Here is a 72089-nt window from a genome sequence, read left to right on the forward strand (position 1 = left end):
TTTAATTTTCTTTCAAATTTCAGTTTGAAACTGTCAATAATAAGATATAGAAAAGAATATATACAATAAGCGGAAATCAACATCCTATGGTCCCTATCGCTACCAACTCAAATAATAAAGCTAACTATGCGATAAACCTCCACTCTGGTATTCACTTTATTCATTACTTTATACATATATTATAAATAAAAGTGCACTCTCCTGTAGGTTAACACGGTAATAAAATAATGCTTGGTCTTACAGTCTTACTAAACATTTCATCGATGGAGGTGTCAATTCATATTATGTAATAAAATTAAAATAGAGCATATATATCCTCATTGTAATAAACTATATCGCATGCTGACATGGAACCTAGTTATTATTATTTTTATTTTTACAGTATTTTTTAGTTTAATAAATTAAAAACTAATTTATTATAAATTTAAATTCATTCAAAAATTTATAACTAATCAACAAATTACTATATGCAAAAAATATTTATTCAGGATAGTCTCAAAACGATAGAGGCTCAATCGCGGCGGCTCGTACGTCCACCTCGGACATGTTGGGTCCCACATAAATGCACTTGTATAAATTCAAGTACCAGGTTTCTCACTTCACCATCACACACAAACACACACACTCTCTATCCAAACACAAATGTTCACATAATGGGAATTGGGGCAACCTTGGACGGAGAATTCCACCTGCTTCTGGTCGCTGGCCGGAGCTCCGATAAAGTTGACGAATTCGGTGACAAGCATGTGACTTTTGCCGACCCGGTTTTCGGGTTTTGGGAGGATGTTCAGGTTCCAATAGAAAATTCAGATCAGTTTAATAACTTTCTAGAAGATTACGATGATGAAGAAGAGGAGGAAAAAGAGGGATGCGAGAATTTTTGTTCTGTAGAAATGAATAAGGCTTATTGGGAGGAACAAGACAAGCTTCTTCAGGTAAACAATCAATATAGAAAATAAACTTTTTTTTTTATTATTTCAACAGAGATTTGTTTATTATGTGATATAATTAATTAAGTTAGAAGAATACTAGAAAATCACGAGAATTTATTCATTTTGACCATTAATTAATCATCAATATTTAAAAATATGAAATAAAATATGTTGTTAAATTACTGAACTAAAGAAATTAAATTTAAAAAATTGAGTTGGACCGAAAATAATAAATTTTAATGCGTCTAACATTTCTCATTAGGTTATTTTAATTAAAATTTTGATATTAATGGATCACCGAAAATTTAATATATTTCTACAAACAGGCAACTATACGTAGGACAAGCTCAATTGAGACAAGAGTAAGACAAGCTACGAAGGAGGCTCTAAGAGAGTTAAATGTGTCGGATATACAGTGCCGTTGCCGGCGGCTAGCTGAACCGGTGAAGAGCTGCCGGAATTGCTTGCGGAGAGAAATATGCAACCGCCTGGTGAACCTTGGCTACAATTGTGCCATTTGCAAATCCAAATGGACTAGTTCATCAGAAATCCCATCAGGTATATAATACATATCCATGAACATATAAGCTTTTGTATTTATAGTGTTTAAAAATTTTATTAATTAATTAGCCTTTTAAACATTACAGATTAATCATATTTGTTTTTCTATTACTCTATTAACAATTTTGTCAATAATTATGATAATCTAGAATGTCAATTAAGATCATGTATTTTTTTGGTGACTAATTAAAATCATGTATGGTATTTAATAACTTTATTTGGACATAACAAATATAATTTAGGGACTAAATTAATAGATTTTTTTAAGAAAATCACTTAGATAAAAATGTCAAAAACATTTTTTTTAAAGATATTTTTTAAAAATTAAAATTTAACACATATAATCAACTAAATTGTATTATTTTTATTAAAATTAGACCGAACAAATCAGTTTAACAAAAAAATTAATAAATTAAGTTTTGAATTAGTATAAATTAATATTTTTTTATAAAAAATTACTACAATATTTCTATTATAAAACACAACTAAAATATCTCTATTATATATATATATATTAATTTAAAAAATTTTAAATTCTAATCCTAAAACGATAGAAAAGAAAAAGGTTAGAATTTAGGATTCTGAAAGTTAATATATATAATAAGAATATTTTAGTCATCTTATATAATATGGGTATTGTAGTTATTTTTTATAAAAAATAATATTAATTTAGATAGATTCAAAATTTAATTCACTATTTTTTTGTCAAATTAATTTGTCTGATCTAATTTTGACAAAAATAACATAATTTAAATAATTATATGTGTTAAATTTTAATTATTAAAAAATATCTTTAAAAAAGACATTTTCTGCACTTTTATGAGAGTATCCTTTTTTAAACATATGTGTTGAGCGTCTAGTTAAACATATCAAGTATATATTATGTATGTTATTAGTTAATGTTTTAACTCATTAATTGTTAACAAAACTTATTAATGGAGTAATAGAAGGACAATAGTAATTAATTTATTTATAATTTCTGAAAGATTAATTTAATTGATAAATTTTTTCATAAACAAATTTAAAGAACGATTATTTTTTAGAGACTAATTAACTGACACTTATAGCCGATAATAACTTCATTAAGTCTTAGCAAAATAAAGTTAAAAATTTCAAGTAATTGCTTTGTTATTTTATTTTTTTTTCATAATATTTTAGGTGAGCATACTTATCTAGAAGTAACGGATATATCAAATCCTAAAGGAGCAGAAATAAAAGTGGTAATTGAATTGAATTTTCGAGTGGAATTTGAAATGGCAAGAGCTAATGAAGAATACAACAGATTAATTAGCCGATTACCAGAAGTATTCATCGGAAAATCTGAGAGACTAGGGGTGTTAATTAAGATTATGTGCTCTGCTGCTAAGAAATGCATGAAGGAGAAGAAAATGCATCTAGGGCCTTGGAGGAAACACAAGTACATGCAAGCTAAGTGGCTTGGCAATAAGAGCAACAATATTATTAATAGTTCCATAACACCAACACTACGGCATCAAAAACCTAAGGCTTCAATGCTTACCTTTGATTTATTAGAAAATATTCCTAGCATGCACTATGCTGCTGTTGAGGTAGTTGTGTGAGGAGAAAACTATATATATATATATATATATATATATATATAGCCATGCTTCTTTAGTTAATTTTTCAAATCATCATAGTGTACTTCGTTGGTTATGTGACTTATGTCAGATTTTGCTGTGGTAGTTAATTAGTAATAAGCTAAAGTGGTGTATTATTAGTTTTTGATGATCCTAATTTTGCAATTGAATCTGAGGATTAAGATATATATATATAAGATAAGGAGATCATCAATAAGTCCAACTCATATATACTTGATGATGAAGTTCTACAAATTTCTAAAGGAAAAAGTACCATTTGTACCCATAAATTTTGCGAACGTTGACAAAAGTACCCATTAAACAAGAAAACTAAAGTTGTACCTATGAAAGATGGGTTCCGTGTGACAATAGTACCCAAATCGTGATTTTTCGTTGACTTTTTAATAAAATTCCCACTTCTATCTTCTTTCCCAAATTTCAAATTTCACAACCCTCATCATTCGTCTTCCTCCTCTGCTACTGCCAACCACCAGGCATGATCTCTTTGGTGCTTGGGAACATCAGCAGCAAGAAGCTGTTGTTGGATAGAGGTGAGTTGTTGCTGCCTCTCGCGGCGCTTGGAAGCGGGAACCCAAGTGCTCTTCACATGGGTTTGGCAATCGAAGCCACAGCTCTTGCAGCATGTCCTGCACCGCATGTGAGGGTAATCCTTCTTCGCCTGGTTCCCACAGTCCTATCAGCTAATCCCACCTGCTCCACTTGCTTCTCCGCTCCCCACGGCTGACGCCGTCACCAGGAAGGCCGATCTCGAGGGTGACTGATCGTTGGACACGGTGGTTGGACCCACTCCTAGAGCAGCCGCGAAGCTGTAAAGATCTTGGTGGAAGAGAGGCCTTGCTTGAGGTATGAGGTCGTGTTCCGGTTGGTGATGATGATGATGATGGTTCCACAGCTCCAAGCCACTTCGGTACGAGGAAACGTCTTCATTCTTGTACCAGTAAAAGGTGTCGGAGGGAGGAAACGTCTTCATGTCTGGTGGCTGGCAGCAGTAGAGGAGGAAGACGAAGGATGAGGGTTGTGAAATTTGGAATTTGGGGAAGAAGATAGAAGGGGTAATTTAGAAATTTTATTAAAAAGTCAACAAAAAATCACGGTTTGGGTACTATTGTCACATGGAACCCATCTTTCATGGGTACAACGTTAATTTTCTTGTTTGATGGGTACTTTTGTTAGCGTTCGCAAAATTCATGGTTACAAATGGTAGTTTTTCCAATTTCTAAATTCTTAATCATAATTATTATACTCCATTCTTCTTAAAATATGTTTTTTTTTTTTTACATTTTTTTATGGTTTAAATACATTAATTTTTTAATTAAAATAATTAAAAAAATGCTTAGGTTATTTCGCATTAGCATAACTCTCTCAAAAATTAAACTATATATTCTTAACATGGTGAAAGAAGTAACTCATTAGCATAACTCAAATGTTTTTTTTTTCAGTATACTAGAGAAATAATAGTCTAGAATTACTTATCTAATTTAACATTTGAAATTTTATGCATGTAATCTTTATAATTATAGATTTATTACATATAAAATTATTTAATTATTTTAGCAACAATTAAAAATACAAAATAAAAAAATTAATATAAAATAAAATAACTTTTGACTACTTTAGATTAAATTTCTATTATCTCCCAAATATTTTTTTAGTGTTTTCGAATACTTTCTATTTGCTCGCTCAATTGCTAGTGATAAGAGTCCTACACACTCGTGTTGTTCTATAGTTTTCAATTAAATGGTTGAATTTGTTTTTAAAAGATTATTCATTTTTAAATTTGTCTTCGAATTTTTTTGAATTAAATTTGTTTTTTAAATATTTTAAGTTAGTTAAATTAGTTATTCCATTATTTTTATTGCTAACGGTATCAATATTTATTAATATGACACATTAAATGACACCAAACTAATCATAATACACACCCAGTCATCCTAATTAGCGACTAACATGCATGATAAGTTTATGTAATTAAATAAAATTAATCCCAATTTGAGAGGGCTTTAGATTGAGGGAGACTTTGAGGCATTGAAACCCTTCCATTTGATATTGATTTAATCTAATTTCATAAACTTATCATATTAGTACGTAGATATAGCATGTTAATTAATATACCATATCAACAGATATTGATGCCATGAGCATGAGCAATGAAAGTGACGAAAGAATTAATATGATCAACTTAAAATTTTTGAAGGACGAATTTAATTATAAAAATTATTCAAGAACCAATTTAGAGAACAAATAAATTTTTGGGGATGAATTTGATCATTTACTCTATACGTCTATAATTTTTTTAATTATTTTAGATATTAAATTAAATTATCAACTATATATTGATATTAAACTGCTATGCACTATTTTCCATTTCTCACTACAACATTTTCAAATTGAGGCAACATTTAAAAAGTGTTGCCTAAAGGCCGACAAAAAGTTGCTTTTGATCAATGGCAACACTTTTGGACCTAAGGCAACGTTTTTTGTCGGCGTTGCATATGCAGCCGTTGCCTTAGATCAAGGCAACACTTTTTTGTTTCAAAAGCAACGCTTTTGAGAGCAACACTTGGTAAGTGTTGCTTTTGGTTGAAAAACAACAACACTTCAAAGGTGTGTTTGAGACAACACTTTTGCAGTGTTGTCTCTTCTCTCATATTTTGGTCACTACTAAAAAGTGTTGCCTATTTGCAATAAAATGTAACTCTTTTATGTGTTGCTTATAAGTTGAAATTTGCAATCCTTTGAAGTGTTGTCTATTTTCAATAAAATGCAACTCTTTTATGTGTTGCTTATAAGTTAGAATTTGCAATCCTTTGAAGTGTTGCCTATTAGTTTTGAATATGCAACCCTTTAAAATATTGCCTTTTCTTTTGGATATGCAACCTATACAAGTGTTGTCTAATATTCAAAATATGCAACTAATAAAAGGGTTGCCTTTTTGATAAAAATAAAAATTATTTTTGTAATAAAAATATAAAAAATAAAATTTACAATAAAATTTTTTGTTCATACATGTGTAATTATTTTAATTAATAAATAAATTTGTACACAATAAAAAATAATTATAAAAGAGACAAAATAACTAAAAATAAAATTCTAATTAAAATAGATATTAAAAAGTTCAATTAGTATTTCTAATACATGTTCATCAATAATTCTCAACAAAATAATAAAATTCTTGTCTAACAATAATTGTCATAACAAAATAGTAATTAATATTTATCAAAATAATGTCAATCTATTTGCATATTTTATATCTATGCTTGACTTTGTTGGAACAATCTGATAGTGTGTGGTATGCTGAACTCAAAATCCTCTTGCCTCCACTGAGTCCAATAACTGCTGCATTTAAATGAATTGGGGTTTAGTTAAAGTTGCATTTAAAAAAAATTGAAACATAAAAGGTGCAATAATGGAAAATGATGCATGGTATGTATTTGATGAAGTACCTGAGTAAACTGAGAAAGAGAAATGCAATGAAAAGATAAAAATGACTGAAACATAAACTTGAAGGGGGAAAATGAAAAGATAAAGAAATGAAACAACTTCCTTGATAATTTCTGTCATTCCTGCGAATGAAACAACAGTTACTAGAGTCTGTTGCAGTGACAACATGCATCACTCTCCAACATAGCCACATTATTTCAGCAATGAGGAAAAAATTTTCTTCCTCACAATAGCACAACGCTACAAAAATAAGTAATTAAAAAGGAAAAAGAAAAAAAGATGATTGATTAAAAATAGCAAGAGTGTATTGCAGAAGCCACCATGAAGTAAGATGGCAGAAGACAGAGAAAGCAAAGGCCAAAAATGTTGATAGTCCATTCTCAATAAATGATAAATCACAAAAATTACTGCAAATTTTTTTGTTATACCTGGTCATCACTTTGGATCACGAGTTGATGAGGAAGGACGATCGTTGCCATTCGAACATTGCTTACTATTTATATCATGTGTTGATTCCTTGGCTCGTAATAAAGATAGTGCTTCATCAATATTTGTGCCAAGAGAACTCTATTGCAAGAGAAGCTTCACAAGATCCTCCAAACTTTGGACTCTATCTTTTGTCTCATGAAGTTCAGTTTTCATTGAACTTATAGTCTCTGCATGTTGTTGCTTAATTTTAGCAATCTCCCGTTCTTTTTGCAGAGATGTTTTTGTGATTGTCCTCCCATAACATCGAACTCTTCCTGGTTGTTCTTTGCCAAATACTGCAGTAAATGCTTTCTCGGAAGTGTCTCCAGCTTCTTGGTGGCTCTTAAGTTTATCCTATTAAAAAAAACATAACAATTTTAGCTTGTTCCACTCACTGATTCTCATGCTTCTTTCCAAAACAGCCTAAAAGTAAAGGTGTTATGTCATGGCTATTTCCTCGGTTCAAGAAGAAGCATAGCAAGAATGTGATTATGAGTTCCCCAAACAGAACTGAATCTGAGAAAGTTTCTCAAGTTCTTAAGGACATGTGAATAGTTTCAATTGAGACATTCAAGAGGGAGTTAATGGAAGCAAATAAGAGTAGGGATGCAGCATTAATGAAAGTTTCTGAGATGAGAACTTCATTGGAGAACTTTTAATACTTTTAATAATGATATAATGAACATATTAAAAGTTAAAACTTAGATTTTATGTCCTTTTCACAAAAATTGTATTCACTTAATAATATGTATTTTAGAAACACACATTTTATTCAAGTTGATGGCTGAGAGCTCTGTTTACCAGTCATGTCCATATCAGCTACCCATTAAATATAAATAGATGACAGAAATTAAAGGATGATTTGATTAATTTCAAACCTAAAAAAGCAAGCTGTCTTAAATTAATGCCTACACATTTGTATCTTTGACTTCTCGCCTGCTATATCTAAATAAATTAAAGCATAAGCAATTCACATGTATATTTTAATTATGGACCCCACAAAACATGATCATGTATGTTTTAAATCTACTTAATTAGTTATTTATAAATTATATTAGCTTTCAAGAAGAATCCTCCTCCAGGGAAAATTGACTTTGAAGGCTCTAAAATCAAGATATATACATATTACATACTATAACAATACTTTTTAAGTTTTATACAGGACAATCTGACTTAAAATAATACTGTAAATTAAGGCAATTTTGTTTTAGATCAATTTGTAAATTAAGGCAGTTCTACTTCAACTTATTATGACTTACAATAACAGCTTGTGTTCCTGAATCAAGCTCTTTTCCTTTTCGTCCAGTTCGAGTTGCAACAAACACATCAACCTGTGATGGGTCTTCTTTGTTCTCATTCATTTCACGCTACAAGTAAGGAAAAAGAGTATTAAAAATGGCCAAAAATAATATTTATCTAGTTTTAAGATGGTCATTATACAACAAGAAAAAACTTATAAAAAATCAAAATTATTACCATTTCATTACGCACTCTTGCAAAACTTATAGGTCCCATTCGATGTTGATGTTGTTGCTTTTTACGATTTTCAGAATTTAAACGAGATAGAGCCTATACCCAAAAAAATTAAAGGGAGTTATATGTAATAAACCAAAAGCATAAAAAAAGACAAAGAAACAGAATTATTTATTCTACAACTCACCTTAACAGAAGGAATACTCCAATATGCAATTAACTTTTGAAATTGAACTTCTGGAATATCTAAAGGGCGATTTTTCAGCATATCTTCAATGTTGTTATATCTCTCAAAATGCTTTCCCTTGATTCTTGTTTTGTAACCTTTCCAAGCTTCTCGAACACCAGTCATCACCCACCCTTTCCCCTCTTTTGGAAGAATGAACTTTGACTACGAAAAAGTACAAAACAAAAATTGTAAATGACAATTCAAGAACACTAAAAACAAAGACAAAACTGCAGTGTAAAACAGCAGCTATATATTTTCACAAAACTACAGCTAAGTCATACAAAATTGAAAATTTTCAGATCATAAAAAATAGATGAGAAATAAAACAATCAGTATTTTATTACATAAAAAAGTGCAAAAGAATAACATAAACATATAAAAGCAAATAAGTATAAGATAGACTTACGAGGTCATGCCGCAATAATTTGCACTTAGTGTTCAGCTGCGTATACTCAAGTATGAGTGAAGGAATCAATCTGATTAAGAAAGAGAGACCAGAGGAGATGAGAAAGAGTATGAGTAAAAATGAATTGTGACTTGCATAGAATCAATCTGATTCTGCACTTAGTGCAGCTTTTATATACACAAGAGAGTGCAGGTTTTATATAAACAAAAGCACTATTAATATTAGCAGTTAATCATAAAGAAAAAGAACAGGATACTGCGTTTATATATGACATAACCATGCATCTTTTAATTTCCAGCTAATATATATATTATGCCAAATTTTAGCAATCTAAACAATCAGTTTTCATACTTTAGACACATCCTAAATTTAAGTTCCATTCTTGCTTTTAACAGGGGTTATTTTTAGATTTTGTAAATATATTATGTAGTAGTTTTAGATTTTGTAATAAATTAAATTTCTAATTAAAAGAGAGGGGGTACTCAAATCTATAATCAAACTTTACAAGTTATTATAATCAAATATGATTCATGTTTATAACAAATTTCATAAATAATATAACCAAAGTGCAAAAAATTGAAGTATCTGCATAGAATGTTTTATTTTCCTTAACGCTAACTACAAATTATAATCAGTCTCATATAGTTATTGATTAACACATTCATTTACTCAAAAACACACATGAAAACAGTAAAATACTATATCGATTATCATTTTCAGTAATAACCAATTCACCTTTTTGTCTTTTTCACACAAGTCAACAAAGCAAAGCCTTATGCTGATAGACACAAGCAGCTTCTACTCACTTTCCTGTTTTCACACACACACACTTTTTAGTGTTTGTTAATAATCTTGTATTAACAGAACACTGCTTGAATTGAAACAGCATTGCATCAATCCTATATTTAAATTTGTCGGAAAGATAACTTTGAAAGCTAATAATATTTTCACTTCTTCTTTTCCAATTTTATTCAGTTTTTAAAGAAGATGAAGTATACAAATATGAGTTTGGCCAAGAACTGAAGTGATCTCATTTTTCTGGGTCTGGAAACTTGAAATATCAGTGCTTAAAAGCTGTGGAAGCCTTAGCAATGCACAAATTTAGTCCAAGTCAATCTGCATCTGGTGTTATATAAATTTGAGTTTGATGTAACCATTTATGAAATGATTTAGATTTATAAAATATTAAACTGTTTGTATGTTAATATTCTAAAAAAAGATATGGAACTAAAAAACCTTTTTATCTTCTTTTTTTTATTGTGTTCCTTATGACAGATTTTATTTTCTAGAAGCAAAGGAGACTATTAGAATTTAGACGCATTGTCATTAGTGGTAGCTAGGAACTAGGATCTAACATTTGTTACATAATCAATTTACACTATCAAAAAATAACAAAATCCTAACTCAAAATAAGCTAACTAAGATCAACTCTGGCTAATAGCTAAGCATTTTACATTTTCTAGCAATACAAGTAAAATCACCAGTTAAAAGCTAAAGGACTCAAAGTGCAGATTTTCAGCGAAATTAAATGAGCAAACAGCCGCTACCTCCTGCCTCATTTCCTTGGGTCCAGAAACAAGAACTCCCACAATAATAAAAAACCAAAATAAAATGGTACTGCACAAAGCTATGTATGTAAAAACAAGTTTAAGTTCAACCAGAAGATTTAAAATACACATGCAACCATTAAACGCACACAGTGACAGTAGAGTTGCTTCAACACTAATGCACACATACAACAACAAATTTCATATAACCAAAAATTAGGATTCAAAACACAAAAATAGAAAAGAAAAACAGAGATAAAATCATGAGTACCTGTAAAACAATGATCAGCGGTGATGAACCCTAGCAGAAGAACGCTGGCAAATTGGAAGAGATCATAGATGAACGGCAAGCAAAACCTAAAGACTTTATAGATCTGGTTACAAAATACACAAATATACACAAATATGAACGGCAAGCTCGAAACAGCAACATTATTACCAAAAACCCTATAATAGCAACATCAACATTATTAAAATTAGGATTCAAAATGAAAAAGAAAAAGGAATATGCAGAATCATAGGTACCCGGTGATGAACAAGCGAGCAGAAATGATGGAAGCTCGAACTGCTAGCAGAGACAATCGAAGATCAAACGCGAACAAATTGGATTGAATCTCGATTGCGAGCAGAGAAGATTGAATCTCAAACTACAAGCAGAGAGAATCAAAGCTCAAACGCGTGTCAAGACCTCCATTGCCATCCTCGAAGAGAAGAAGACGAAGAAGAAGATGATTTAGTAGCACGTCAATGTCTGAAGAAGATGAAGATGAGGATGAATTAGCAAAGAAGGGCACACGTCAATGTCTCCTCTATTGCCATTCGAAGAGAGGAAGATGAAGATGATTTTGTGCTTGTTAGGGTTGGGGTTTTGTCTCAGTCTTTCTTTCAGTAAAAGGAGAAGAAGATGATGAATTGAAGGCCCGTGGAGCAAAAGGGGTTTTGTTTTTCTTCTTTTTAGTTAAAGTGAAAAAAATATTTTGTTAAAATATCTGGAGAGAAGCTTATAATTTTAAAAAAAATATTAATTTATTTTAGACAACATTTATAAGTTGATGTTTATTAAAAATTTTAAAACAACTTTTATAAAATGTAATATATGAATATAATAAATGTTGTCTATTTAATTTATTAAAGCAACATTTTTGTTATGTTTTTTAATTAACTAAAAAATAACATTTATAACATGTTGATTTAAAAGAGTTGCAATAATCTTATTTTTTTGCGACAAATATTAAGAGTTGCTTTTTATTATTTTAGACAACATTTTTTAAGTATTGTTTCGAATATATGTTGCCATAGATCAAAATTGTTGTAGTGTCTTCTTTCCAACCTCGTTACTAACCAAAAATCAAACTTAACAAATTCTTTTAAAAAGGTTGAGTTTGGAAAACTAAATCTTAATCAAAATGATGAACAAATATTATTAGACTATTGTTTATGTGATTTGTTTTATTAAGTGTGCAAAAAAATAACTTGATCAAAGCTAATAACCAAAGAAGCATAAAATTTAGCCCAAAACTGATCCGTCCCACATAGGCACACAATATAACCTAAACATTGAACATCCATAAACAAAAGTCTCAAACACATTTTTCACCAAAAATTAAAATTAAAGGAAATAAAGAAATGAGCCTAAATCCCTCCCAAATTCATTCGGTGATCTCAAATCAAATCCATACAAGTCACTGAGTTACCAATAAGGTAAACAAAATATTTAATTCATTTGAATTCTTTTTCAATTTCACCAAACACACACTCTCTTCTCTCTCTTCCTTTTCTACCTTTTCACATTAAAACTTAGAAACAAAAAAGAAGAAAATAGAAAGAATTAAAGTTAGGTTTTAGTGAAGAACAAAAAGTGTATTATCAAGTTCAAACAAGTTTTAAAGCTACATCAAAAGGGAGGATTGCATTCAGTTAGAGCATTTCAAAAGTTATTTTTTTTTCGTTCGTGCTACATCAAGGGACAGTGAAAAAGTTTGCTGAGCCTCAAGTACAAATCAAGCAACCGCAAAAAGAGTAAAGTCAAACATGTTCAAAAATTCATCAACGACCACAAATTAAACTTGGAGTCAAAGAAAAGATTCATAGTCAAAATCAAAGGAACTTAAAGAAAAAGGATGAAAGAGAATGTAAGTTTCATGTCAAAAATTTGACCTTCTCTCTCTGTTCTGATGACGTCGCTGCAAAGTCTGATACTGGAGAAGAAGATAGCAAAGAGGTTGAAATTGCTTCAACTTTGGAAGATTCACTCTTCTATAATAAAGGTGAACGGCAAAGGGTTGAAGGTAAGAGAGAAAAACAGAACACTAAGTTCGGTTCTCATAGCTACCTGAGTTGTTCTAAGTTCTTCTCCTTTATGGTTTTCTTGTTGTATTTCTTTTTCTCAGTTTAGTCTGTCTAAGTCTCATTGAAAAAAGGCAAACATGGTGAGGTTTGTAAGAAAAACCCCAAAAAGGCAGTAAGTTAAACTTAGAGAAAAAGCCATATAATTATCTCAAAAAAATTTTATATGTATTTCTATTTTGTATCATGATCTTGAGAGAATTTCCTTACAAGTTAGGTTAGTACTTGACTGTTGAAATGTAGGTTGAATTCTAGTCAAATTCAAATTGGATTAGAATCTGGATTTGTATCAGATAGGATTGGTAGATCCTAAAAAGAATTGGTGAATGTAATCCATTGAACGATAGTGAAATTCTGTCACAGTTGTGATAGAAACTGGATGTAAACTACATTGCACTAAGTAGCTGAATCAAGATACATCTGTGTGCAATTCTCTATTCTCTACTCTATTTATGTTTTTATAACTTAATTACTTAAGAGACAAAAAGAAAAGTGTCTCTTAATTAGATAGGAGATAAAACAAAAATATTCTCTCAAGTTCTCTTGGTAAAGTTAAGTTAAAAAGTCACTAAAAAAGAAAGTTAAGATTCAATCCTCCTCTCCTAGTCATTAATAATTATCAAAATATTATTAAATAAAATAAAATAAACTAAAAAGCGCGGTCGTTTCTAGAGCTAGTATTTTATAAACAAAATAATAAAATATTTATAATTATATTTTATTTATAAATCTTGATATTAAGAAATAAATTAAAATAAGTCGACAAACAAATTACAAAAATATACACGTGAATCATATATAACAGAGGAATGATAGTATTTCTTTTATCGGCATGAGGCATATTTGTAGCCACAGTCGCATTTTACAACTAATTCATATCAAGTTCAAACTAATCCTACATTTTTAATTAATGAAAAATTATACGGTTTTAGGGTGTTTTAGTTGTGGAAATGCTAGAGATTTTTTTTTTATTTTTTATTTACTCTGGGTTGGTTTAGTTAAGGAAGGCTATTGCTTTTGGGTCAATAAATTTTCTAAAGCAGAAGGCTTGTTTTCTAAAAAAAGATTTGTACCACTTACTACCCTTTTTGCTCCCTCTATTTGGGATATGACTTGGGCAGTTGGGCCTTTTGCCATTCATTATGGATGGAAAGAGCTTACAAGATTGAAGTCCAACCAAAAATACAAACAAGACAAAAATAAAAGCGACAAAGTGAGGTCAAATATTACGCCCTGAAATAAAAAATAAAAAAAATGAGGTCAAATACAATATAAAAAAAATAAAAAATTAATTTTTAATTAGTCTATGAATTAATTTTAGATTTTAAATTAATAATTTAAAATTTAAAATTTATGATTTAATAAGATCTAAAATTTAAGATAAATAAAATAATTAAAATATTACTGTTATTAAATTCGGTAAAGTTCGATCGATGCTAATTTGCTATGTTGTTATGGTTATGGACCATTTATGCAAACCGGTCAAATCTGGTTTGTTGGTCAAACTAAAGAAAAACCGCTCTGAACTAGACCGATGGGTTTTAAGTTCTAAGTTTAGCAAATGGGGATTCGAAGGCAAAGAATTTTTTCCGTGGAGATAGGATGGGGATTAAAATTTTTCATTCTCTCCTATTATTCCACTTAGCGCCGTTTTGAAGCCTCAACTCTTTAGAAAAGTTCAAAATTCCCAATCTCTCATAGTTGTGTCCACGCATAGCAGCATACCCTCTTGCCAGTCGCTACCGGCCACTCTTCCTGCTCAGTGTTTATCCCCTTATGGACTATGATTTGTTATGTTGTATTTGTGGACTTATAATCTTAGATAAGATATGTTTGTAATAATATTTTGTAGTTTGTTTTTTTTTTTAATTTTTCACTATAATTTTCATATAAATGTTCAACATATGGAGATGGGAAATGAGTCCTACGAAGAACATGGAAAACACAAGAAATGGAGATGGGAACGATTATCCTCCTATGGCGAGGATCAGGACGGGATGGGGATCAATTCTGGAGGCGGGGACGGGAGCAAGGAGGCATCCCTCGCCCTCGCCCTCGCCCTCGCTCTACCCCGTTGACATCCCTATATAGACAATTAGGCATCGAAGTTACCACATGTTTTTTTTTTTGTTAAATGTATTGTTTTTTCATAAATATATTATATACATGTATATTTTATATATTAAATTAAAAATTTAATTTTGATATAATTTTATACGTACATTTAATTACGTAACTTTAAATCAATAAAAATAATTATCTTTTACATTGATTGTATGAATAATCATCTAAAAAATAGATATAATTATACGACGGTATAAAATATTTTACACTATCAGTGTATTAAAATTTAACTCTTAAATTAATTAATTTTTATTTAACTATTTTGATTAGTAATCTTCTAATGTATAGCACCACATTATCTAAAATCCTCTGTGGTGTCTAGCCAATCGCAGCTATTCAAAAAATAAATAAGAAACTCTAAATAGTGGAATGACCGTAAAATTCTCGTATAGAAGACTAAATGTGTTATACTTTGTAATTTATGTTATATAATAATATATGTTTAATTTTAAGACATTAATATTGTAAAATATTGTATACATTTATTTAATATAAGTTTTTTTAAATAATTAATTAAACAGCTAATATAAAAAATAATTATATTTACTAACTTAATTATTACATAATTAAATATATATAAAATTAATTTACACTAATTATGAATCAAAATTAAATTATAAAAATATAATATTACAAATCTCGCACCTTTTTAAAATAAAATCTATAAAAAAATTTATGAGTGTAATTATGTGAAGCATTTCTAATCTCTCAAACTAGTTTTTGGAGGTGAGTTACAATAAAGACATTATTATTATTATTATTATTATTATTATTATTATTATTATTATTATTGATAATTTGATCGGTTCATTGTTTATAGAAAAGAAAATTTCTATTATCTTAAAGATTTAATTATTTTATTAATTTTTATAGTTTTATTAAATTTATGAGTGTAATTATGTGAAGCATTTCTAATCTCTCAAACTAATTTTTGGAGGTGAGTTACAATAAAGACATTATTATTATTATTATTATTATTATTATTATTATTATTATTATTATTATTATTATTATGGATAACTTGATCGGTTCATTGTTTATAGAAAAGAAAATTTTTATTATCTTATAGTTTTAATTATTTTCTGTTGAGTGAGTTCCAGAGAGAAGGCATGAATGGAGATGAGAAGTTGAAGACTCAGAAAGAAAGAGAGAGGAGGAGCGAAGAATTGAGAGAAAGAGAGAGAGAATGGAAAGAGGGTTCTTGAATGTGAAATTGGGGAAAATTAATAAGCAGAAAAAAAAGGAACCACTGCAGTTAGTTACATTGTGTGAATATATATACATGTCCAGCCAATTAACAATTCCCTCAACTAACTTAATCAACTTGTCAAAAATGTCTAAGAGCTAACTAACTAATTACTTTAGTTACCAACTAATGCATGTACATACTAACCAATTAAATCATTAAGTTTCTAACTAATCTTGAATGTATGCTGAATGAGTGAATCAAGTCACACCCCCTCCCCGCAAGCTAGGGGTGTGAAGATCGAGCAATTCTAGCTTGGACAGATTTGCAGAGAAGGGCCCTGGCGCTAATGGTTTGGTCAGAAAATCAGCTAGCTGGTCGGAGGATGACACTGGCAGTAAATGGATCAACCCAGCTTTAAGTTTTTCGCGAGTGATATGACAGTCGGCTTCAATGTGCTTAGTGCGTTCATGGAAGATCGGATTTGCAGCGATGTGGATGGCAGATTGGTTATCACAGAAGACAGTAATAGGTGATGCCAGAGGCATGCCAAGATCCTGGAAGATGAAGGAGAGCCACTGTGCTTCACAAGTGGCATTGGCCAAAGCGCGATATTCGGCTTCAGAAGACGAACGAGAGACAATGGTTTGTTTCTTGCTTTTCCAACTAATGAGAGCATTACCCAGGTAGAAGCAGTATCCTGTAACAGAGCGTCGAGTGTCGATGCAAGCTGCCCAGTCGGAGTCGGAAAATCCAGAAACCTTAAAATCTGAGTCACAAGAAAAAAAGAGACCAAGGGTGGGACAGCCTTTGAGATATCTCAAGACCCTAAAGGCTGCTTCGAGATGAGCTGTTGTGGGACAATCAACAAACTGACTCAGACGGCCCATGACATAAGAAATATCAGGGCGGGTGTTAGCTAAATACATCCAACGACCAATCAATTGTCGGTAATTGGCAAAATCAGAAAGAAGAGTCCCACTCTCAGAGGATAATTTGGTGGAATAGTCCATGGGAGTGCTTGCTGGTTTGCAGTCTAAATAACCAAAGTCTTCAAGGATGTCTAAAGCATATTTGTGCTGGCAGAGATGAATACCTGACTTCGAGCTAGCGATTTCCATACCCAAAAAATATTTCAAGTCACCAATGTCTTTGATCTTGAATTTATCATGAAGAATACCCTTGATGCGGCCAATTTTCGAGATGTCATCACCAGTGAGAACCAGATCATCAACATAAACCAAAATGACTGTGATGCCAGAGGTAGAAATGCGAGTAAAAAGTGAATGATCTGAGGTGGACTGCTTATAACCTGAATCGATGAGCGTGGTAGTGAGCTTCAAGTTCCATTGGCGACTTTCTTGACGTAATCCATAGAGGGATTTTTGCAATCGACAAACCATCCCTGGTTGATCTTGTAGGCCCGGAGGAAGCTTCATGTAAACTTTTTCATTCAAGTCACCATGCAAAAAGGCTGTGTTGACATCAAGTTGCTTGAGATGCCAATGTCTGGCTGCTGCAACAGCAAGGACAAGCCTGAGAGTGGTCATGCGAACTACCGGACTGAAGGTGTCAATGAAGTCAACCCATTCAATTTGGGTGAACCGCTTTGCGACCAACCTGGCCTTTCTTCTTTCTATGGTCTCATCAGCATGAAACTTAGTTCGAAAGACCCATTTACAACCGATGGCTCTCTTGCCGACTGGAAGTTTGCTAATTCTCCAAGTATTGTTTAACTTCAAAACCTCCAACTCACTTTGAATTGCCTCGCTCCAGCAAGAATGGGCAGCAGCCTCCTCATAAGTGCGAGGATCGGGATTGGAAGAAGTGGCCAAACAAAAGGATTTGTAATTGTAATCGAGCTTATTATATGATAAGTAGTTAGAAATTGGATACTTTGAGTAGAGGGAGGAACTAAACCTGTTCCGGCTAACATACAATGATAGTCCTTGAGGTATGATGGGGGTTTCCTAACTCTAAAGGGCCTGCTAGATGTAGATGCAAGAATGGAAATAGATGCAGAATTATCTAAATGAATGCGAGAATCAATGACATGTTGTGTGAGTTGAGATGTGCTTGAGGAATTCTCAACCGAAGGAGATGCAGATGAATGATTAATGGGATGCTGAGCTGCCATGATGGGAGCATTAGAACACATATCAATGGAATGCCTAGGATGAATGGAAGTAAAAGTAGTGTAATCGAAAGGATTTGCGTCAGCAAAAGATAGATGATCATGATTTATGGCGTGAGTGGCAGCAGACGACTCAGCGGGAATGTGAAAATCAGGAGAGGTGGCATGTACAAGATAAGGAAAGTGATTTTCATAGAAAATTACATTCCGAGAAATGAATGTATCTCTTGTGTGAATGTCGAATAGAAGGTAACCCTTGGTGCCATCTTTGAATCCCAGAAAAACACATTTTCTAGATCGGGAATCTAGTTTGGTTCTGCCCTGTGTGAGGGTGCTAGCAAAGGCTAAGCAGCTAAATGTTTTCAGATTAGTGAGATAAGGTAAGCGTTGAAAAACGATTTGAAAGGGGCTACAATTGTTCAACAAACTACTTGAAACCCGATTGATTAGGTGGACAACATGAGCTATGGCGAATTGCCAAAAAAAATTTGGTAGTTTTGAATGAAACAGTAAAGCTCTAGCTACACCCAGAATGTGTTGATGCTTGCGCTCAACAATTCCATTCTATTGTGGGGTTTCGACACAAGTAATTTGGTGAATAATTCCGCTCTTGGCAAAGTATTCCCTGAGCAAAAATTCAGGTCCATTATCAGTTTGGATGCACTTGATTTGTGCATTGAACTGAACTTTGGCAAATTGCACAAAATTTTGTAAAATGGTTGATGCTTCAGATTTCAATTTCATAAAATAAGTCCAGGTGTATCGACTTTTGTCATCAGCAACAGTTAAGAAGTATTTGTGACCTGAACTTGAAGGGACTGAGAGCGGTCCCCAAATGTCCATGTGTATAAGATCAAAACAATTTTCTGATTCACTGAAGCTATGTGAAAATGGCAATTTCTTTTGTTTCGCCATATGGCATGCATCACAGGGACTAATAGAGTTTGAATTATTTTTGCAACAAATGTATGAAAAATCTTTCTGCATCATTACAATTTTATTCAAAGGTAAATGACCTAATCTAAGGTGCCACAGTTGCTCATCAGCAATGGGCGATGCATTTGAATGCTTATTATGAGCTAATGTATTCAAGGTATGTGATGGTAATGCTGTAGAATCTAAATTGCTAGAATGCCTTACAGGACTGCTCATTGTATATAATCCATCTGCACATTTAGCTACACCAATCGTCCTCAATGTAGCTCGATCCTGGATTTCATAGTATTCATCATCAATAAGCAATTTGCATTTTGAAAATTTGGTTAGTTTTGGCACCAAAATCAATTTGAAATCAAATGTTGAAATGAAGAGCACATTAGTTAAAATCAGATTGTTAGAGAACATGACGGAGCCAACAATGCTACTTGTTGTTGAGCTGCCATCAGGTAATTTAACAATCAATGGTTTTACTTTCTGATAGGTAAAAAAATCAGTCAGATCGAAAGAGACATGATCTGTAGCTCCAGTGTCAATGACCCAAATAGGAGATTTTGGTCTAACTAGTGATAAAATTATTGCATTAAATTGTAATACATGGATTTTACCTTGACCTGAAACAAGTTCGGATGGGTTCTGATCCTGCTGTGCATTGTGAGAATTCTGATGAGCTCCTTGTCCTTTGAGAAGTGTCATCAAAACTTGTCTTTGACTTGTAGTTAATTCAACACTTGTGGTTTCACTCTCTTCCAATTGACTAACAGAGTGGTTGCTGCCACTGATTTCACCACTTTTCTCTTCAGCAGCTGTGAAATTTATGTTTGTTTGTTGCTTCTGTTTTAGGTGCGGAGGCAGGCCATGTTTCTTGTAGCAGGTATCCATAATGTGCCCCATTCTGCCACAATAAGTACACTGCATTTTGGATCCTCTGCCTCTACCTCTAGTATTTGCTCTTCCACCTCGATTTTCTTCTCTTCCTCTACCTCTTCTAGCACCATCCACATAGTTGATTTGTGCATTCTGAAGCAGAGTTTTGTAATCACTAGGATCCACAATCCCGAACTGCCTTTCTTGTTGTGTAAGCAACGAGAATGCAGTGTTCACATCTGGCAAAGGATTCATCAGCATGATGTTCGATCTTACATTCGAGTATTGTTCATTCAGTCCTCGTAAGAGTCGCACAGTGTAACTCTCATCTCTATATTCTCTCATTTTGGCCAAGCCACATCCGCACGTCTCGGAGCACATGACACAATCAGGAACTGGCCTGAAGCCACTAAGTTGCTCCCATATTGATTTCAACTTGGTGAAATATGCTGTTACAGTAAGTTCCCCTTGTTTCATTTGATACATTTCTTCTTCTAACTCAGCCACTCTAAATCTATCCCCCTGGCAATATCTGTGCTTAAGGTCCTTCCATAAATCCGAAGCAACGTTATTCCATATCACACTCGCAGAAATTTCAGCACTAAGCGAACGATTTATCCATGAAACCACTAAAGTGTTACATCTCTCCCAAGATTCATACAACGCATCATCCGGTTCTGGTTTTCTTAGTGATCCATCTATAAACTGCAATTTATTTTTCAACTTCAAGGCTAACAGCATCTCTCTACTCCAACTATGATAATTACTGGCATTCAAAGTAACTAAGATCAAAGGCGCTCCAGGACTCTCACCTGGATGTATGAAATACGGACTGACGGGATCAGTAATTGGACTCGCACCAGATCTTGAGATCTGAGCTTGCAGTGTAGAGAGTTGATTCAGCAGATTTGCAAATTGATGAACATCCATCGATCCAGGCAGCAGTAGATTTGAGGATCTATCAGTTGGATCTCGGCCGGCGTCAGTCATTGTTCACCGCGATTTCCACCTTTCGATCGAGATCAAGAACGTCGGGAGATTGAAGACAAAGAATGTTGGAGAATTGATTCAGAGATTTGATCGATGAACTCGCAGAGGCGAATTCAGAACTTTCTCTCCTAAACTCGTTGATCGGAAACTATCACCTCTTCCACGCTCACCGCACCATGTGGAAACGTGTGCAGAGGTGATGAGCTCTCATCAATCTCTGCGCACGTTTCCACATTTATAATTAGGCTTTTATATATATATATATATATATATATATATATATATATATATATATACTATTTTTAATTTTATAATTAAATCTTTTTTAATATAAAAAATATTAAAATTAATTGAATGTTTTTCTGCAAAAATATTTACAATTAAGAACTTAATTAAATATTTAATCACATATTCTTTAAGAGGAATATTTTGTTAATTTTAAGAATTTTGACATAAAAATAACTTAATTAAAAAATTAAAAATAATATAAAAATTGATTAAAAATATAAAAATTTAATTGTAAATTTAGTAAAATTTAATTATAATTTAGTTATGAATCGAACATGTCTAAAATTATGCTACGGGTAAATAAAATAAATCCATTAATTAGTCATTGCTATAAATAAGTATTTGCCATCTTATAATTTTTATTTATTATATCGCTCTAAATTAAACAAGTTTAATTATTGGCCTATTATAAGTTTGATTATTCTACTATATATCGGATTATTATTTTTAAATTTGGATCCTCTAAATTTTAGACTCATTTTAGAGAATAAAGTAAGATTTTTTATTATTGAATATTTTTTCTCTTATGTATTCTCTTAATCCTACCTATAAAATAAATAATAATAGATCATATTTTATCCTTTAAAATTAAATTTAAAATTTAAAGGATCTAGATCCATTATTTTTATAACTGATTGTTTAGTTAAAAAATATATAAATTAATACATATAAATATATACAAATATCTGATAATTAATTTAATAATTAATTTTTAGTATTCAGGTCATAATTTTTGTCTAAAATTAGCTACTCCATATGTCTATTAAATATGAATAATTAGCTCTACGGAGGGGATGGGGGAACTCCAAGGAATAATACCGAAATTTAAACCTGTTTGTTAGTTTTGACGTTTGAATACTCATTGTTCAATATGTTCGGCGGCACAAACTGAACATATGTCACGGGAGTGGATCTTTATCAGTGAAAAAAAAATTGGATGATATCCAGTGTTCAATTTAATCATTTATTGCATTTTCTCTCTTATTTATTTTTGGGTCCACTCATAGAATCAAAGATGATAGATCACACTGGATTCTATCAATTATTAAAAAAACTGGAGAGAATCTTTTTCCATATGTCACTTATTCTTTTGTTACTTATTAGTTTGGAATCTATAGCAACGCGTAGTGAAATGGAGTGTGTTACGTTCTTTTTTTGTTTTTAATAGTCGCAATTTACTAGAAATCAAACCTCATGAATTTTAATACGTTGCATCCAACCATGCAGCAGTCTACAATTCTAATAATGTTGTACGAATCCGCCATCCATCTATCTAATTTTCTCCAATTTCCCCCTCTATTCAAATAAAAAAATCTTTCAACTTAACGTATTGTGATAAAAAAAATAAAAGATAAGGATTCAAACTGAATAAAAAATATATATTGAATTTGAAATAGAAATAAAAAGAATAAATTAAAATTGAGTAAAAAAAATATTTTACTTTTTATTTAATTTTTTAATATAATAAGAAAGGTATTTTTCAATCCAACTTGTTAACGCCATAGTTTTGAAATTAAATCGAAGGACTCATCAATTTTTTAACTAATTCGCCAATGCAATAAGAGAGGAACTCATCAACCTCAATTATTCACATCATGATTTCATCACGAAACTAAAAAAAAGGGTTTTTAAACCTCTAAATTATTCGGTATTACTACTACAATAGCTAAAGAGGTATTTATAACCTCTTATTAGGTTAAAACAAAAAAAATCTTAAAGTCCATAAATATAGAGTCTAATCTAATAATTAAATAAATAAAATTAAAATATATTAAATTAAATTAAAATATTTTAAAAATGTAAACTAATATATTCTAAATAACACTTAAGGTGTGTGTGGTTCAAGTATTATTTTGTTACAAAGATTCCATTCCTATGAGAATTAAATATACCCAAAAAAAGGTAAGAATTGAAATGATGATATTTTGGTTCCATGGAATCAAACTTACTTAAAAAAAACTTTTTAAACTTTGAATCAAATATGAAAATATTATTTCCATCTTAAAATTCCTAAGAATTATTTATAATTCTTCCAACCACCCACATTCTTAAACTCTTTGTATTACAAACATTTAAAGCATGCATGATATAGTTAAACTAAATACATATGATTTAATTCTTTTAAAAGTGCTTATCCGGTCTAAAACTTATCCATATTAGGTCTTTTTTTTTTGGGACTAAAAAAAAATTTTCTGGTCTCTTGAATATTTTGTATGCAAAATGCATGTGCCTTTTTATTTTTTTTTGTGTTTATATCGGAGGCCGTTATGTTAAGTCTATTGACTATTGTATTGTATTAAACGTGTATTTACACCGTATTCAATAGTATTATTAGATAAAACTAAAGTGGAATCTGAATCCTACAAATTAATTAATATCCAATCGTTTGTAATTAACATCATATAATGAAGATTTGATTAAGTTTTTTGGACAATGATAGGGAGACAAAAAAATCAAGCAGAACTTACTTTATTTAGCATTCATTAATTGTCGCAACAATTAATGAATATTAAATAACACAAATTATGATTATTTTTGGCTAATTTTCTTTAGTTACCAAATATTTTCGAAGTTTTTATACGATTTGTTTAAGACTTAACACCACTCGCTTCTTTTAACATTGGCGGCGTTATAATTAACATACATACATCATATAAAAAGACAAACTGTTGTTCTCTCTCTATTTTTAGTAAGGTGTTTCTTATTATAGACAACTTATGATGAATTGTCAATGTAGTATTAAATTGTGAAAAGAATAATAATGGTCATATTACAAGCATAGAGCCATAGCCTACTTTTTAGCTACTATGCAGTCTTTGTTTTCCGTTTGGCTTCTTAAGTTCAAATCAGGCACTACTTCCAACCTCACAAAAATCACGTTTCATTTTAAAACATGATATTCATGCATGGAACAGTAGTGTACTGTAACACTGTAGTTTAAATGATAATATGATGAACGAAATCCCTCTTTGCCCGGAAGTTGCGCTGTCCTAGTTGGAGAAAACTCATCATATCAGGATTAAAATGTTAGGTACACACAAGTAAATTAGATATAGTTGTCACACAAATCAATTAGATATAGTTGTCTATTGCTAGATTAATCTTAAAGTTTTTAAAAATTTAACTGTCATAATATATTTGATACAAATAAAAAATTTAAGGAACAAAATCGAAACAAAATAAAGTTTAATAATATTTTTAAAATTTTTGACAAATTTTAGAAAAAATATATTTTATCCTTTTTTATATATACAAACTTTCTTAATTAATTAACTAAAAATATATTTTCGAGGTACATGTTAGTTAAATTCCAATTTTAAAATATCTAACTTGTAATTTATATTATTCATCAAAACAGTTTATTTGTAATATTTTTAATAAGAGAAAAGCTTAGTATACAAGCGATTAGGGCTTGTAACTATTACAAGTTCATTAACGCCTAATCCACTAAAACGCGCTGCAACTCCTACGTCACTTACACGCGCTATACAAAGATCCCGCGTTTGTATAACTACCAAATTTAAAAGATTTGTTTCCTTCTTTGTTTTCTTTCTTTTCAAATTTCATCGTTCTTCTTCTCGCGCGTCTTCCCCTGGTTTTTCGATCGTTCTTTTCCTCTCCTTTCTCATTGGTTTGTTCTTCGTCATTGACGTTAGTTTTTCTCTCTGTAACTCCAGCTTCGTTTTGACATGGTGTATTTATAGTTTTTGACATGGTGTATTCTGCAACCTCTCTGTTGTTGATGACCAGTTTGTTCCGAAGGTTGGAATGACCTTTACCACCCTTGAAGATGCTAGAAAATTTTACAGGAACTATACCAAGGTTGCAGGTTTTTCTACAAGAGTTCGGAGCACAAATAGAAAGGAAAACGAGATTAAGAATCAATTGATTACATGTAGCAGAGAGGAAAAATGAAACTCTCATAGCAAAGACTCATTTGATAGGAATTGGAATGATTTTTTGCTAAACTTTGGTCTTGTGGACAACAAGTGGCTTTCATGTAGTGTTGGGTTAAAATCTGCAGCAGAGGTGTAAATTTAATTTTTTATCAGGTGTATTTATAGTCTGTGTTTGGGTGTATTATGCAGATCTCTATGCAGACCGTCATATATGGGTTTCAATCTATCTGATCACCACTTCATATTATAGTACCTGTAAATCAGAAATTTTGAATACACCAGAGAGAGTTTAATTAATTTTGGTCTTGTGGACAACAAGTGGCTTTCAGGTAGTGTTGGGTTAAAATCTGCAGCAGGGGTGTAAATTTAATTTTTTATCGGGTGTATTTATAGTCTGTGTTTGGGTGTATTATGCAGATCTCTATGCAAACCGTCATATATGGGTTCCAATCTATCTGGATCACCACTTCATATTATAGTACCTGTAAATCAGACATTTTGAATACACCAGAGAGAGTTTAATTAATTTTGGTCTTGTGGACAACAAGTGGCTTTCAGGTAGTGTTGGGTTAAAATCTGCAGCAGAGGTGTAAATTTAATTTTTTATCAGGTGTATTTATAGTCTGTGTTTGGGTGTATTATGCAGATCTCTATGCAGACCGTCATATATGGGTTTCAATCTATCTGATCACCACTTCAAATTATAGTACCTGTAAATTAGAAATTTTGAATACACCAGAGAGAGTTTAATTAATTTTGGTCTTGTGGACAACAAGTGGCTTTCAGGTAGCGTTGGGTTAAAATCTGCAACAGGGGTGTAAATTTAATTTTTTATCGGGTGTATTTATAGTCTGTGTTTGGGTGTATTATGCAGATCTCTATGCAGACCGTCATATATGGGTTCCAATCTATCTGGATCACCACTTCATATTATAGTACCTGTAAATCAGACAATTTGAATACACCAGAGAGAGTTTAATTAATTTTGGTCTTGTGGACAACAAGTGGCTTTCAGGTAGTGTTGGGTTAAAATCTGCAGCAGAGGTATAAATTTAATTTTTTATCGGGTGTATTTATAGTCTGTGTTTGGGTGTATTATGCAGAACTCTATGCAGACCGTCATATATGGGTTCCAATCTATCTGGATCACCACTTCATATTATAGTACTTGTAAATCAGAAATTTTGAATACACTAGAGAGAGTTTAATTAATTTTGGTCTTGTGGACAACAAGTGGCTTTCAGGTAGTGTTGGGTTAAAATCTGCAGCAGAGGTGTAAATTTAATTTTTTATTGGGTGTATTTATAGTCTGTGTTTGGGTGTATTATGCAGAACTCTATGCAGACCGTCATATATGGGTTCCAATCTATCTGGATCACCACTTCATATTATAGTACCTGTAAATCAGAAATTTTGAATACACCAGAGAGAGTTTAATTAATTTTGGTCTTGTGGACAACAAGTGGCTTTTAGGTAGTGTTGGGTTAAAATCTGCAGCAGAGGTGTAAATTTTATTTTTTATCGGGTGTATTTATAGTCTGTGTTTGGGTGTATTATGCAGATCTCTATGCAGACCGTCATATATGGGTTCCAATCTATCTGGATCACCACTTCATATTATAGTACTTGTAAATCAGAAATTTTGAATACACTAGAGAGAGTTTAATTAATTTTGGTCTTGTGGACAATAAGTGGCTTTCAGGTAGTGTTGGGTTAAAATCTGCAGCAGAGGTGTAAATTTAATTTTTTATCGGGTGTATTTATAGTCTGTGTTTGGGTGTATTATGCAGAACTCTATGCAGACCGTCATATATGGGTTCCAATCTATCTGGATCACCACTTCATATTATAGTACCTGTAAATCAGAAATTTTGAATATACCAGAGAGAGTTTAATTAATTTTGGTCTTGTGGACAACAAGTGGCTTTCAGGTAGTGTTGGGTTAAAATCTGCAGCAGAGGTGTAAATTTAATTTTTTATCGGGTGTATTTATAGTCTCTGTTTGGGTGTATTATGCAGATCTCTATGCAGACCGTCATATATGGGTTCCAATCTATCTGGATCACCACTTCATATTATAATACTTGTAAATCAGACATTTTGAATACACCAGAGAGAGTTTAATTAATTTTTGTCTTGTGGACAACAAGTGACTTTCAGGTAGTGTTGGGTTAAAATCTGCAGCAGAGGTGTAAATTTAATTTTTTATCGGGTGTATTTATAGTCTGTGTTTGGGTGTATTATGCAGATCTCTATGCAGACCGTCATATATGGGTTCCAATCTATCTGGATCACCACTTCATATTATAGTACCTATAAATCAGACATTTTGAATACACCAGAGAGAGTTTAATTAATTTTGGTCTTGTGGACAACAAGTGGCTTTCAGGTAGTGTTGGGTTAAAATCTGCAGCAGAGGTGTAAATTTAATTTTTCATCGGGTGTATTTATAGTCTGTGTTTGGGTGTATTATGCAAATCTCTATGCAGACCGTCATATATGGGTTCCAATCTATCTAGATCACCACTTCATATTATAGTACCTGTAAATCAGAAATTTTGAATACACCAGAGAGAGTTTAATTAATTTTGGTCTTGTGGACAACAAGTGGCTTTTAGGTAGTGTTGGATTAAAATCTGCAGCAGAGGTGTAAATTTAATTTTTTATCGGGTGTATTTATAAGTCTGTGTTTGGGTGTATTATGCAGATCTCTATGCAGACCGTCATATATGGGTTCCAATCTATCTGGATCACCACTTCATATTATAGTACCTGTAAATCAGACATTTTGAATACACCAGAGAGAGTTTAATTAATTTTGGTCTTGTGGACAACAAGTGGCTTTCTGGTAGTGTTGGGTTAAAATCTGCAGCAGAGGTGTAAATTTAATTTTTTATCGGGTGTATTTATAGTCTGTGTTTGGGTGTATTATGCAGATCTCTATGCAGACCGTCATATATGGGTTCCAATCTATCTGGATCACCACTTCATATTATAATACCTGTAAATCAGAAATTTTGAATACACCAGAGAGAGTTTAATTATGGAAAAAAAATTTACTTATAATTGGATCAAATATATTTACACCATGTGTTCAATTTCTTAGAACAAGAAGATCAATAAAACCTAGAAGAACATAGAAGAACAGTAAAACATAGTTCTTCGATTTCGAAATCAGAAACAAAAATTTGGAAAATGTACAAGATGAGTAAAACAATAACGTACCTTGAATAATATTTTGTTGATGGTTTCTGCTATTATTTGCGACGAGTTCAAATGTCTCTTCAGTTTGGAATGTTGCTCGAAACTTGAGGATTTGTGTTATCTTTGAAGGAGAAGAGGAAGAGTGAGCCATAACGAGCAATTTTTTCGAAGCGTAATCGTTCGAGTGACGCGCGTGAAATTGACGCTCCATTTAAAGGAAGGGAGTGCGCGTGGATTAAATTTGAGTTGAACCAACTTGTAAGAATTGTATGCGTTATTTGCTTGTATGTGTAGCGGGACCCTTTTAATAAACGTGACAAAGATACTTGTTACTTGTAAGTTGTAAGCAAGGACCTTCATTATTTATGATAAGATCATAAAGTTGATAACACTTTTTCTGAGTTTGTGCTGGATCTTGAATGCTAGTGAGTCGTGATGAATGGTGATATAGCATTGGATACTTTGGAAATTAAATGCAACCTTAGTACTTCCGTTTCGTTATTTGACTTTTGACTCATTACAAGAAGAAAGAAATAAATAAAAAAAGAGAAAGTCTATCGAGTCAGCAGTTGAATTTTGGCTAACATGTAATCAACAGAGAAGAGAAATGTGAGTTATTGAATGAAATCTCACATCAATCTCATACCATTAAATTATTATTGATGGCTATTTATTGACTATTAATCACAAAAATTACTGACTCCCTAACGTTACTCTAAAAAAAAGGCGCACGAGTAAAGTGCAAATAAAAAAATTGGTAATAGTAATACTATAATAAAAAATTATGTGAATCTATATAAATTATTAATCCCATAAAAAAAGAGATAACTTTCAGCTAATGCACTAGTTATAAACTTATAATACATTTTTCTAAAAAATATCGTTATTAGAAGTAAATTTTTCTTAAAATAAAGATAAATATTATAAATGCAATAAATATTTAAAAATATTAGTTAGGGTCAAGAACCGAGCTTACTTTTGTCCATCAATGTACGTGGAGTGTGTGGAATTGGCCCAAATGATAGTGTGTAATGTTAACCTATTGACTCCCCAGTGAGTACACGGAAGAGTTCCAAGTTTACTTAAAATATTAGTGTTTCAGTTATTTTAACTATTAATTTGAATTATAAAATAATAGAAAAGTATAGGGTATCAACATATTATCTGTCAATTTATTGCCAATAATGATTAGTTATTATATTTTAAACACATATATAAAGAGACATATCCAAAAATATATCTATAAAGACACTTCTATTAAAATACAGCTATAAAAAATACATTTTTATTAGACACATCCACAAAGACACTTCTATTAAATAGAATTATAAATAAGAGTTGGCAGATGTTGGTAGAAATGATATTGGTAACGTAGCATGATTGTAAAATAATATATATAATATATTAATTAAAATCAACGATTAAAATAATTAAAATATCGACTGACACACTTAAAATCTTTTCAATAATATATATCATATATATATAACTAATTAACTATTCATGTAGCATTGTCGTTTTTCTCGCAGAAAATTTTGGATAACATAGCATTTAAGTAATTTTGACTTACAATTAGTCGATATAAATATTAAATTATTTTTAATAAATAAATTTATTAATTTATATACATAAATTTTAATAAATATATTTTCAAATTATATTAGCTTATATTATAATTAAATTTTAGTAAATATAAATATAAATTATATATTTTATATATATAAATAAATTTTTATAAATATAAATGTAAATTATTACTAGTCAAATGTTAATATAAAATAATAATATTTATTAATTTATTTTTATCAACTTAAGTATTTAGAATAAATTATTTTATAACATAATATTAAAAATTTTATGATTATTAAAAAAATTAGTTTAATATTTAATAATTATATAAAACATATTATATATAATTATTTATATATTTTTTATTATTTTAAATTTTTAGAATCAGAAATTTTATGATAATAAAGATATTTTATTAGTATTTATTTAGGTATTTTAATTAATTAATTAATACGCATCGATACGATACAAATTTATTAGACAAATTAAAAAATACCACTAAGATTATATTATCTTATTATAAAAAGATAAATATATATATATATATATATATATATATATCTTTTGAAATATTTTTATTAAAAGATTAAATAATTTCTTTTATTGTTATAATAAAAATATCCTTATACGCGTACAATTAAAAAACATAAAGGTAGTTTTCCAAAATAGAAATTTTTTTTTTGAACAAGAGCTTGTGGTTTTATTGGAAAAAAGATCACTGCTGTGGTCCAGCCGCCCGCTTATATTAGATGGGAAAAGAAGATGAAGATGAACAACTAGGATTTCTGATTTTGATTTGTCTTCCTTTTCCTTTTTGAAACTTTTACGTTAAGGGTATTTGATTTTAATTGTTTTAATGGCATAAGAATACTTTTGTTATAATAATAAAAAAGATTATTTAGTCTTTTAAAAAATACTCAAAAGGATATATTTATTTTTTCATAATTATTTATAAGAATATTTTAGTACATATAGTGATATAATAATTTTTTAAAAAATTTAAAAAATAAATAATATATAATCTTTGTGGTATCTTTTTCTTTTTATAAATTTTATCGTATCGAATGTATTAATTAATTATTATACTGAAGGAAGCACTTATTTTATTAGTTGATTAATATGAAAAATAATAATCTCAACAAAATCTTGTTCTTCATAATTGTAAAAAAAGGAAAGCATCATTGACAACTATATATATATTCTTTTAAAAGTCATGTATTATCAATATAAAAATATTTGACGATAAGTTATAATTCAAATAGCATAATTTTTCTATATTCATCTAAGAAGTTGTAAATTTGAATTTCTTTATCTTTAGTAAAAAAAATATAAAATTATTTGATGACAAAAAATATTAATAAAAAATACTTTTTCTATATTGGCCGTTTTTTTTATAGATGGATATTTTTTTTAAAGTTGTACGCTCTCTGATCTATTAAGACATTGATGTGTCTTGTTGTTTTTGTTAAACGCTTGTTTTGTTTTAATCAGTTAATACTTCAATGTATCTTTAATAGATGTATCTTCTAATTAAAACTTGTTTAGATGTGTCTTTAATGAATTTGTCTTCTGTTTAAAATTTATTTAAATATGTCTTTAATGAATGTGTCTTTTGTTTAGAATTTCAATGTTGTTTTTTAAAATTTTTGGACTTTTTTTTTTAATTAAGACCCAAAATTTTCTCAAGCTAAAAGAGGAGATAAAGAAAACTACAACTAATAATTTAGTCTCTCAAGCAGATAGAGGAATTAAAGCTCCATCTCAAGGAGCGTGATCAAGAAATTTAACTTTTGTTTAGTTATTTTATTGAATTCTCAAAATTTTTTAGAGAAGTTCATTAAATGTCATCCAATAAATTAGTCCTAAATTTGAGGGTTATTCTCAAAGCTACACTATTGAAACAAAGATTTTCGTTCAGTAATAAAATGAGAAAAAGATAGCCAGCTAGCTAAAAATACATTGTGGCTAAATTCTAAAAAGCAAAACTTCAATGATTGCAACTGAAAAGTGAAAAATGTAAAATGTAAAAAAAAAAAAAAAACTTATGTATGACAAGAAAATACATAAATTTCCATTATCGAATAGCATGCTGCTCCATGAGGGATCCACTAAATAAAAAATATTTCATTCTGAAAAAAATTATCTTAGCAAATAATCAAGAACACTACAAAAAACACAAGATGCTTACTCAAATAGCGTGGTTGGAATAAAATTACCGTCAGAATTAGAATTGACTATATAGAATCAAACTTCTCATAAAAAATCAAATATTTGAAATTAGAATAAAAATCTCACCCCACAAACTTGGCACTCTCAAACAAATAAAAATTAAGAAATAAAAATAATAATAAAAAATACCAAGTCACAGTCCATTTCTAACCATAAATAACTTGACAAAATAAAATATACACACAAGATACGCACATAAAGGATGGCAACAGCTTTTGAAAGCAATTCTCCAATGGTTATGGAAATAATTTGGTCCCCCCAGTGTGTGTCTTCTTGATTTGCGTTAACTCATTGCAACAAGGAATTCAATTGCTCAAGTAAGGGGGAATGATGCATGCATCGTGACATGGGATGCATGCGAAAGGAGTAACAATTATTTGCAAGGAATTCAATTGCTCAAGTCAAGGGGAAATAGTGCATGCGTCGTGACATACATGCGAAAGGAGTAACAAGTTTTTTTTTTTCAAAGTGGAGTAACAATTATTGTGTTATAGTCAACAATATATATATATATATATATATATATATATATATATATATATATATATATATATATATATATATATTAAATTTTACTTTTCTGATAGTAAGTTTTTTTAATATATAAAAATGTAATACTTATATAATACAAGTCTTGAATATTGGTCTTTTGTCCTCATGTAAGAGACTTTAATTTCTATAGTTTGGCTCTTGTTCCGGTCTCTGTTCCACACGGCGGATAAGAAGAAACACAACGATTTTTTTTATTATACAATAAAAAATATTTTATTTTAAAAAAATTGTTTCCTAGGATTTAGTTTTAGTTTTGGCTTGTATTCAGTTGGCTTAATATCTAAACAAACTGCATCATGTTTTATTCAATTCGCCTCGTGATTGAATGAACTGACTAACTAACTAACTCCTTCCCTTCGTATATAGTAATGCGGTAAATGCGGTAAACAACATCACGTCTAAACTTTATAAATATAACGAATGTGAGATGAATTTATTCGCATCAAATGTTATCTTTTTTACTTTTTTCACCTCTTTTTTTTCAAATTTTCTTTTTATTTTTAAATATCCTGAACGTGGTTGTTATCAATTTATTATGATAAAAAAATATTATTAGATCATAATAAATCTGTTATATTTTATTCTGTTTAATTGATATTTAATGGCATGTCACTTGAAATAAGATGTCTAGTAAAGTTGAGTAATTTTGTTTTACATGTCATTGATAAGCAACACACAAAATAAGTAAAAAAATTTAGGACAAATATCCAAAATAATACTTTTTATTAGAAAATGTATTATTTTATTAAGTAAGAATTATTTAACAATTTTGTTTGGCACAGGTATTAGCTAGATAAAACTAATCAGAAGCTTGCACAATCATTTTTCTAAAATCCTAAAGATCCTGAAATACTCAGCTTTCGGAACCATGATAGATTTACCACCTACTTACTCTGATCATGTTTTTTAGTGGGTTTCGATACAGCTCCTAACAACTGCAAACATAACTCCTCTATACTTCGTACATCATAAAATAGCTCCTAACAATAACAGACTCAGAAAATTTATATTAAAGGCAAAAATAATATACATTATTATTAAAAAATATATTAATTAAAAAAATGCATATTAATTATTCGAATAAAAAAATATATTAGCCACTAATTTTTTTTGTAAATATTGAGGGTATTTCTTTTTTTGTTTTCATATTTTAAAAATGTTAAATAATTATTTCATTATCAATTTAAATGAATGTCTCTCTTTCTATATATATGTTGCATCCGGTCCAGCTAGTCTCTTGGTTAACCCGACCCGTTTCGACCCGAACCAGGAAGACGGGCAATAAGGCACTGCATGCTCGGCCCCTATCCGGATACCTCTTAAGAGCCAGTTATAGACAGCTGGAGATTAGGAAAGTTTTTGGAAGGTGGGTCTACCCTCGTGGGACCCACCTCACTGACATGGTATAAAAGGGGAGGGATCTACCACTCCCCCAAGGTACCTCACCAATAACACCTTACTCCCTTTTCGCCTGCATATCTCACTGACTTGAGTGTCAGAGTGGCTTTGCAGGTGACACCCCCACTCCACTCGAAGTACTCGGAAAGTCGGCCGCTCCAACTCTCACACCCACGATCCAGAACCAGGCGGGAATCCACCTTCACATCCAAGAGACTTCCTCGAACCGTCCGGTACCCGAGCAACTGAACATTGGCGCCGTCTGTGGGGACCCGCCCAAATGAACTTCCTTATGGGTCCTGGAGAGCAAGGCGATGAAGTCGAACCCAGGGGGCAGCCTCCGTGGCCTCCTCCCGCGAGCGCACGAGGTCCCCTCTACGACAACCCGAGCTATCCTCACGCTCCCAAGAAAGAAGCCCTTTGGGGGAACAGGCAGCGATAGCGCTAGAATAATGCAGGAACTACGACACAGGGTGCAGAACCTGAAACGCCAGCTGGCAAATCATGGACGTCGTCAACAAACTCCCGAACCAAATTACTCACGGTCTCCCGAGAGACAGGAGAGAACTCCTCAGAGAAGTCGCTCCCGGCGCACACCGAGCCCACGATCTGAATCTGATAGTCTCCAGGGGGAGAACCGGGAGGTGCCAAGAAGACGGCAGGACCCTGTGATATACACCCGACCCTCAGGGAGACGAGCCACCGAGCAGAATCGAGAGGACGACGGAGAAAGGCCAAAGAGAACACGGCGCCCCATGATCATGGGGGCAACCCCTTTCCATCATTCCATCCTCGAGGTCTGGCTACCAAAGCACTTTGATAAGCCAACGGACATGAGGTATGATGGAACCCAAGACCCACAAGAACATCTAACGGCCTTCGAGGCCAAGATGAATTTGGAAGGGGTAGGCGACGAGGTGAGATGCCGCGCCTTCCCGGTCACTTTGGCAGGGCCTACAATTCGGTGGTTTAATAACCTCCCGTAAGGTTCTATGGCCAAATTCTCTGACATCAGCCGCACTTTCTTGACCCAGTTTACTATTCAGATTACAAAGGCAAAACACCCGATCAACTTACTCGGGGTGACACAAAGATCTGGCGAACCGACAAGGAAGTACTTGGACAGGTTCAATGACGAGTGTGTGGAGATTGACGGCGTAACCGATTCGGTGGCCAGTTTATGTGTGACGAATGGACTTTTGCATGAGGATTTCAGGAAGCATCTTACCACCAAGCCTGTGTGGACGATGCAAGAAATCTAGAGCGTGGCCAGGGAGTATATCAACGATGAAGAAGTCAGTCAAGTAGTGGCAGCCTGCCTACAACCAACCTCAGCAACACGGTAGCGAAAAAAAACTGAGGGAGCACACCAAAGACGGAGTGCCAACCAAGACCTTCAAGCCGTTTCCCCGAGTCGGGAAGTTTACCAACTATACCCCCTTACGGTCCTCATTGTTGTAGTCTATCAGCAGATAGCTGATAAGGGCATTTTGTCGAAGACCCGACCTCTAAAGGACAGAACCGGAGGGAACAAAAACCTCTATTGTGATTACCACAAGGGCTGTGGACACAAAACCCAAGATTATTTTGACCTAAAGGACACAAACGGCTTCCCTCTCAACGACATAGTGGCACGAACTCTGGCGGCAGTAGCGCGGCTCCTCAAGCACGGCAGTTTGGCAGTAGCTCCACGGGACGGTGACGACTACTGGCCAACGGCAATAGCGCGGCCGCCTCTCTTCTCTTCTTCCTCCTTTCCCTCTGCTCTCCCCTTTCTCTCCTCTCCCTTTCTTTTTTTTTTTTTGGTTTTCGTGTGTATGTTTGCAAAGGAAGAGTGACGGCTATGAGGGTGGAGAGTGTGTATTAGGGTTAGTGTTAGGTTAGGATAAATTTAGGGTTAGAGTAGTTTAATAATTTTAATAAAATTAGGGTTAATAGAGTAATTGAAAACCAAATTTAATCAAATAATAACTATATATAAAAATATCATTTATTCATCACCTTGCAATTTATTTTCAAATAGTATTCTAATTCAATAATTAGAGATAATCAGATTATTTTTTTTTAAATTATAAAATAAAATTAAAAATCTAATTATTCAAATTAAAACATATAAAATAGGGTTCCACATGGATCGGATAATATCCGTGGTAATTATCCGCATCCGATCCAAATTTTACGAATATTATCCGATCCATAGAGCCATCGGATCTGATTCGCACTATGGTAGGATCGGATTGCAGATTTGGCAGTGATATCTGCAGATCTGATCTGTAGATTCGCATACCCGCACGTCTCATATAAATTGCATAGTTTAAGAAAGGAAACCCTAATGTGATATGAATTTTAGTGTGTTGTTTTATGAATTTTATAATATCTTGTTTTTAATTTTTTATGTTGTACTTTAACTTAGAATAATTAAACTTAGATCTTGTGTTATTATTTTTCTTTTGTTATTCAAGAAAACTTTATTGATAATATTTTAGAAGTAAATAGACTTAAACAGGTAAAAAAATATATTTTCTAGAGCCAAAAAGGGTTTTAAAACAATTTTTTCAATTATGTGGATATACCCGATATCCGATCCGCAAGTATGCGGATTAGATCAGGTCCAACTTGAAAAAAAGCAGATATTGTATTCGATCCGATCTGATGAGTGCAGTGCGGATAAGATAGAATTATAGGCTATAAAATCTTCATTATTTTTAAATCACTAAAGTTTTAAATCAATGATAAAAAAATTCAATTAATATAAAAATCTCTAAAAATATATACTCAAATAAATAAAATAAATCGTAAATAATCTCTTATTTAATTTTCAGAAATCTTGCATCTTATGTATTAAACTAACATATTAACTATTAAACTAACAAATAATAAATGCAAATTTAAAAATAAATATTTAACTTAATTACTCAAATACAAAATAAAAATAGCCAAATCTAATGGTGGAACAGGCGATGATAGCTGATTGCAAAGAATATGAAATCGCTACCATAGGGAGGAGGTGGAGGAGAATGAGAGCTGTTAGAGTTTTGGAAAAAAATATAAAAAAAAGAGACACAAGAATGAACCTGAGAATGAAGGGGGAGGGGACAATCACGCACGACAGGTGTCGTGGCAGAGGCCGAACTCGTCGATGGCAGCAACAACGTTTTCATAGATAGTGGTAATAACAGTGGTGACAATAGAGCTTTTTGCTGGTGAGAATGAAGGCTAGTGGTGAGAAAAGAGAAAAGAGAGATAGGTGCAGAAATGAGAGGAGAGGACTTTGAATTTATGTCAAATTTATTGTAAAATTTTTTGACAAAAAATTTGACGGTAAAAATTACACTAAGTTAATTAGAATTTGTGTCATCAGTTATCGTCGAATTTTTAGACGAAATTATCAATCTGATAATACATTTAATTGTTTAATGAAATTACCACATTAACTATTATAAAAATTACCAATAAAAGCATTGAAAAATCCAATATTTTTCAGTGTATTTTTTTATAGTATTATTTTTTTTAATTGATAAGGTATATTTTAGTAATATTTTTGGTTTCAATATTTATATTTATTTTAAATTAAATAAGATGATATAATATTGAGATATAATTTAATTCTATATACCTTAAACTAAAAATAATTTAAAAATCTAATATAATTTCTATTTTATAAATCTATTTTTGATTTTTATCTCCCAGTTCCAGTCTCCCTTACAAAGGCAACCTAAAAATAATTCTTTCGCTCTTTGTAGGATAAACGCGGATCGGATCAGATCAGATCGGATATGGCCAAAATTTTGATCCCATCTGCACAAAAATCATCGGATCGGATTTAATATCTGCAGTTTTTAAGTTTAGATCTGATCCGATCCACACATTTGCAGATTGGATCGGATTGGATATATCTGCAAAATTCAAAAATATTTTTAAAAGTTTATTTTTATTAAAAGAATATCAATAAAATTTATTTTTTATATTTTTTAAATATGTTTACTCTTAAAATAATATTAAACATATTTTTCTTATATAATAAATTAAAATAATACAACATATATGATAATTATTTCTTTATTTATTTATTTCTTTATTTTTGCGGATACGCGGATATGCGGATACCAACACAAAATTCGCAATCCGATCCAATTAGTGTGTGGATCCAATCCAATCCGATTCGATAGTCTTGCAGATCGGATCCATATCCATAATTTTCGAATAAAAAACACCGCGAATATACGGATCGAATCTGATCCATGAATACCCTTAGTTCTTTGTCCTCTTAGCTTCATCTGACCACCGAAAGAAAATCCCCAGCTTCCTTGTTACATTTATTGCTGAGGTCATTCAAATCAGAAGTAATTAAATAGGCTGAATAATTTAGATTTAGAAAATATTGTGGTGTATTGTTAGAAAATGGAGACACTGTGTGTATTACAGATAGGTGGATGTCTCAGATGGAAGAACAACATGCATGGGGCGTTTTGCCTGAATCACGTGGGGGGCGTGGAAGCTAGGTGGCATGATGTGGGTGAGCCAACTAGGTAGCATGCAGGGGCGTGCTGACGTGGCAAAGGCTGGTTGGCTAGAAGGGGCAGGACGTGGAGGGTGTGCTGAGTCAGCACGCAGGGGGCGTGCTGACGTGGCGAAGATTGATTGGTACAAGTATGCAGCACGTGGGGTCCATGCTGAGTCAGCACGTAGGGGCGTTCTGACATGTGTCAAAGCGTGATTGGCTTAGGCAAGCAGCACATGGGAGACGTGTTAAGGGCAACCCTCTATATAAGGCAGAGCTCGATAGTGTTTTGCATACTGAATAAGATTTGAGTGTGTTTTGAGTGTTCTTTGAGGCTGTTGATAGTGTAATGGAAGGAATTGCAAATTTGGTGGTGTATCGCAACGGTGAGATAATACATAATACTCATGAGGGAGTGACGTTTGTGTCCTAGAATCTATTTTTGTTTGTGGTTCCATGCACGATGACGTTAATGGAGCTGTAGAATGGCCTCTGTCAAAGCATGAAGAATAGTATGTTAATGAGAGTGAGCAGAATTCTGTACTGGAATCCGGTTATAGTTTTTGGTGGTCTAATATAGTTTGATACCATGCCGATCACTGATAAAGCGAGTATGCAGAATATGTCTCAAAATTCACCGGCAGACTCAGATGCGACACCCACAGATTGAGTTGTACGTTGAGTTTGAAGCTGTAGAGGCAATAGCAGTTCAAAATGATATAGATATAGATGATGATAGAGATGCAATGTACGAAGGAATGAATAGTGACAGCGAAGAAAAATTCGAAGCCACTTATGAAGCCAGTGACGAAGATGAGGATGGTGATGTGGGAGTTGAGGCAGCAGTAGAGAATCTAGTGGTTCATCCCTCGAGCAGTCAACCGATGTACGTTCTACCTTTTATGCGTGAGTTGGATCTCGACGCTATGCATGCCCCCGAGCAAACATAGGTACGTGTTGACTAAATAATAAGTTTTTGTTAGTTTATACTTTGGATTGATCAATAAACGATGATTTCAGCTTTCTGTAGGCATTGATGATCCTGAGGATGGAGAGTTCCAGATTGGAATGGAATACAGTTTTAGAAAGTCGATCGTCGCAGCAATTAGAAGTTTCACTATATCTAGAGGAGTTGACTATGATGTGTATGAGTCTGAGCCACAGACGTTTTATGCAAAATGCAAGATGTATGGGTGAGGATGTGACTCACTTATCCGAGCCAGCTTGATACGGAAAAAAGGTTGTTGGGAGATACGCAGATACAACGATAGGCACATGTGCACGATCGAAACGATTTCACAAGATCATTTTAAGTTGGACTCAGATACAGTTGCTGAGGCTATAAGGCTTTTGGTCGAGACAGACCCGTCCATGACTGTAGGCCGGTGGCTGTGGTATATAATAAGGAAACGGCTCAAACACTGCATGTTGAGGTGGCTGAAGGGGAGGTGGCTGTGGATGATGAGGAACGTATACCCCGTCAATCTCAACAGATGTCCGTAGGAGCGTACGTACCAATCCCGGTACTCAGCCGTCGGTAAAAAATATCAGGTCAGAATGGGGTGCAAATCCCGCATTCGACTGTGTCGCCTGTTGGCCCACTCTGCTATCCATGGCCCATGCAAAACTGTCCAGTCATGAAGCTGCACTCGGCGTAGAACGATGCAATGTTGGTCAAGTGGAATATCCCTTGTTGCCCACGGAGGAGGTTATACATATCCAAACTGACGCATCACTTGATCTGCAGGGTGCCACTCGACACACTCGAACGACAACAACGGAACAACGATGTCATACACCTCAAGATGGGGATGTAACTCATCAGGGCCGATCGATCCGTCACACAGCCGCCACTCAAACTGCCACAGTATTATTGGTATATTAGAACTCTAACAATAATGGTTGGAAAAACAGATCAGAAGAACCATAACTATTTACCTCCTGCATGTAGTCTATATCATGTCTGAATGTCTCTACGGTCTTCGATAACCACGCTGTGGTCCGTTCCAAATGACTCCACCTGAAATATTTTTAATTGAAAAAAATTAAATAACTCAACATATGTCAAACATGCATCATGAATATAACACAACTAAAATAAGACTTATTACCTCCTGGCAATTGGTATCTCGGCCGGTGGAAGAGTTTCTCTCGGTACGGGAGCAAGACACGGCATTCGCTCCCATTCCCAAACAAACAACAGATTCAGAGGGTCATCCATCTCCTATGTATCTATCGTGATGCACGACATAGTGCTCTGTAAAGATGTGCGAGACATCTAACCCCCAACTATAAGTATGGATCCGCTCGAAATCGCGAAGCAATGGTAGATATTTCGCATGGGCATATGCGGTCGACTTGTCCGTGAATAGGGTCGACCCTAACAAATAGAAGATCTGACATTTGACGTATCTCCTGATGGACTCCTCAGTGTCCAACGACTCTGCGTCTCTGATACGTCGAACCCAACCTAGCTTTATATAGGACTTCGAAGACTGACTGATGGCTCACGACCGAATATCGCTATACCCTGACTTTGAACGAAGTCGCTACTACTATATGTCCATCCACTGACAGGCTCTCCATCAATGGGTAGGCCGAATATATGAGCGACATTCTCTAATGTCATTGTAACCTCATTGACCGGCAATACAAAGGTGTGGGTTTCTAACCTCCACCTTTCAACCAGAGCAGCTAATATGAGGTAAAATCCTCTTATGACTCAAATCCTAGAAACATGGTAGAATCCCGTAGCGCATAAGTAGTTCTCCACCATCGGATTCCACGTCTGTGGCGGATCTAGTTTACGCACCAACAAATTCCTGTTAGGCTGCATCAACAAAGATATATATTACATTAATTAAATAATAATCCTTATAAATATTTTAATAAACATTCACATATTTATTTTAATATCTTATTTATTATTAAAATATTTAACATTGTTTATCTATTTATTTATTTATTAAAAATTTAAATTCTTTATTTATTCGTCAAATAAAATATTTAATCCTTACAAAAAAAAATTTATCCGATAACAATATTAAATAACATTTATCACGTATTATTTAATAATCTTTATTTATCATATTATTTATTTTTTCAATTTTTTAATAACAATATATTATACTATTTTATACATTTTATATATTTAATTTATTATAATATTTATTTATTAATATACGCAACATATATATTTTTAAAATGTTAAAATATTTTTTTATTCTTGAATATATTCATAATAACAAAAATTATAAAAAATTATTAAAAAGTTACATATATATTATTATTATTATTAACGTTTATTTTATAAAAACTGTTATATTCTTAAAATATTTATAAAATACACAAAATAATATTCTCATTACAAAATATATATGCATAAACAAATATAAATACATAAAAAATAAAATAAATTTTAAATACAGAAAAAATTAAAATGTGTCAACTTACATAAATAGGATGATCCAAATAGTTGATAATATATTCTTTGGGTGCCATATAATTATGTACTATTTTTTTTAATCCCTTAAACTAATAATTTTTTTCTTTCGCCGTATAAATTTAACTCACTACTACTCACTACACTCTCCTCACTACAACCTACACACTAACACGGACACACTTCTTCTTTTTCTTCTCTCTTATTTTTTGGCTTCAGCATCTGTGTGATGAATGGGAGAAGAAGAGAGCCAAAGAGTGCATATATATACATGAAGGAGGCACACTGACGCTGGTTTTCGGGGTGGGAGTTGTCTCCTGCATACAGGCAGGCCTGCAACACGTCCCCCACGTGGTACAGTAGCAGCATTAGAACTCCGCAAAATCCTGTTGCGCTTTACGGGCCTCCAAGTACCACGCCTCCTGCGTGGTGAGTCAGAACGCTCCTGGCGTGTTGATGGCGTGCCGCTACGTCGCTCTCCCGCTCAGCCACCACACCCCACGTGTGTTGAGAGTGAGTTCCACCCATCGACAATTTTCCTCCTTTGGCCAATATCCAACCAATACACCACCAGTGCATCCAAATGAAAAATGATTTTTGAATTAAATATTTAAATAAGAATATATTATTAATATAATATAAAAATAATGATATTAACTTTGTTTTCATTAAGGGTGTTACGTAGCTGATTGGTTAATTTTGTTAGGGAATGAGTGAATGACGTACCTAATTCCAAACAGTTCAAAGGCTATATCTAGAGTACTCATAATTTAAAAAAAAAAGAATATTCTTAACCAGTATATATATATATATATATATATATATATATATATATATATATATATATATATATATATATATATATATATATTAGATAATATTCTTAACCAGTTTCCAAAGAATTTTTAGTATGAGAATTTGATTCTTAACAAATTTTAATAAAAGGTTAGATTTTTTGTTATTTAAAAAAAAAAACATAATAGTCTCTAATTAAAACTTTTTTAAAATTTTCATGAGTCTATCTATATGGAAAAATAAAGGTTAATGCGATGACTGATTTGAGGATTAATTTAGTAATTAAAATTTATAAAAAACTAAAATATTTAATTAAAAATTTATTAGGTATTGATTTAGAGTAGTACTGTTGGTATTATCAATTATGCTATATAAATATAAAAAATAATCACCAAAACAGCTAGTTATATAAAATGCATATCAAAATAAAAATATATTAAAAATATATAAAACAATATCAATCATTTTACATATATATATATATATATATATATATATATATATATATATATATATATATATATATGTGGCATTCCTATATCTCTACTTTAACAATTTAAACTATTGGATAAATATTTCAAGACAAATTATACATAAATGTTTGCATTTGATAATAATATTAGTACTTTATTTTTATGTTTTGAAGTAAAATATATAAATTCACAATATATCATAATTAGTGACAATAATTATTTGTGTGAATTCATCGTTTAATTGGCCGAAAAATTAGAAAATTAAAGACGAAGTCAAATTTTATTCCATTGATGAATATGAATTCTAACCTTCCAACTAATGCAAGTTACTCATCCATCTAAAGAGGAATGTGGTGATAAAGAGAAAATGAAAGAATAAGCACATGCTAGTGCGAAAATAATAAAATATCCTAGAATCGGCGCTTCACTTCTCAATTTCGATCGTCTTCCTTTCGCTTCCCTACAAGTTAAATATAAATATAATATAATAATATATGATTGAACCACTCGTTTCTATTTTAAGGGTCTTATGGAACGGCACGTGTCATTTTTCAATCAGTACATATATAGTATATTATATATTATATATTATATATATCCATATCCCCATTGCGGCCTATCTGTACAAAAAATGAACTTTGCTACTTCGTCATGCTTCCGTCTCATCACTAGCTATCCTGTATCCGAAAGCTTTAAGTATTATTGTATGAATAATAATTGAGAATCAAGATCCTCCTATTTATATAAGGTACTATAAATATTTAGGGTAAACACATATATTATATACCCACAAAATAATTAATTAATAAAGGAGTTTATTATTCAATATGGCTCATCAGCAGAGAGGTCAAGCTTCTTCTTCAACCAAAATGGAAAGGAAGATCATAGAGAGAAACAGAAGAGAACAAATGAAGAACCTTTGTTTCACGCTCAATTCTCTTCTCCCTAACTTCAACCCCAAGGTCAGTGATCGTATTCTTCTATCGCTCCGATCTGCTTACCTATCCAATCTTTGTATGAATTCTTTACGCTATGACCTAGAAACGTTTTTTTTAGAGAATGATAATATTATTTATGCATTTACAAAATTAGACGTGTTCATATATATATATATATATATATACGCTTCTGACAAAATTTAAGGATGAAGAACTAAATTTGGATGTTAAAAGAGGACTACTACTAAAGCTTCAAAGAGGACGATGAGTTTTAATGTTGATGCCCATTTGCATTTGATGATGATATACATAACCTAATTTGATTCTATTACATACATATGATGCTACTTAATTTCTCATTTAATATGATAAGAGTCCAATTAGAGAATCAAATCTTTTAATCCAATACTAGCTAAATGTTGCGAAATTATTTATTTTAAACCCTAGATCTCAAATATTCAACAACAAAAAAAGTTAAGAAAAATTAGTTTACATAAAAAAATGCTACTAATGATGCAGCAAACATTGCCACCACGTGTTGACCAAATAGATGAGGCCATCATCTACATCAAAACCCTAGAATCAAGGGTTGAGATTGCTAAGGAGAAGAAAGAAAGCTTATTAAACAAGGGAATGAAGAAGAGACCTCATGATTTAGCAGGTAGCAGTGCCTTTGATGATGAAACTCAAGGAACAAGCCTAAAACCCCCAACTATTGAGATTCATGAACGTGGTTCCATGTTAGAGATAGTTCTTATGATTTCTGGCTTTGATAACCAATTCATCTTCAGTGAAATTATTCGCATATTGCATGAAGAGAATATTGAGGTCCTTAGTGCAATTTCTTCTCGCGCTGGAGATTCAATGATTCATGTTGTGCACGCAGAGGTATGTTTTCCTTTAGTTATGCTTGTAATCCATAGCTTAGCTTGTTAATTAACATTAATTCCTTAATTTAATCTAACAATTAATGAATATTAAATAAAATAAGTTATGAATGTATTTTTTATTTTTTAGTATTATCATATATATTATATATGTATCTCTCCTACTAGATTAAATTTTGAAGACAAATGATTCTATTATATATGGTATCAAAACATAAAAACATTAAATATATATCATTCAACTTATATTTTAATTTAACAATTTAAATTTTTGAGATAAGTAATTTTGATAAACCTAAAAGTTTTGAAAAATTTTACAATATAAACTTTTTACTTCCTTATTTTAAAAATCTTAATAAGTGTTCTAAGATCTGTGGACGATTAACAAAATTCAAATGATAATTTGACTATATAATATAACCATCTTAGTTTCTTAACTTGTTTCTTATGGCCTTGTGTAGAATCATCTCTATCAATTAGGAGCAACGAAAGAAATAAGTGAGAGATTAAAAAGGTTTGTGGACGCACATCGTTTGCAGGACATTCAAGGGGCCCAGGGGCCATAAATCAGTTAATTGAACTAATTTTATGTTTCTTCTTTCCTGTGTTTATTTTCTGCAGTTATTTTAATGTAATTAGTTTTAGCTAGTTAATTATTTTCAGTTGTGGATTCACTTATTTCAAATCTTGTATATTAGGGTTTTATCTAAGGGTAAGTATTGTTTTGGTTTTTAAAGTTTAGGATCAAAATTAAATTCGTTCTTGATATTATTTTTATTTAAAATCATCACAAACATTTTATTTAGTATTAAAATCGTCTTTTTTAATAAAATTTTTTATTTTATTACTAAATTACTCCTATCCTAATAAAAATAATTATAAAATTAAAAAAATAAAGCGGGAGAGAGAAAGGAAATAGGAAAAGGATGCGAGGGGAAAAGGATGGAGAGGGGAGGGGAATTGAAGATGAAGGGAAAGAAGAAGAGGGGGAAGGAGGGACGGTGCCGGTAAAGCTTGAAGCCGCTATCGGGAATCAGAACCAAAGAGAGAGCGGAGACACAAGCCAAGGAGTCGCGCTCCGCCACTACCGCCCCTGTTATCGATCTCGTCGCCACTTCGCGTCCTCGCTGTTGTACATCGCCGATTTGGCTTCTGCTTCTGATTCTACTTTTACATTTGCATCTGTTTTTTTTTCTGCTTCTGCGTCTGCTTTTGTTTTTGTTTTGTTTCTGCTTTGCTTCTGTATGTCTCTGGTTCTGTTTTTTATTCTGATTTTGATTTGTATTCTATTTTTTATTCTGATTTTGATTTGTTATTTTTTTGATTTTATTGTTGTTGTGTGTTAATTTTGTTGTTTAATTTGATGTTAGTTTCTGAATTTAAATAATGTATTATTGTTGGTGTTCTTGAATCTAATTTTTGGTATTTGGTGGGAATAAGGGAGGTGGTAGTGGTGGTGGTAAAGGATATTTTTGTCCCTAAAAAGTCAAAAGGAGAATTTTAATACTAAATAAAACATTTGGAACGATTTTAATTAAAAATAACGTTGGGGATAAATTTAATTTTGACCATAAATTTTAGAGACAAAAACAATACTTACCCCTTTTATTTATAATATTTTTTATTTGTTAACTTAAAGAATTAAATTCATTATATGTCTTACTTTTATAAATTATCTAGAGATTTGATTTTCGAGATATGTTCTCGTAATATATTTTATTTATGTTCATGAATAATCATTTAGAACGTGAATATTTACTGATGAATGACCTAATAATATTATCAAATAAGTTTTGATACCATATTAAAATTAAAATTAAGTGGATCTAATTCACTTAAAAATTACTTCATAGAATGAATGTCCCAAACTTATAAAGTATCTAACAATTTTATCTTTAATCTTAAAAGATATGAAACTTGTAATACTGCGTTAAGCACAACTCAAATGAATCTAATTAACCTTTTGGAGGAGATAACATTCATGATAATAGTTAACTAGAAAATGAGTAATCATGAATGGTATTCGATTTCTTTATACAATTAGTTAGCCCAACTGTGAATTCAGGTTAAGACTTCGTATGCTATTTGATTTCTTTTGTAAACTTTCCTTCACTACCCTGTTAGATTTTGGCTTAAGGAGGTCACATGCATGCAGTAGCATAAAATTAGCTAGCTAAAACACAAGGCAAAGCACATTCGTTCTTTATACGTTAATAAAAATTTTCTTGACTATATTTTTAAAAAGAATTATTTGACAGCCTAACTTGTTATTAGTAAAATTTATGTAGCTTATAATGGAAGCTACTAGAATCTGTTATAACTAACTACTTCTAACTTATTTTACAGCTGGCACTATAATTAGATGACACTATCTAACTCTTAGAGGTAAATAACTCACTCTACTCATTATCCCTTGCAGACGACATTAGCTATTAATGATCTAATACTAATATAATAATACTAAATTAATATAAATACCACTAAAACCACCATAGATAGGAGTGCACATAGGTCGATCTAGATCAAATTTAATTAGATCTGAACCTAATTCTAATATTTATTAGATCTATTTTTTTATTTAATTTTAAATTAATCCAAAATAAACCGGATCGATTAAATATAAAATTAACATATATAAATTTATAAATTTTATATCATAGATTAATAAAATTTTATTTTAAAAATTAAATTTAATAAATTATTATATTATATTTATGTAAAATAAATTATTTTAAACAAAAGTATATCATATAATATAAAAAATATTAATTAAAATATAAAATATAATACTTTATTATTAATTTCTTTCGAAATATATATTTTAAGGAAAAGTATATGAACCGACTAATAATCAGCCAAGAATGGAACAACATAATTAATTATAATTAGTTTTATTAATTTATAATTTAATTTGTTTTTTAAATTATTGTTGACCACGTTTAAAACACGAGGAAAGATATGCTAGTGATAGGAGAAAATCACGTAACAGATGCTTTGATCATTCATTAGTTGGTTCATATAATTAATTATGTTTTATTAATGCGTAACACATGAAACATAGAAATTATATCCAAAATCATTAAATTTACAAGAAAAAAAAACATCCGTGTACCTATCAGTAGCAACATTCGGTTAAAGTTACTGGTGCCTCTAATTTACTAATTGGCTGATTTTTGACTTATATAGAGTTGGTTCCTAGTATTGTTGATATTTTAATTATAAAATATAATTTTGTGCCGATTCGAATCACTTAAATCATAATTGAACTTAGTAAAATATATCTTGAATTAGGTTTTGGGTCGGGTTTCAGGTTTAACCGGTCCTACCGCATGTCCACACCCAACCTCATACTTTATTTTTATCTTTGCTTCCTCTTTTAATTAGAATTTGAAGTGAATGAAGCTAAAATAAGTCAGAACAAATTTTAGCTCGACTAAAAAAAAGTTTAATTTATTAACAATCAAATTTATCAGTAAAATTAGTCATCAAAAAATTTATCAGTAAAATTTAAATTTGACTCACTAAAAATTCATCGTGAATTAGTCAAAGCTCACGAGTTACAGAAATAAGAAGAATGTAATCAATAAAATAACGCTAAATGACTAACAAAATTTAATTTTTAACACCATAATTAAATATCAAAATTAATATATATTTTTGACAAATATCATAAATATCAAATTTTTTATGTTTTTGATGAATAATTTGATCGTAGAAAATTACTTCTCAATTTTGACACATTTATTTTCAATTTACTCTACTATTTCTCTTTTTTCTGGACTCTATCAATTTTAACATCACATTACTCTCAGTTTGGAATCATACTACTCATTATGTATCTTTAAAATTTTAATTTATTCTTCAGTTTCAAGATCTCATCTCCTTGTTTATTAAAAATTTTTGTTAAAAATATTTTATGGTCAATAAGTATCAAAATAAATAGTATTTTTTACGGTTATTAAGTATTACAGAAAATATATTCTCAAAATTTTCTAACAAATTTTTTTTGCCAACCAATATTTATCAAAATAAGATTTAAATTTTTTTCACAATTATTTATATGTTAAAAATATTATTTTTGACAAAACTTTTATTAACATATTTTCATAGTTAAAATAGTGTTAAAATTTATTTTTTGACAAATTTTAAATTTTTTTTACACATATAATCCTAAAAAATCATTTATATTATTGTGGTGAAGTTTCCTTTGTTGCTTTTAGTTTTAGCTTCGTATTCTTTTGAAAATGATTTTGAACCTAAATAGTTTGTTGACTTTTGAAGTATGAGACAAGAGACTATTAGATTGTTAATTATTATTGACTTTCACATTACACGCGCACTTTTCAAATTCTTGTACTCATTATACGAATAACATCCCTAACTTGAACCGTTGAACTTGAACACAGTCGTTCTTCACGTACGGTTCCATTATTTCGGCATAATGTAAAAACAGAGATATTTTTACTGTTCCATAGATCAATAATGCAGCAAGAAAACAAGAACAATTTATCAACGAATATGATACAAATTCAAAGAAACAATTAGTTTGCCACGAGTTTATTTTTGTGTACAGGTAGCCAACTATACCGAAAACCAAATGTTATTAGAACTTAAATCTATCCAGTCAAGTTGGGTTGATGTAGTGGTTAATTTTCTATTTTACTTAAATAAGTGTTTAAAGTTTGAATCTTACCTTATGGATGAAGTAATTCATTATGATAAAATAAAGCAGGTTGTGACTATTTTTTTGTCTCTTTAATATTATCATCTATAAATTTTCATTTCTCAAATTTTTTTTTCTATAATGTTAAAAAGAAGGACCATTATGGTTAGATTTGGTTCCGAGAATAAAATAAGATGATATATTAAAAATAGGACATAAAAAATAGAAATATAAAAATTTAAATTTTTATGTTTTGTTTGATGATAAACTAAAATAAATTATAAAAGTTTAATTTACTATTTTTTCATATAAAAAATTTAGGAAGAAAAATATGATGATAAAAAATATAATTATAAAATTTAATAAAAATAATAAAAAAATATTTTTATTAATATTTTTTTATTAGAATAAACACAAAATACACTAATTCAATATTTTTAATATAATATTTCTATCTATATCTTATCTCTCAAATATAATTTTATGTCTAGATATATATGACATAAGGTGTGAGCATCTAGGGATTTTTTTATTTAAATCAAATAAATACATAAATTACAAAAATACATAAAATACGAAGTAATTACCTAATTGCGTAATGTTACATATTTCGGATGCTGGGTTGGAATGAAAAGTAAACACATTTTGGCGACTGAAATCCTATATTGTGACGATACGACGCCGTGACATATCCAGGGTGTACCCGAGATATGTATTACATGGGAGATCGTATACTGAGCATCCGAAATACGCTTGAATTCGGAACTGGGTCTTAGTATCCAAGATACGTGCAGAACTCATAATTCTGGTCTCAACATCCGAGATATGGTCAAACATGTAATTCGGGTCTCAGCACCCGAGTTATATGTATTATGGTTTAGGTGTTTATGCATCCTAGATATCTTGGAGAATAACTCTATTTATATCTTCCCATCCTCAACCATCTCCTCACAATTCACAAATCAAATTTTCTTTTTCTTCTTTCCATTTTTTCTCATGGAGAATAATCAGTTCTTTTTTATTGTGGTTTATCCCAATGAGATAGTAAAAAACAGTGATGAAAGAGTGATTTTTGAGTCTGATTCAACTATGATGTTGCGCACTAACCAGGTTGATACTCTACATGTACTAAAGACGGTTATACTGAGCAATATGGAAAGGAAAAATAGGTACCAAGGAAGTTGGGCGGGTTGCATATGGATTTCTGCACACGCTTTCGAGCGGTGGATTTACCAATAGGTTATTCTGGATTGATGGGGATCAGCATGTGAAGGTAATGTTCGACGTACACGCACGGCTAATGCCACAACTTGTGATGGAGTGGCATGCTCTGGTGCGCGACGTGGTTGTTGGTGATGGGTCGTTCCCTTCGAGTCCTCAAGCTGTCCTATTGGATGCAACACCGACCCACTACACCCAGTCTCGTGATAATGCCGAAGAAGACAGCGAGAGCGATTCAAATTATATTGTCAAGTCCAAGTCGTCCAGCGGGACTTCTTCCTCTGATGAGCATGTGCTAGAGACTCCCACCGGCGGTGGTGCTCGATTTCTCCAGCCTCCCCTTTTGCCCATTCCTTAATTGTTAGAAGTATCTAGTCATTATCACACTTTGAATTTGGATGCAATGCAACTAGACGATCCTTTCAGTGCTGGCCAAGGAGAGGATTACAACACCGATAGTGGGCTAGAATTTCGGGTTTGCCATAGGTTTAGGAACCGTGATGCTGTTCTGATGGCAATGAAGAACTACAATATTCAAAAGAATGCGAAGTACAGAATTTTGGAGTCGGATAAGCTTATATACCACTGTCGTTGCAAGTAATTCATCAACGGTTGTCCATGGAGTCTTCGTGTGATGCTACCTCAAAACTTGAACTACTGGTATATTTTATGCGTTATCTTGGATGAAATTAAAGTTTATTATGTTAATTATGTGTTGTACTGAATGTTGACATCCACGAGTAATTTTGTAGAAACGTTTGTAGGTTCGGTGGAGCACACACCTGTTTGACACCAACCATGTCTCAGGACCATACTCAGTTGGATAGTAGTTTGATTTGCAAGGTCGTTTTACCTATAATAAAGACTGACCTATCGGTGTGTATCTCGGTGTTGCAAAGTGCGATGCATCAAAGTTACCATTTCAGGTCATTTTATTGAAAGATGTGGATGGCGAAACAGAAAGCGATTGTTCAAATTTATGGTGATTGAGAAGAGTCGTACAAGATACCCGGCCTCTTACAAGCTTTGCAGGAATGCCTCTCAGGTATGATTTACAACTGCGTTTCTGTTCCTTATTATGATTGGGATATGGTTAACAGAGAGTGGAGCCAATTTGGTAAGGTCTTTTGGGCATTTCCTCCTTGCATTGAGGCGTTTAAGCATTGCAAGCCTTTTATATCTGTGGATGGGACACACTTGTACAAAAAGTACGGAAACGTGCTATTATTGTTGTGGCTCAAGATGGTAATAACTGATGACAAGTCATCATATACCCATTTTCTATGCTTTTTCATACAAGAAATTGATGATTTGTGCTTAAATATTGAATGCTTTTGTACTTAAATGATAGATTTCCTTGATCTTTTAATTTTATAAATCTTGTAGGAAATAAGAAGAAAAAGAAGCAAAGAAGCACAAAAAAAGGAGAAAAAAAGAGCTTTGGGGTACACTTTGAAGTTGGGGTACACTTTGGAGCCTTAGGCCACGCTTTTAAAAGCGTGGCCCATGACCAAATCAAGGAAGGAAGCAGCCAGCACGCACACTGCCCTGCCCTTGCCAAGGGCAGGGCAGAATCGTGATGCACATTGAGGATTGGAAGCAAGAATTTGGCTAAGTTAAAATCTGGGCGCTCACAGCATGACCATGCCTACTTCAAAGGGCTATAACTTGAGCTACAGACGTCCGATTGATGTGCTTCTAGTTGCGTTGGAAAGCTGACATTCAGAGCTTTCCAACGATATATAGAAATCCATATTTGGCGTCCAATTGAGGCAGGAACGAAAGACATCTTTAAGGGCAAAAAATAAGCAAAAATAAACCAAGGAAAAGGAGTAGCGTGTGCATCCACCAAGTTTCGAACTTGGAACTTCATCTTTTGGAAACACTGCCCTGCCCTCCGCGAGGGCAGGGCAGCATTTGGATTGGTGCACAAATCTGGCGCACCACACACAAATCTGGCGCACCAAGAAGCAAATCTGGCGCACCATGGGACGTTCCTGGCAGCATCTGGCGCACCATGGGACGTTCCTGGCAGCATCTGGCGCACCAATCCTCTCCTGGCAGCACCAATTTTTTCTGCCCTGCCCTCCGCGAGGGCAGGGCAGCATCCTATGCACCAAGCTCAATTCTGGCGCACCAATTCTCGATCCTGGCAGCACCAAGCACGCACCGTGGCGCACCAACTTTTCCTGCCCTGCCCTTGGCGTGGGCAGGGCAGCATTTCATGCACCAAGGACGCACCACAACACACCAAATCCTGCCCTACCCTCCACAAGGGCAGGGCAGCCTCCTGGGAGCAACATGGGCCAAAATTCCATTTTAATTCAATTCCTCACCAAATTGAATCAAGGCCAACCAAACCCATTTCTCCTCAAATCCAAAGCAAGCAAAGCCCACATCATCACTCAAAGGCACATGGATCAATTAAATTAGGATTTTCATTTTTGTAATTTGTTTTAATTTCATTTTCATTTTTCATTTTTAAAGCCTATATAAAGGCATCATTTTCATCTATTGAGAGGAGCCCCATTAGAGAATATTTGAGTGCAGCTCCATTAGAAAGCTCTCTTAGTTTTCATTTTCGTTTTGGATCTTGGGTGGAGAATTGAAGAACTTCTGTTTCAATTCCACCTTGAGATCTCTTGTTAATCTTTCTGCATAATTCAAAATCCATTTGCTGTTTTAAATCTTCTTCTTCTGCAACTTTAGCTTTTCTGTTTTGGATCTTGAATTGAGGTTGAAGAGCTCCATTGATTCAAATTCTGAGAATCATCTTCCACTCTTCCTCTCAATTGATCTAAGGATTGGGTTTTAATCTTCTCTGCTATTTTTAAACCTCAGTTTCTTCTGCAATATATTTTCTGACTGAGCAAAGGAGAATTGAGATCCAGATTTGCTTCCTGAGTTCATTGCTCTTCTTGGATCCTCAAATCCTCTTTTAGATTTTACAATTGAGCTAAGTTTCTTTCTGTCTTGTTCTTCAAGCAATTTTCATCTCTGTTTGAATCTGCTGCACTTACTTCATCTTTTATTTCTTTGCTTGATTGCATTTTACATTTTCTTATTGAAGTTTTAATTCCCAGCACCCAATCCCTTTTACTTTTTATGCAATTTAATTATTCTGCAATTATTCTAAGTGCTGCTTATTGCTTTCCTTTAAATTTCCTGCACCCAATTCCCTTTACATTTCCTGCAATTTACATTTCTTGTCATTTAAGTTTCTGCAATTTACATTACTTGTTCTTTAAGCTTCCTACCTATTTACATTCTGTCATTTACAATTCTTGTCAATTTACTTTCTGTTGGCTACGATTTCACTCAACTTCACTTCAATGTTAGCTTGACTAAACTAATCACCCACTAAAGTTGCTTGATCCATCAATCCCTGTGGGATCGACCTCACTCTTGTGAGTTATTATTACTTGATGCGACCCGGTACACTTGCCGGTTGGATTTGTGTGTTGGAAAATTCATTTTTCCACAAAAACACCATCAATAACAACATTTTGCTCATAGCTTTCGCATTAATTGAGTCTAAAACAACCGAGTTATGGTTGTTTTTCCTTTTGAATTTGAGACAGCATGTTACTTCGCAACCTCGACTTCTTATCATATCAGTTAGATCACAAGCCATTCGTGTTGCCTAAATGCACCTCAAAGTGGATGGCATCCTCCTTCGGCATATCATTCTTATTGCATACGTCACAGGCTTCAAACTTTAATTCACTATTCAAATCGGCCGAGGGTAAGAGGTATCTTTATAAATGCAGTGTATAGTCCAAGCAAGGGGTACGATTGGTACGTGGATGCTTTGGATTTATTATCTCATGACATGTTGGATTGGGCTCTTCATTTTAGGAAGGATTTATGGCTTCAACATTGTGATGAAGGTCGTCGGTATGGTCTCATGACGACGAACCTTTCAGAATGTATAAATGTAGTGCTAAAGGGAACGAGGAACTTTTCGGTAGTTGTGATTGTTTGGAAAACTTATGAGAGGTTGTAACCGCTATTCGTGCGCAAAGGTCATGGAGCACATGCTCAATTAGGGGATGGACAGATATACTCACAGCAGCTATGTTGGTAGCTACAGAAAATAACAGAGAGAACCTGCCGATGATGCGAGTTTAGTGTCGAGGAGGTGGAGCCGGTGGATTGATGGTCCTAGAATTCATACTGTGCTTGTTTTAATGTGGGTACATGTGACTATAGACTATTCCACTTTTTCCATTACCTGTATCATCACACACTAGCGGCATGTGCAACTGCGAGCATCGAGTGGGGGTACCTCGTCGATCCCGTGTATAACATGGCCTCTGTATTCACAGTTTATGAGATGGAGTTTTCGTCAATACCAGACGAAAAGATGTGCCCCACATAGTACGGTGCACAGTTGAAACCCAACCTCGCCATGCAACGGAAGGCAATGGGAAGACCGGTCTCTACTCGGCTGCGGAATGAGATGGATGTCGTTTAGCATACAAAGAAGATATGTGGTCTCTGTCGAGGGAAGGGGCACACTAGACGAGGATGTCCCAATACTCCACAGTCAGATCTAGGGATGACTATGGTTTAGGGTTTAGGTGTCGGATTGCTTCTTTTAAGTTTTATGTATAGTAAAAAAACAGTTATTCATATTTGTGATATATGTTTTCTTTCGTCGTCTTGCTTTTATATCAAGTTAAATTATTGACATAAAAAGCATAACACAGGGTCATAATACTGTATAATATATCGTGATAACATAAAAGATCATATACTCTTATAAACTAGCCACATGTCCTACCGATAACATAAAAACATAACATATAATGATACAAAAAAAGAACCACATGGTAATACTACATATAGTATGACCTAACTACTCACACCATCTACCTAGGTGGTCCAAATAGTGTCCAGTCCCACATCCATGAGGACGCGTCACCCTCGAAGGTCGTGCTGGATGAAGACAAACAAATGGGTGGCTTGTAGTGGGAGGTGTTCGCTATGCTAGTGATTGTGGTGGTACTGCTCCATGCAGAGGTGGTAGAAGAGGTGGAAGCAATACTGATTTGGTCATAGGTGGGTGTGGTGGTGGTGGAGTCTGGTAATACGATGATAGTGCTTCTCCATACTGATGTGATGGTGGTGGTGGAGTATGATGTGCCGATGATGGCGTCGGAAGACTTTGTGTATAGTCGACACCATGTTGTACGTGCTGCTGATCAGTTGGACCACTCGATAAGCCTGGTATGTCAGTTATGCTCTCTTCACTGCCGATAACGATCTGTGTACTCCTCCATCGCATCCCTAGTCGCACCCATGATCTGGAACATGTCATCAATGTTTATTTCAACATCTGAGCTAATGTCGAACTAGGTCTGGTTCCATGCAGTGTCATCATCTGGGTGGTGAGCAGTGCTGGGGCTACTAGGGATGAGGGTCTTGGCCATGTCTGCCTCATGTCCTGCAAAGAATCTCGTGGAGGAAATCTCTACATGTGTAGCTTCCGTATGATCCTCCGATATATCCTCTTACCGTGCATACTCAGCATCCTCGTCTGACAACTGATTAGCTCCGCCAGCCTGCCTGACGCGCTGATCGCGTAACCTCCATGCCGGTCTCTAAACATCATCTCGGCCATGCCTCCTTGCCCGTCGTCTCCAATTTGAGGCATCAGGTGGAAAATGTAACTTATCTCTTTGGCCTGGAGCCACATGGAGGATATCAGCAGGAGGTGCTGCAGCTCTCAAATCAGCAATAATGTCCTCCCCATATAGAAATCTAACTCTACATACTTGTTACCACCAGGTGAGTTACTCTTGTGTCGGACGAGGATTAGGGTGGCCATCGATGGTCACCAAGTGATATAGCTGGTAACGTCCCCTAAATAAGTCGTACCACTGATGGTGAACGTCGGGTCAATAAACATCATCTCCCCTCATCATCCTGAAAAGATATTCGTCGACATTCACTAGATCTAGTGGCCTGTTCTATTGCCCCCCGAGCTACCTCTTCACTCTACCAACATGATGAAACTCTACAAAGAGAAAGCAGACGAGGGGGACAACAACCCTCCATGTATAAATTTCTCTATTACTCGTAAGCTAGTCGGGTGCAATCTGGGCTAGCTGGAGATCCTTGTATGGTGTCCATCAAAACTAGCCACATTGTGTTAAAGAATAATAATTAGGAATAACATACCAATGCATTAAATAATCCAAAATCCAAAACATGTCCTACCTGGTCATATGTGAGGCTATAGATGTAACAATGTAGAGTCTAGATCCTGCCGTCGTGGCAATCTTGACCTAGTTCTGCTAACCTACGTACAATAAAAAAATTACGAACAAAAATTAATTAATTACAATAATTAAGTCGTATCAATTGTCTATTAGTTATTAAATTAAAAATTAATTACAATAAGCACATACCTAGCTGCAAGTGGGAACCTAATGATGTCATATCTCGCCAAACAAAATGACAGGAACCTATCGTAGATCTAGGAGAAAACAAGCGGCATGAAACCCGCAATGTTGGCCACATCATGCCTTGCCGTAGTGTAGAGTGAGTGGTACGTATGTGTCTGTAGTGCATACCCCATGACAACTGGCTGCAACGATGGAAATCCACCAGCAATGATAGCCATCTCAAAGGAACAAGTATAACAGACTTGTTCGTGAAAAGAAACCCCCAATAAACAACATCAAGTAGCACCTAATGTACTTACGAAGTGTATCTGGAGCTACCCCAGCTGGAATGTGTGAAACCCTGTCCTTCAGTCAGGTCATCCTTAGACCAAAAACCTGTTTCCCTCCCTCTGGCTATGGTGATGGCCTGGCACAAAGTAAATTCTCAACCCAGTCCCACGTAGGGTGTCCATGGTATTCCTGGAGGTCTTTGGTCTTAAAGCTTAATGCTAACCTCACCCCATGGAAGGTGGAAGGTGTGGGTCTCAGGCCTCCACCACTCGACAAATACAGAGATCAAGGAATTGTCAAACATGAAATCTCTCTCCTCTATTGCATGCGCAAATTCCGCCTCCCTGATATAAGGGAACAGGCTATCCGGCATGGGGAGACCCAAGGCCACACAGCGTGGCAACAGTAACTGAGGTCTCTGCAATAGGCATAACATTTTCTCTCGCATATTAATCTCGTCTGAACCATTAATTGTATTTAACCATTATTAAAAATCCTAAACCTAGTATATAAATATTGGTAATAAAATATTGTATTCGGTATGAATATAATTTTTATTGCTAATATTCATCGTACTAACTAAAGAGAGGACAACCAAGCAATATGTAAAAAAATAAATCATTCATGTTGCACTATTCTAACCTGACTGTAATATTCTACATGACTTCAATCCAATGATAAATTTTGCAGAAAAATCTGATTGCACAAATATTTTATTTAAATAATATATTCATTTAATTTCACTAACGTATTAATTTATAGTTAGCTATTTTATTTATTTAACTTAAGTTAAAATTAGTTATAATTAATTATAAAAATATCAAAACATACTATACCTAACTAAGTTAATATAAAACTTCTAATTTACCCTACTCAAATACCTAGCACATTAACTAAATTACTAAAGGTTAAACATCTAAATTAATTATTTACTAAAAATAAAACACAGAAAAATTACTAATTTCAAAATCCAAAACTCCAGCTATGTGCCAAGTAACATTTAGTTTGTTGATGTCTCCATAGCTAATATATTGTCGAGGGGACATATGTACTTAAAAAAATCGAATTTAAGCTGTTAGAAAGTCACAAATTTTAAAAACTATTTAAATGAACAAATCTCGATTGCTGTGGCCTTATATATGCATCCAAGCATATCTCGGATGTTGACCCTAGAATTATGCGTATTGCACGTATCTCGGATACTGAGACCCATTTCCAAATTCAAGCGTATCTCAGATATTCAGTATCCGATCTCTCACGTAACATATATCTCGAGTATACCCTAAATATATTACGATATCGTATCGTCAAAGCACGAAAATTTCAATCGCCTTATTCTAGTTTATCCCTTAGCATCCGAGATATGTAATGTTATGTATTTAGATAATTACTTTATATTTTATGTATTTCTTTAATTTATGTATTATTTAATTTAAATAAAAAATCTCTATTGATCGATCTCAAGATATTATTAGACAGTTGGCGTGGCAGAGAAATTTTGAGAAAATTGTTGAGGAAATAAGCTACATTTGATAGGGACAAATCTTTTTGGTAGCGTTTGACAAAGAGACAAAGATTGAAAGATAGAAACTGAGAGTCTGAGACTGAGAGATAAAAATTGAAATAAGTCTCAGTATTGTGTTTGATATAAAATGGTAGACAAAAAATGAAATAAGAATAAAACTTTAGTTTAATTTGTACAAAGAATAAAATTGGGGCACTCTACTGTACAGATTGAGTGATATATAGAGAGAAAATAAATTCTTTTTATAGTTATTTTTTATTATTTTATTGTTATTCAAAGTGTGGGTCTTACCTTTTTCAATCTCTCTTTCATCCTATAAAAAGAAAGATCTGTAAATTTACATCTTTATCATATAATTCACCAAATTTCAATATCCTATATCTCCACTTTTTGGAGGTGCTGAAATACTGAAATTTTGAAGACAAAGACTAAAATTTTAGTACCAGCCTCTGAACCAACAAATATGATACTGAATATCGGTCTCTTAATCTCTGTCTCACTATCTCAAAATAAACACTACCTTAATACCTTCTAAAAAGACTAATATTTTATTTCAAAATATAGAAAATTAATTCTTTAATTTGTTAACATTAGACAAGAAAAAAATGGTAAAATAATTTAAAATCCTTATTATTATAGCTAGCAGTAATTTTATTGTGTGTGACAATAATATTATTTTAATCCATCTCTATGAAATTAAAGCTCTTTTGACACTTCGTAGAAGAAAATGAAAATCATGTGTCCCACATTGTTATTTTCTTTTCAACCTTTTGGACTTTTGACCCTCCACTCTTTGCATTTTAACATTGGTCCTGTCCCTTTGCCTTTAGAATTGCACGGTGTGGTAAAAGAAAATAACTGTCATGTAATTAGCTTGTCATCCAAAATTTACTACCAACAGATTTTTTTTTAAACTAAAATCCTTAAGCAAGCTTAAGAAAATGAAATTCAATAATCCTATTAAATTAAACTCCTAGATAACAAAAAAAAAAAAAACAAAAAACAAAAAGGAAATTCAAAAACATAAACTTCATTTTATTTATTTATTTGACTGACAAAACCTTCTTTTATCTTGACTAACACTTCTATTAAGTGCTTGTAAATGTATATTGAAATGAACAAGCACAATAATAATATTGTATAGGATGTCTCTTGTACGGGTTGAGGGATGGATCGGGAACTTGTGGGTCGAGACGGATGCCGGATAGCTTGACTAGAGCAACGGGGGGAGATACCTGCAAAGACACTCCATACTCAAGTCAGAATGGATCTGAGAAGTATAAGGTGTGAGGGAATGAATGAATACCTGGGGGACCTGGGTCCTCTATTTATAGGTGATGGTAGTTATCTTATCTTATCTTTCTTGGCTAAGATAAGGGAGACGTTTGAATTCGAAAGTCGGTTAGGAATTCTAGAGGGCCGGCTTCGGACCCTCTAGAAGGGCGAGACGGGCTGGACCCGGGTAATCGGGTTTGGGCGTTATCCCGGGTCATGGATCTATGGGCTGGATCCGTAACAGTTGCCCCCGCAGCGGGAGAGCAAGCAAGGTCGGTCTGTCGCTGGGAGGTGTGATCTTGATCGTGAGCTGGGTCTTTGGTTCTTCTCGGGTAGTCGTTTGGCTTTTGAAGGGGAAGTCGGTGTCCCGGACCTGGCTTTGATGTGCTGAGGATTGGCCGTTCTAGTCTGGCACGGTCCTTCCGTGTCCAAAGCGCCTGTTGCATTTTTCGAGGCGTGCTTTATTGGTTTCTTTTTCCCGAGGGGCATTTATTGTGAGGGGACGTTTTTAGGTGTCTTTCCCTTTATTGCCCCTATGCGCCTTTTTGTTACTTGGGGCTATTTGCATCTTTTACTGTTTCTTTTGAAACGGTTTTGGCTTTCCATCTTATTTCCCTCGTTCATTTCATTTTACTTTCGTTCTCTCTTCTGAAAAATTTCTCCTTCTCTCTGTGGTGCTTTCTGGTGTTTCTTCGAGCTACTACTTCTGCCTCTACGCTTTTTCCAGGCCCCTTTTTCTGCATTATCAGGTTGGTATGCCTTCGTTTTTCTTGCTTATGTGATGTTTTGGTGGCATTGTATTTTGTTATGCGTTATTCTTGTTGTTTTCCTTTCGTGCTGCATTTGTGTCTTTTGGGGTGGTGGTATTCGTGTTTGAAGGGGTTGAGCACCATCGTGTTGGTTCGATAGTGGGTAGTAGGTTTTTTTCTTCCTAGCTTCTGCGTAGGGTTGGTAGGCTGATGGCGGTGCTCCTCCCTATTTTAGGTATGCACTGACGGAGGAGTGAGGGTGTGGGTACTCCGATAGCCCCCTCCCGGGGCGTCCCCGCTCGTTACTCTTGGGTGATGTGGGGCATTCCATCGCGGATGACGGAGGCCGATCTTCAGAGGCTCTGTGATCAGGGGGCAATTTGTGGTGGGGGCGATGCGGAGCGGCAGTACGAGCTTGCCCTCCCAGATGCCGACGAGCGTGTTTGTTATCTAAATCTTGATTCACCTACTGTGCCGGACTGGATGTGGGTTTATGAGTCGATGTTCACTCGACTCGGCGTGCAACTTCCCTTTTCGCCGTTTGTTCAGGACTTGCTGAGTCAGTGTTCCGTGGCGCCGTCTCAGCTCCATCTGAATAGCTGGGCCGCCGTCCGGTCTTTTGAGCTGGTGTGTCAGTATCTCGATCTTCCGGTGTCTGTTCGTGTGTTTCTCTTTCTTTTCTTATGCACTATTCCGACTAAGGAGGGGAAGCATAAGAAAGGGTATATGCCTTTGTTGTTTTTTGATGTTTTTGATGTTTTCTCTTTGGTTTATCTCAGTTGAGATGGCTGGTGGTTTGACTTATCTGGCGAGGCTGAAGGCTGCGATGGATCGGGAGGAGGGGTCGTCGACATCTCCTGCCACCCCTGTCTCTAATCCTGCTGTGGGTTCTCAAGCTGCTTCTCAGGAAGTGGTTTCAGCTGGGGTTAGGGCTGACACCTAGGTTCCTCCCGGTCCCGTGAGGTCGTTGTGGTTTCGGCTGCTGAGGCTTCTCGGAAGAGAAAGAGGCTTGAGGAGCCTAGTAGTGAAACTTTGGGGGAAGAGGGTGTCGTTCCTACTGTGATAGATCGACGTTTTGATGCTTCGGGGTTCATAGATCAGCACTTGATTCCTGGCACAGAGCCATTTTTTGATGAATGTGATGTCTCTTTTCAAGCCAAGTCGGTGTATCGTGCCCTTCTCTGGTCTGCCGTTATTGTTTGGAAGGCCGAGCCCGTGATGGCTCAGGTCGGTTTGTTGGATAAGAAGCTTCGCCACTCCCAAGCTGATGTGACCAAGTTGAAAGAGCAGCTTGAATCTACCGAGGTAGCGAGGGAGAAGGCGGTGAAGTCTTACGAGGAGCCCAGAGCGGAGATCCTCCATCTTTCTGAGGTGGAGACTTCGCTTCTTTCGCAGCTGAGTGTGGAGAGGCAGCGGGCTTCCGATGCGGGTTCTCAGGCTGATGTGCTTCTCGGTGAGGTGGAAGATTTGAAGGCCGAAGTTGCTGTTCTAAAAAAGGAGAATGCGGAGTTGTTGGCTGATGCGAAGAGTGCGATTGCGGTTACCGAGGAAATGATGAGGGCTCATGCTTTGGTATTGGCCCCGGGTGTGGACGTGTCCGTGATGGGGGCTTTCAAAACCATCCGTGATGGCCAAATTGTGGACCTCGAGTAGCTTTCTTTGTTATCTTGGTTTGTTTTGTTTATTTTGGATATTTGGTTTGGCCTTGGGCCGTATACTTGGTATGTTTTTGAACTTCGGTTTCTGCCTATTGTGGCCGTTGACATTTTGCTTTTGATGACTCGTGTGCTTTTCTTGTTTTATTTTGAGCCGTTATGTGTTTAAGCCGTTGTGACTTTAGGACCTTTGGTAGGCCGTTAGTATTTTAGGGATATCCATTTGTTAGGCCCCGAGGATGATCAGTTCTCGGTGTCGCGGCTGGTACACGAAATTGTGATCATCAATGGCGCCATCAACATGGTACGCTCAATTGCAATCTCAACTCTTTATCACAACTTCGCACAACTAACCAGCAAGTGCACTGGGTCGTCCAAGTAATAAACCTTACGCGAGTAAGGGTCGATCCCACGGAGATTGTTGGTATGAAGCAAGCTTTGGTCATCTTGTAAATCTCAGTCAGGCGAATTCAAATGGTTATAGAGGATGGATAATTAAAAGATGAATAAAACATAAAATAAAGATAGAGATACTTATGTAATTCATTGGTGAGAATTTCAGATAAGCGTATGGAGATGCTTTGTCCCTTCCGTCTCTCTGCTTTTCTACTGTCTTCATCCAATCCTTCTTACTCATTTTCATGGCAAGCTGTATGTTGGGCATCACCGTTGTCAATGGATACAGTCCCGTCCTCTCAGTGAAAATGTTCAATGCGCTCTGTCACAGCACGGCTATTCATCTGTCGGTTCTCGATCATGTCGGAATAGAATCCAGTGATTCTTTTGTGTCTGTCACTAACGCCCCACAATCGCGATTTTGAAGCTCGTCACAGTCATTCAATCCCTGAATCCTACTCAAAATACCACAGACAAGGTTTAGACCTTCCGAATTCTCAAGAATGGCCGCCAATGGATTCTAGCTTATACCACGAAGATTCTGATTAAGGAATCCAAGAGATATCCACTCAAGCCTTGTTTGCATGTAGAACGGAAGTGGTTGTCAGGCACGCGTTCATAAGTGAGAATAATGATGAGCGTCACATAATCATCACATTCATCAAGTTCTTGGGTGCGAATGAATATCTTAGAACAAGAATAAGCTGAATCGAATAGAAGAACAATAGTAATTGCATTAATACTCGAGGTACAGTAGAGCTACACACCTTAATCTATGGTGTGTAGAAACTCCACCGTTGAAAATACATAAGTGATAATGGTGATCATTGGCTTCGGCCCCAGAGAGGGAACCAGAAGAACCAAGATCGATCCCAAGATCTAAAGTGATCCAAAGATGAAAATACAATAGCAAAAGGTCCTATTTATAGAGAACTAGTAGCTTAGGGTTTACAAAAATGAGTAAATGACGTAAAAATCCACTTTCGGCCCCACTTGGTGTGTGCTTGGGCTGAGCATTGAAGCTTTCATGTGTAGAGACTTTTCTTGGAGTTAAACGCCAGCTTTTGTGCCAGTTTGGGCCTTTAACTCATACTTTTGTGCCAGTTCTGGCGTTTAACGCCGGGATTTCTGAAGCTGACTTGGAACGCTTGTTTGGGCCATCAAATCTCAAACAAAGTATAAACTATTATATATTGCTGGAAAGCCCAGGATGTCTACTTTCCAACTCAATTAAGAGCGCGCCAATTGGGCTTTTGTATCTCCAGAAAATTCACTTCGAGTGCAGAGAGGTCAGAATCCAACAACATCTGTAGCCCTTTTCAGCCTCTGAATCAGATTTTTGCTCAGGTCCCTCAATTTCAGCCAGAAAATACTTGAAATCACAGAAAAACACACAAACTCATAGCAAAGTCCATAAAAGTGAATTTTAAATAAAAACTAATAAAAATATAATAAAAACTAACTAAAACATACTAAAAACATACTAAAAATAATGCCAAAAAGTGTATAAATTATCCGCTCATCACAACATCAAACTTAAATTGTTGCTTGTCCCCAAGCAACTGAAAATCAATAGGATAAAAAGAAGAGAATATACAATGAATTCCAAAAATATTTATGAAGATCAGTATTAATTAGATGAGCGGGGCTTTTAGCTTTTTGCCTCTGAACAGTTTTGGCATCTCACTTTATCCTTTGAAGTTCAAAATGATTGGCTTCTATAGGAACTCAGAATCCGGATAGTGTTATTAATTCTCCTAGTTAAGTATGATGATTCTTGAACACAGCTACGTTATGAGTCTTGGCCGTGCCCAAAGCACTCTGTTTTCCAGTATTACCACCGGATACATCCATGCCACAGACACATAACTGGGTGAACCTTTTCAGATTGTGACTCAGCTTTGCTAGAGTCCCCAATTAGAGGTGTCCAGGGTTCTTAAGCACACTCTTTTTGCTTCGGATCACGACTTTAACCTCTCAATCTCAAGTTTTCACTTGACACCTTCACGCCACAAGCACATGGTTAGGGACAGCTTGGTTTAGCCGCTTAGGCCAGGATATTATTCTTGTGGGCCCTCCTATCCACTGATACTCAAAGCCTTGGATCCTTTTTTTATTTTTACCCTTGCCTTTTGGTTTAAAGGGCTATTGGCTTTTTCTGCTTGCTCTTTTTTCTTTTTTTTTGAATTCACTGCTTTTTCTTGCTTCAAGAATCATTTTTATGATTTTTCAGATCCTCAGTAACATGTCTCCTTTTTCATCATTCTTTCAAGAGCCAACAATTTTAACATTCATGAACAAAAAATTCAAAAGACATATGCACTGTTCAAGCATACATTCAGAAATTAAAAGTATTGCCACCACATCAAAATAATTAATCTGTTATAAAATTTGAAATTCATGCAATTCTTTTCTTTTTCAATTAAGAACATTCTTCATTTAAGAAAGGTGATGGATTCATTGGACATTCATAACTTTAAGGCATAGACACTAAGACACTAATGATCATAAGACACAAACATAAATAAAACATAAAGCATAATTCTCGAAAAACAGAAAAATAAAGAACAAGGAGATTAAAGAACGGGTCCACCTTAGTGATGGCGGCTTGTTCTTCCTCTTGAAGATCTTATGGAGTGCTTGAGCTCCTCAATGTCTCTTCCTTGCCTTTGTTGCTCCTCTCTCATGATTCTTTGATCTTCTCTAATTTCATGGAGGAGGATGGAATGTTCTTGGTGCTCCACCCTTAGTTGTCCCATGTTGGAACTCAATTCTCCTAGGGAGGTGTTGATTTGCTCCCAATAGTTTTGTGGAGGAAAGTGCATCCCTTGAGGCATCTCAGGGATTTCATGATGAGGAATTTCCTCATGTCCATGAGTGGGATCTCTTGTTTGCTCCATCCTCTTCTTAGTGATGGGCTTGTCCTCATCAATGAGGATGTCTCCCTCTATGTTAATTCCAACTGAATTACAGATGTGACAAATGAGATGAGGGAAGGCTAACCTTGCCAAGGTAGAGGACTTGTCCGCCACCTTATAAAGTTCTTAGGATATAACCTCATGAATTTCTACTTCCTCTCCAATCATGATGCTATGAATCATGATAGCCCGGTCTATAGTAGCTTCGGACCGGTTGCTAGTGGGAATGATTGAGCGTTGGATAAACTCCAACCATCCCTTAGCCACGGGCTTGAGGTCATGCCTTCTCAATTGAACCGGCTTCCTTCTTGAATCTCTCTTCCGTTGAGTGCCCTCTTCACAAATGTCTATGAGGACTTGGTCCAACCTTTGATCAAAGTTGACCCTTCTAGTGTAGGGGTGTTCATCTCCTTGCATCATGGGCAAGTTGAATGCCAACCTTATATTTTCCGGACTAAAATCTAAGAATTTTCCCCGAACCATTGTAAGCCAATTCTTTGGGTCCGGGTTCACACTTTGATCATGGTTCTTGGTGATCCATGCATTGGCATAGAACTCTTGAACCATTAAGATTCTGACTTGTTGAATGGGGTTGGTAAGAACTTGCCAACCTCTTCTCCGGATCTCATGTCGGATCTCCGGATATTCACTCTTTTTGAGTTTGAAAGGGGCCTCGGGGATCACCTTCTTCATGGCCACAACTTCATAGAAGTGGTCTTGATGCACCCTTGAGATGAATCTCTCCATCTCCCATGACTCAGAGGTGGAAGCTTTTGCCTTCCCTTTCTTCTTTCTAGAGGTTTCTCCGGCCTTAGGTGCCATAAATGGTTATGGGAAAACAAAAAGCAACGCTTTTACCACACCAAACTTAAAAGGTTTGCTCGTCCTCGAGCAAAAGAGGAAAGAAAATAGTAGAAGAAGAAGAAATAGAGGAGATAGAGGGGGCTTTTGTGGTTCGGCTGAGGGAGAGAAATAGTGTTTAGGTTGTGTGAAAATGAAGGAGTGAAGAAGGGTTTATATAGGGGTAGAGAGAGGGGTAGGGTTCGGCCATTATGGGTGGGTTTGGGAGGGAAAGTGGTTTGAATTTGGATGGTGGGGTTTGTGGGGTTTTATGAAGGATGGATGTGAGTGGTGAAGAGAATGGTGGGATTTGATAGGTGATGGTTTTTTTTTGGAAGAGGTATTGAGGTGATTGGTGAATGGATGAAGAAGAGAGAGAGTGGTGGGGTAGGTGGGGATCCTGTGGGGTCCACAGATCCTGAGGTGTCAAGGATAGCTCATCCCTGCACCAAGTGGCGTGCAAAACGCCCTTTCTGCCAATCCTGGCGTTAAACGCCGGGCTGCTACCCTTTTCTGGTGTTAAACGCCAGTTTCTTGCCCATTCCTGGCGTTAAACGCCAGTCTGGTGCCTCTTTCTGGCGTTAAACGCTCAGAATGGTGCCATCAAGTTTTTCCTCCAGGGTGTGCTATTTTTCATTCTGTTTTTCATTCTGTTTTTACTTTTTCAATTGTTTTTGTGACTTCACATGATCATCAACCTATAGAAAATATAAAATAACAATGGAAAATAGATAAATATAACATTGGGTTGCCTCCCAACAAGCGCTTCTTTAATGTCAGTAGCTTGGCAGTGGGCCCTCATGGAGCCTCACAGATGTTCAGAGCAATGTTGGAACCTCCCAACACCAAACTTAGAGTTTGAATGTGGGGGTTCAACACCAAACTTAGAATTTGGTTGTGGCCTCCCAACACCAAACTTAGAGTTTGACTGTGGGGGCTTTGTTTGACTCTCTTTTGAGAGAAGCTCTTCATGCTTCCTCTCCATGGTTACAGAGGGATACCCTTGAGCCTTAAACATAAAGGATTCTTTATACACTTGAATGATCAATTTTCTTCTGTCAACATGAATCACAGCCTTTGCTGTGGCTAGGAAGGGTCTGCCAAGGATGATGGATTCATCTATGCACCTCCCAGTCTCTAGGACTATGAAATCAGTAAGGATGTAATGGTCTTCAATCTTTACCAGAACATCCTCTACAAGTCCATAAACTTGTTTTCTTGAATTGTCTGCCATCTCTAGTGAGATTCTTGCAGCTTGTACCTCAAAGATCCCTAGCTTCTCCATTACAGAGAGAGGCATGAGTTTTATACTTGATCCTAAGTCACACAGAGCCTTCTTAAAGGTCATGGTGCCTATGGTACAAGGTATCAAGAACTTTCCAGGATCCTATCTCTTTTGAGGTAATCTCTGCCTAGTCAAGTCATCGAGTTCTTTAGTGAGCAAAGGGGGTTCATCCTCCCAAGTCTCATTACCAAATAACTTGTCATTTAGCTTCATGATTGCTCCAAGGTACTTAGCAACTTGCTCTTCAGTGATATCTTCGTCCTCTTCAGAGGAAGAATACGCATCAGAGCTCATGAATGGCAGAAGTAAATCCAATGGAATCTCTATGGTCTCAGTGTGAACCTCAGATTCCCATGGTTCCTCATTAGGGAACTCATTGGAGGCCAGTGGACGTCCATTGAGGTCTTCCTCAGTGGCGATCACTGCCTCTTCCTCCTCTCCAAATTCGGCCATGTTGATGGCCTTACACTCTCCTATTGGAATCTCTTCTGTATTGCTTGGAAGAGTACTAGGAGGGAGTTCAGTAACTTTCTTACTCAGCTGACCCACTTGTGCCTCCAAGTTTCTAATGGAGGACCTTGTTTCAGTCATGAAACTTTGAGTGGTTTTGATTAGATCAGAGACCATGGTTGTTAAGTCAAAGTGGCTCTGCTTAGAATTCTCTGTCTGTTGCTGAGAAGATGATGGAAAAGGCTTGCCATTGCTAGACCTGTTTCTTCCACCATTATTGTTGTTGAAACCTTGTTGAGGTCTCTGTTGATCCTTCCATGAGAGATTTGGATGATTTCTCCATGAAGGATTATAGGTGTTTCCATAGGGTTCTCCCATGTAATTCACCTCTTCCATTGATGGGTCCTCAGGATCATAAGCTTCTTCTTAAGATGAAGCGTCCTTAGTATTGCCTGGTGCAGCTTGCATTCCAGACAGACTTTGAGAAATCATATTGACTTGCTGAGTCAATATTTTGTTCTGAGCCAATATGGCATTCAGAGTATCAATCTCAAGAACTCCTTTCTTTTAATTCGTCCCACTGTTCACAGGATTCCTTTCAGAAGTGTACATGAATTGGTTATTTACAACCATTTCAATGAGTTCTTGAGCTTCTACAGGCGTCTTCTTCAGATGAAGAGATCCTCCAGCAGAGCTGTCCAATGACATCTTGGACAGTTCAGACAGACCATTATAGAAGATACCTATGATGCTCCATTCAGAAAGCATGTCAGAAGGACACTTTCTGATCAATTGTTTGTATCTTTCCCAAGCTTCATAGAGAGATTCACCTTCCTTCTGTCTGAAGGTTTGGATTTCCACTCTAAGCTTACTCAATTTTTGAGGTGGAAAGAACTTTGCCAAGAAGGCATTGACTAGCTTTTCCCAAGAGTTCAGGCTTTCTTTAGGTTGTGAGTCCAACCATATCCTAGCTTTGTCTCTTACAGCAAAAGGGAATAGCATAAGTCTGTAGACCTCAGGGTCAACCCCATTGGTCTTGACAGTGTCACAGATTTGCAAGAATTCAGCTAAAAACTGATGAGGATCTTCCAATGGAAGTCCATGAAACTTGCAGTTCTGTTGCATTAGAGAAACTAATTGAGGCTTAAGCTCAAAGTTGTTTGCTCCAATAGCAGGGATAGAGATGCTTCTCCCATAGAAGTCGGGAGTAGGTGCAGTAAAGTCACCAAGTACTTTCCTTACATTGTTGGCATTGTTGTTGTTTTCGACTGCCATGTCTTCTTCTTGTTTGAAGATTTTTGTTAGGTCCTCTACAGAGAGTAGTGCTTTAGCTTCTCTTAGCTTTTGCTTCAAGGTCCTTTCAGGTTCAGGGTCAGCCTTAACAAGAATGCTTTTGTCTTTGCTCCTGCTCATATGAAAGAGAAGAGAACAAGAAAATATGGAATCCTCTATGTCACAGTATAGAGATTCCTTGAGATGTCAGAGGAAAAGAAGAATAGAAGGAGGAGGTAGAAGAAGAAGAACTCGAACTTATCAAGAGAGATAGAGTTCGAATTGTTGATAGTGGAGGAGTGTTAGTCCTTAAATAGAAGGATGTGAGAAGAGGGGAAGAATTTTCGAAAATAAAGTAAAAGATTTTAAAATGATTAAAAGAAATTTTGAAAATTTGATGAATGATATTCGAAAATTAAAGTTGGGAAAGAAATAAAGTGATTTTGAAAAAGATTTTGAAATTAGAAATCAAAAAGATATGATTGAAAACTATTTTGAAAAAGATGTGATTAAAAAGATATGATTGAAAAGTTATGGTTTCAAAGAGATATGATTGAAAAAATATGATTGAAAAACAATTTAAAAATATTTGATTTTTAAAATTAATGACTTGGCTAACAAGAAATTTAAAAGATATGATTCAGACATTAAACCTTTCTCAACAGAAAAGGCAACATACTTGAAATGTTGAATCAAATCATTAATTGTTAGCAAGTATTTTTGAAAATGGAAAGAAATTGATTTTGAAAAAATATGATTGAAAAGATATGGTTTGAAAAAGATTTGATTTTGAAAAATTATGGAAACTTGAAAAAAATTTGAATTAAAAACAAAATCTTCCCTCTTGTGCCATCCTGGCGTTAAACGCCCAGAATGGTATCCATTCTGGAGTTTAACGCCCAAAACTCTACCTTTTTGGGCGTTAAACGCCCAGCCAGGTACCCTGGCTGGCGTTTAAACGCCAGTTTTCCTTTCTCACTGGCCGTTTTGAACGCCCAGCTTTTTCTGTGTAATTCCTCTGTTGCATGTTTTGAATCTTCAATTCTCTGTATTATTGACTTGAAAAGACACAAATTAAGAATTTTTTTTGAATTTTTAATGATGAGGAATAATCAAAATGCAACTAAAATCAAATAAACAATGCATGCAAGACACCAAACTTAGAAGTTTGTATACTATTGACACTAACAAATTGAGAATGCATATGAGAAACAACAAAACACTCAAGACAAGAGAATTTAAAGATCAGAGCAAGGAAATCATCAAGAACAACTTGAAGATCAATTAAGAACATAATGCATGTAATTTTCGAAAATTAGAAGAATAAAGACATGCAATTGACACCAAACCTAAAATTAGACACTAGACTCAAACAGGAAACATAAAATTATTTTTGGTTTTTATGATTTTGTAAAATTTTTTTGTGATTTTTCGAAAATTATATGGAAAAGAAAATAAAGAGATTCAAAATTTTTAATAAGAATTCCAGGAATCATGCAATGTTAGTCTAAAGCTTTAGTCTAAAGAAATTAGGCATGGCTAGCCAAGCTTCAGCAGGACATTACATTCAACAGCTAAATTGATGAGAATCAATCAGCTTTTGTGATGATAAGAACATCACCTTGAAACTCTAGAATTCATTCTTAAAAATTCTGAAAAAAAATACCTAATCTAAGCAACAAGATGAACCGTCAGTTGTCCAAACTCGAACAATCCCCGGCAA

At 34.0% G+C, this 72089-nt stretch overlaps 3 protein-coding genes and 1 non-coding gene across 6 annotated transcripts; 3 read left to right on the forward strand and 1 right to left on the reverse strand.

The window, feature by feature from the left end:
• The first annotated feature begins 584 nt into the window (after window positions 1-584).
• LOC112707130 (uncharacterized) lies at window positions 585-3277 on the forward strand. The gene is made up of 3 exons (XM_025758719.3): window positions 585-935; window positions 1259-1490; window positions 2652-3277. Exons 1-3 carry the CDS (start codon window positions 654-656, stop codon window positions 3071-3073), a joined length of 936 nt encoding a protein of 311 aa, XP_025614504.1. The 5' UTR covers window positions 585-653; the 3' UTR covers window positions 3074-3277.
• A 2908-nt stretch (window positions 3278-6185) lies between these two features.
• Window positions 6186-11549, reverse strand: LOC112707131 (uncharacterized). Of its 3 annotated transcripts, none has more exons than XM_072201157.1 (9): window positions 11202-11549; window positions 10948-11050; window positions 9865-9939; window positions 9130-9199; window positions 8682-8885; window positions 8498-8590; window positions 8281-8388; window positions 6982-7375; window positions 6186-6448 (listed from the first exon to the last, which is right to left on the reverse strand). In XM_072201157.1, the coding sequence occupies exons 5-8, from the start codon at window positions 8844-8846 to the stop codon at window positions 7121-7123; spliced, it is 621 nt and encodes a 206-aa protein (XP_072057258.1). In that variant the 5' UTR covers window positions 8847-8885; window positions 9130-9199; window positions 9865-9939; window positions 10948-11050; window positions 11202-11549; the 3' UTR covers window positions 6186-6448; window positions 6982-7120. The 3 variants fall into 3 exon arrangements, with proteins under 3 accessions (XP_072057258.1, XP_072057257.1, XP_029144310.1); XM_072201156.1 differs by having other exon boundaries at window positions 6186-6793; XM_029288477.2 differs by lacking the exon at window positions 9865-9939 and having other exon boundaries at window positions 6186-6793.
• A 32688-nt stretch (window positions 11550-44237) lies between these two features.
• Window positions 44238-46209, forward strand: LOC112708404 (transcription factor bHLH162-like). The gene is made up of 3 exons (XM_025760566.2): window positions 44238-44571; window positions 45067-45435; window positions 45896-46209. Exons 1-3 carry the CDS (start codon window positions 44437-44439, stop codon window positions 45998-46000), a joined length of 609 nt encoding a protein of 202 aa, XP_025616351.1. The 5' UTR covers window positions 44238-44436; the 3' UTR covers window positions 46001-46209.
• Window positions 46210-69856: 23647 nt separating this feature from the next.
• LOC112708542 (small nucleolar RNA R71) lies at window positions 69857-69964 on the forward strand. The gene has a single exon (XR_003156396.1). It is a non-coding gene; the product is annotated as a small nucleolar RNA R71 (small nucleolar RNA).
• The last annotated feature ends 2125 nt before the right edge of the window (window positions 69965-72089 follow it).

Source organism: Arachis hypogaea, chromosome 8 (genome assembly GCF_003086295.3).
Source record: "Arachis hypogaea cultivar Tifrunner chromosome 8, arahy.Tifrunner.gnm2.J5K5, whole genome shotgun sequence".
In the NCBI taxonomy this organism is placed as follows: Eukaryota; Viridiplantae; Streptophyta; class Magnoliopsida; order Fabales; family Fabaceae; genus Arachis; species Arachis hypogaea.

Bases quoted from the DNA above. Each gene is read 5' to 3' on its own strand.
- LOC112707130 (XM_025758719.3), top strand. From the start codon at position 654: ATGGGAATTGGGGCAACCTTGGACGGAGAATTCCACCTGCTTCTGGTC. The intron at 936-1,258 runs GTAAACAATCAA...TTCTACAAACAG, and splicing joins AACAAGACAAGCTTCTTCAG to GCAACTATACGTAGGACAAG. The intron at 1,491-2,651 runs GTATATAATACA...ATAATATTTTAG, and splicing joins TTCATCAGAAATCCCATCAG to GTGAGCATACTTATCTAGAA.
- LOC112707131 (XM_029288477.2), bottom strand. From the start codon at position 8,846: ATGACTGGTGTTCGAGAAGCTTGGAAAGGTTACAAAACAAGAATCAAG. The intron at 8,389-8,497 runs GTAATAATTTTG...CCTTACTTGTAG, and splicing joins CAAGAGTGCGTAATGAAATG to CGTGAAATGAATGAGAACAA. The intron at 7,376-8,280 runs GTAAGTCATAAT...TTTTTTTAATAG, and splicing joins CAGGAACACAAGCTGTTATT to GATAAACTTAAGAGCCACCA.
- LOC112708404 (XM_025760566.2), top strand. From the start codon at position 44,437: ATGGCTCATCAGCAGAGAGGTCAAGCTTCTTCTTCAACCAAAATGGAA. The intron at 44,572-45,066 runs GTCAGTGATCGT...CTAATGATGCAG, and splicing joins TCCCTAACTTCAACCCCAAG to CAAACATTGCCACCACGTGT. The intron at 45,436-45,895 runs GTATGTTTTCCT...GGCCTTGTGTAG, and splicing joins TTCATGTTGTGCACGCAGAG to AATCATCTCTATCAATTAGG.